General features: G+C 39.3%; 3 protein-coding genes across 3 annotated transcripts; 1 reads left to right on the top strand and 2 right to left on the bottom strand.

The window, feature by feature from the left end:
* Positions 1-6,666: 6,666 nt before the first annotated feature.
* On the bottom strand, positions 6,667-7,611 carry LOC119535148 (olfactory receptor 9A4-like). Its single transcript, XM_037837627.1, has one exon. It carries the CDS (start codon positions 7,609-7,611, stop codon positions 6,667-6,669), a length of 945 nt encoding a protein of 314 aa, XP_037693555.1.
* Positions 7,612-21,106: 13,495 nt separating this feature from the next.
* On the top strand, positions 21,107-22,051 carry LOC119535275 (olfactory receptor 6V1). Its single transcript, XM_037837731.1, has one exon. It carries the CDS (start codon positions 21,107-21,109, stop codon positions 22,049-22,051), a length of 945 nt encoding a protein of 314 aa, XP_037693659.1.
* Positions 22,052-31,008: 8,957 nt separating this feature from the next.
* On the bottom strand, positions 31,009-31,956 carry LOC119534714 (olfactory receptor 6V1-like). The gene has a single exon (XM_037837338.1). It carries the CDS (start codon positions 31,954-31,956, stop codon positions 31,009-31,011), a length of 948 nt encoding a protein of 315 aa, XP_037693266.1.
* Positions 31,957-72,089: the final 40,133 nt, after the last annotated feature.

Genomic DNA, 72,089 nt, shown 5'->3' with positions numbered 1-72,089 from the left:
ATCATACAGCTGCGCATCTATCACCACAATTATTTTTTTTTCAATTTTTAGAACATTTTCATTACTCCAGAAAAGAAATAAAGACAAAAAAAGGAAACTTCAATCCTCCCATACCCCTAACCACCCCCCTCCATTATTGATTCATAGTTTTGGTATAGTATATTTGTTACTGTTGTTGAAAGAATGTTAAAATCCTATTAACTGTAGTATATAGTTTGCAATAGGTATAAAGTTTTTTCCTATATGCCCCTCTATTATTAACTTCTAGTTATAGTGTCATGCATTTGTTTTAGTTCATGAGAGGGATTTCTATTATTTGTACAGTTAATCACAGACATTGTCCACCACAAGATTCACTGTTTTATACATTCTCATCTTTTAACCTCCAACTTTTCTTCTGGTGACATATGTGACTCTGAGCTTACCCTTTCCGCCACCTGTACACACCATTCAGCACTGTTAGTTATTCTCACAATGTGCTACCATCACCTCTGTCCATTTCCAGATGTTTAAGTTCACCCTAGTTGAACATTCTGCTCATGATAAGCAACCACTCCCCATTCTTTAGCCTCATTCTATATCCTGGTAACTTATATTTCATGTCTATGAGTTTACATATTATAATTAGTTCCTATCAGTGAGACCCTGAAATATTTGTCCTTATGTGTCTGTCTTATTTCACTCAATATAGTGCTGTCAAGTTTTCTTCATCAACCCATTTTTTAGATGGTTTTGTTCATACACTATACATTCCATCCTAAGTAAACAGTCATTGGTTCCCTGTATAGTCACATATTTATGTATTCAGCACCATCACCACTATCTATATAAGGATATCTCCATTTCTTCCACAAAGAAGGAGGAAGAGTCAAAGAAGGTAGAGGAACAAAAGAAAAAGAAAAAAGAAAGAGAAAGAGAGAAAAAAAAAACATGACAGCTAGAAATGAACAAAAGGAAAGATAGCATTAAACTGAAGTAAAATAGAGTCAGACAACATTACCAATGCCAGGAGTCCAATATCATTCCCCTATGTCTCCTCCCCCCCTCCCCCATATGCATAGAGCTTTGGTATATTGCCTTTGTTATATTAAAGGAAGCATAATAATACAATGTTTTTGTTAATTACACTCTCTAGTTTGCACTGATTGTATTTTCCCCCAATCCCACCCTATTATTAACATCTTACAGTGCTGATATTCATTTGTTCTACCTCAAGTAAAAGCATATTTGTTCCTTTTATTACAAACATTGAGCACCTTAGGTTTCACTGAGTTATACAGTCCCAGTCTTTATCTTTCATCTTTCATTCTGGTGTCCCACATGCTCCAACCTTCCTCTTTCAACCATACTCACAGTCATCTTTGTTCAGTGTACTTACTTTGCTGTGCTACTATCTCCCAAAATTGTTTTCCAAAGCTCTCACCCATATGTTTTCCTTTCTGTCTGCAGTGCTTCCTTTAGCGTTTCCTGTAGATCAGGTGCCTTGTTCACAAACTCTGTCATTGTCTGTTTGTCAGAGAATATTTTAAGCTCTCACTTATATTTGAAGGACAGTTTTGCTAGATATAGGATTCTTGGTTGGTGGTTTTTCTCTTTTAGTATCTTAAATATATCACCCCTCTTCCTTCTTGCCTCCATGGTTTCTATTGAGAAATCCACACATGGTCTTATCAAGCTTCCTTTGTATGCCATGGATCACTTTTCTCTTTCTGCTTTCAGGATTCTTTCTTTATCTTTGACGTTTGATAATCTGACCATTAAGTGTCTTGGCATAGACCTATTCAGATCTGTTCTATATGGGGTACACTGTGCTTCTTAGATCCATAATTTTATGTGTTTCATAGGAGACAGGAAATTTTCATTGATTATTTCCTCTATTATTGCTTCTTCCCCTTTCCCTTCTCTTCTCTTTCTAGGACACCCATGACACATACATTCCTGCATTTTGTGTAGTCATTCAGTTCCCAGAGATGTTGCTCATATTTTTCCATTCTTTTCTCTATCTGTTCTTTTGTGTGTAGGCTTTCAGGTGCCTTGTTCTCCAGTTCCTGAGTGTTTTCTTCTGCCTCTTGAGATCTGCTGTTCTATATCTGCATTGTGTCTTTCATCTCTTGTGTTGTGCCTTTCATTTCCATAGATTCTGTCATTTGGTTTTTTGAACTTTCAATTTTTACCTTATGTACACCCAGTGTTTTCATTGTATGCTTCATCTCTTTTGCCCTATCTTCCCTAAACTTTTTGAACTGATTTAGCATTAGTTGTTTAATTTCCTGTATCTCAGTTGAAGTGTAAGTTTGTTCCTTTGACTGGGCCATAACCTTGTTTTTCTTAGTGTAGGTTGTCATTTTCTGTTGTCAGGCATCTGGTTTCCTTGATTACCCCAATCAGGTTTTCCCAGATGAGAACAGGCTGAGGCCTCAGAAGGAGGCAATAATATCATGTCTCCCTGAGGGTGATTAGTACAGTCTATGTGGCCCCAAGTCACTGTGCTTTTCCACCCAGCAAGTGGCACCTGTCAGCCTGTAGCTCCTGGCTGGTGTAAGGATGTGTGTCCTGTGGCTGTTTTCCCCCAGGCTCTGGGGGAATAGAAGGCTGGTAGTAGAGCTTGGCATCACCTTCTTCCTGTTAGGGAAAATATCCCCCCTAGGGAGAGGTCATTTACATTTGAATAGACTCTGCCTGTGCTGTCTCCACCCTTGTCTGGGTCAGAGCACTGGGAACTGAAAATGGCTGAGACTTTCTCCACTGAGCCAAAAAAAGGGACAGAAAGCCCCCTTCAGGGCCAGTCTGCCACCACCCTCAGGCTCTCCAAGGTCAGTCATCACCAAAAGCCTCTGTCTGCTTGTTGTGGATTTGTATCTTGTATTAAGCAATCCCCATTTCTTAATTAAAACCCCAGTTGGAGCTCAGCTGAGCTGTATTAGCTTTCTCAGGGAGTGCTGTTCTCTAGCACCACGGGGCTTTGCAGTTCAGGCCATGCGGGGAGGGGGCTACCAGCTTGCATCTGCAGTTTTTACTTACAGATTTTATGCTGTGATCTGGGGCAATCCTCCCAATTCAGGCTGGTGTATGATGAGTGGACAGTCATATTTGTCCCCCCACAGTTATTCCAGATTATTTCCTAGTTGTTCTGGTTGTTTATTAGTTGTTCCAGGGGAACAAACTAGCTTCCACTCCTCTCTATGCCACCATCTTCTTCTGTCTCCACATTACACTATTTTATATTCCCAACAACAATGGATAAGAGCTCCTATTCCCTTCCGTCCATATCAACACTGGTATTGTCCTAGCTTTACTTTTTTCAAATCTGATGAATGTGATACAGTTGATGGTTAAGAACACTTTGGCAAGTTATTTAACCTGTATAAACATCTATTTTTTCATCTGTTATATGAATTACCTCACAGGTTATCATCAGTATTGAATAAAAAATAAAGAAATTACATGGTCCTTGGCATACAATAAACATATACTGGTTCCTTTCCTCCATTATGCTTCACTTCATAACCACAGAGCAAAGTTTCTTACATGCAGTAGGTGTTCAATACACAGGAATCAATCAAAAGTATTAAAATTATATTTAATGTCTTTACTGGAAATATTTCTTCAGGTTCATTGGTCAAAATAACAAGGAACTGAGCAACATTGGATTCCAACAAACAAAAAAATCATGGTTCTGTGTGTTGTTGATATTTCTTATTAATTTTAAGAAAATATTGAAGATGTTTCAATCAGATGCAAAGAAAATAAATATTTGTGACGGCTATTCCAGAACACATGATTTTAATTGCATACCATTCCCTTCTTATTTTTTATCTAACATTAAGTACTATTAATATTAAATGTACAATTTAATATTTTAATATGTTAAATAAATGTCAATGTGCATGTATTACTAAGTATGGGTAAAGAGGACTGTGTGTAGAAAATAAAACAGAAAAAAGGAATATTTTCTCAGAGAAATGCAATAGGTATTAGTTGGGCAAAAATATTACTTTCAACATGATAATTTTACAGAAGAAGGACTATTAAACATTCTGGTTGGAAGGAGTATTTGCTCGAGATTTTGTCTTTGTTTTTACTGTGACAATATAACTAAGAATACAAAGTATATGTTACTTGGAGCCATATATAAATTCAGTAAAAACTGCAACAGATTTAATTAATTAATTTAAACCTCAAAGTACACATAGGAATTATTTTGCAATGTGAAAAATGAATGTGAATATGTAGTTCAAGGAAAGGTCTGTAATCAGCATTTCTTTTTAGATATCTATATTGAGTATGTCTGTGCACACTAGTGAGGCGTAGAGAAGAAAAACAATGAGGGCAAGAGCTATCGAGGCTTCATGGTGTGTATGTGGCAGTGACAGGGCAGGGGGTGAGGACATGCCTGCAACATGGGAAATTAGAGCCTCCAGCAGGTAGACATCTCTGCCTCCCAGCTCCTAATGTAAGGAAATGCAGGCATTCTGGCCCAGAATAAGCTTGGCTTGCAGGGAAAGGGTAGAAGGATAGTACGCTTTCATTACTTAGGAACAAAGGCCAGGCAGAAAAGGCTGGGCCTTGGCACAGGAGAATTTTAATGCCTTCCCCAAGACTCAGCATTATGGGGAATTCCCAACTCTCTTGTTAAACAGATTCATTTGAGAAAATAAGCAAAAAGCCAGGGCGTTAAAAGAGTGTTTGGAATATTACATCAGTTGAGATACACAAGAATGTAAATATTAGTTGAAGAGAAGACAGGAGAGGGTGATAAGAATGCAGGAAAAGAGGGAGAAGAGAGCCTTGACACATGGTGAAAGTGAGGCAAGGAAAGATGGAGAAAGAGAGGATCATAGGAACAGGGAAAGAAATGGAGATAGGAAGAAGAAACAGGACAGCTGGGGGAGGAATGAATGATGAATAAAGAATGAATAAAGAAAGAGAGAGAGGCATGGGTTGAAGTCAAGGTTACGGAACTGAGGAAAGTGTCTAGGGCACCAAAGTCTTTTCCCTGCTCTCCCAGTTTGCTTCCACCAGCCCAGGGATGAGTTAAGACAGTCAGGGTACTTGTGCAAATTGAAAAACATCACCATCTCTGGGCTATTGAATTAGAAAAAAATGGTATTTCTTCCAGTTAGAAGAGACTCTCATGAACTGGACTTGGAGAGCAAAAGTACATTTCTTTATAGAAAAAATGCTCTCCTTTCTCTGGTCATGTGTACCCCCCTCCTCCCAGGGCACGGTAAATGGTCAACATGGCCAGCAGAGAGGGGATGCATTTATGTCTCCATGCACCACCTTGTTTGGTGTCTTCATACAGTGCAAATTACTCAGCCAAAGGCAATGGCTCAGCAAAAACACTGGCTTTAAGCCTCTGTGAAACACAAGATATTGTGTCTAGAATAGTCATTTAGCTCTTATTTACTCCTGCCCCCACATCCACTACAAAGAGGATAGTATTAAGTAATACCGTGAAGTTTAACAAAATGAATCTTTTGTCCTATTCCTCTCCTGAAATATTTTAATCTTCACTACCTCACAAATATTTGCTAAATAAGAAGCTTGCCTATCTTCATCATCATCAATATAAGTTGGTTATGGGACAAAGTGTACACAATACAACAGGTACTTTGCAATAGCAACAGAACCAGGATAATATGATATGTGTACAGTAAAAGAGGGCCTTAGAGCATTTAAAAACGTATGTGGACATCATGTCAACAAATTGCCAAAAATCATAGGACAGGACCTGGCAACAAATGATACAGCAACGAAGTGAGCACCTTTATCTTCATACCATCATTATGACACCTGTCTCACCACACCTTTCTCTCTCTTTCCTACCTCGTCCACACAAACATACTTTCAGAAATTGATTATAAGAAAATTTTGTTAGAAATTTCGGGGTGTGTGGTCATAGAGGGCATGGAGCCTAATTGACCACAAGCGTGAAAGTTTATTTACGCAGCAGCATGCTAGGCATCGGAAGGAAAGGCACCATCAGGATGACGGAGGTCTGAAGTAAAGCTTCAGCCTACTTGTGACAAAAGGAGAGCTGTATTTATGCTTTGCTTTTGGGGATGGTCAGTCGGTTAAGATGGATGGACAGGGGTTTAACTCATGGTTTACGTGATGGTTGGACCCAGAGGTCTGTTGGGGTGGGAATTGAGAAGGAATGGTGTTGAGCCAATGGAGAAGTGAGTAGTGAGTTTTAGTGTCCTTTTAAAGATTGGAATGTATATAGCTGGGGAAGGGGAGTTTTGGGCAAGATGCAGTGGCTGCAGCCTGTTATTCTGGCCACCAAGAAGTTTAGCACAAAGGCTTGTCTAATGAGCCATTTGTGAAAGCCTGCATTTGGAGTGGAATTTTCCAACAAATTTGTTGGGCCAATAGAGTCCTTGCAAAAATCTGAACATTTCATTTTTCTAGCTGCTCATCCATCACAAGGATGTTTCCTTGACTTCAAAAGAGGAAATTAGCAGAATTTAAGACTATAGGTTTCTACAGGGCAGAGAATGGGTTTCATTTTTCTCTACCTTTTCTAATATAAGAATTAGTGGTATTTGTGCACACTATCTGATTTGATGAGAATGATAATGATAAGAGAGGAGTTGAGATCATCTAGGTTACTGAGAAATCCATAATAAGGGCCATACCCCCTAAAACTGACTTAGAAAAGAGTTAATACTTGAGGAGTTGACAGCAGAGTTTCACACCATCTCGAAGGGCCTCTTTGACCTTGTCATTCCTGAGAGTGAAGATGAAAGGGTTCAGGAAAGGAGTTACCACAGAAATCAACAAGGAAATTATCTTGTTGTACTCAGCTGCCTGGGTTTGCTTGGGTTTCACATAGAGGAACAAGCAGCTGCCATAGCCAATCACAACAAAGGTGAAGTGGGAGGCACAGGTAGAGAAGGCTTTCCTCCGGCCAGAGGCTGAGGGGATCTTGAGGATGGTGGAGATGATGTAGGTGTAGGAGACAATTGTAGGGATCAAAGAACCGATGATGATGAAAACAGCCATTAAAAAAAGAATGAATTCTGTCAAAAGTGTGTCATCACAGGAGAGTTTGAGCAATTGCCCTCTGTCACAGAAAAAATGGTCTAACACATTTGATTTGCAGTAAGTAAGCTGAAATGTGGCATAGACAGGCCAGATTTCAGAAAGGAACCCAAATACCCATGACAAAATCACCACCAAGTTGCAGGTGAAGCTGTTCATTATGATGTTGTACCTCAATGGGTTACACACAGCCACGTAACGGTCCACAGCCATCACTCCCAGTAATGAAAACTCTGTGGTACCCACAGCAAGGTAGAGGAAGAGTTGGGCAACACATGCAGTCAAAGACATTGTCTGCATCCCAGGAAGCAGCAATCCCCAGAGCATCACGGGGACAATAATGGTTGTGACCAGGACCTCCAGGACAGAGAGGTGACCAAGGAAGAAGTACATCGGGGAGTGCAGACGCTTATCAACACAGGCAATCACGATGATAACTGTGTTTCCCATCAATGTCACTGAGTAGAAGAAGAAGAATATAGCAAAAAGGATGTGGTGTAGTTTTGGAGACCCACGGAAACCTAGAAGGCAGAATTCAGTGGCACTAGAGAGATTGCCCATCATGTAGTCTTTGCTTCTGCTCCTTGTGGAACCTAGAGATAAAAAGAGAGGTAGCATTGTTCAACATGGCACTGCTCTCAAGAGTGAAGAAGACAGATTTGGATGAGGAACTCTTTCCAACCTTGTGATTAAATAAGATGTCTGTGCTACTGACATTCTATATAGTCAGTGCTAACTACTAAGTAATCTCAAATCTAGCAGTTGGGTTCCCACATTACTGTGCAGTTAGCCCCCGGGGATGGAGGAACACAACTTCCTCTCTCTTGGTGTGAGGAAAACCTTCCTTATCATCTCCAAAGTCTGTGCCTTTTCATAGGGAGCAGAGACTAATCCTTTTAAACTGGACAGTTTTAAGCTGACTTATTCAGGCCCCTCTGCCCCTGGGATGGTCCTACCTCCTCTTAGATTAACTGTACCAACTCTAGCACTTCACCATATGATATGATGACAGTCAAAATGATGTACAAAGGTTGAAAGTTTTGAATGCTGGCCCTCATCTTTACTGCACAGTGCCACCCTGGGGCCAGCAGAAAAGAGGCAGGGGGTAAGACCAACTTCTCTTTCCCCACATTACAACCCTCATATCGCACAGAAGCAAGATCTCAAATTGGGATCTCTGGAATCCCTGGCTTTGCCATTGTGTTAATTCCACAGAACAAATTGTAATTAAGAGCAGATCCATGCTTTCATAACTCCATTTTATCCCCCACATTCCTGGGAAGAAAGAGAGATGTTAAGTGGCACTGCAATGGAATAGATCCTAGGCCATCAGCTAGTTAGAATCTCTGGATCTCTGCCTCCACCCCCTTCATCTAGCCCATTAATCTAATGTCACCTTCTCAGACAAGTGTTCCCAATAAACTTACCCAAAAAAAGTAAAGGAAAGACACACTATTGGACTTTAGTTTTCTGCATAGCACTTATTATTACATGATACTATATCATGTATTTAATTGTTTATTATATTCCTTTGTTTAACATGAAACAAATGTAGCTCAGGACAAAACAAATGAAAATCTCTGCATTGTTGAACTTTTATTCAACGAAGATAGGGAGATAGGCCATACACAAGATAAGGAAGTGAAAAATAAAAGAAGTCCATCTTTGGGATAAGAATGTAGACTCTGTAGGGGCAAAGGCATGTCTTCTTCATCTCTATATACCCAAACTGGCACACAAAATGTATCACTTGCAGGCATGCATGCATACATATATGTAATATTCTTGAGACAAATAAGTACTAAAATTTTTTGGTAGATGGTGGATGGATGGATGGATGGATGAATGGATTGATGATTAGATAATACTTGATTCTGGCGAAGTCCAACTTTTCTGTATCTTCTCATTCTTATTCTTTTTTATTTCTCTTCCTACCTCAAATTACCAACTTTGCTTCCTCCCTTCCCTTCCTAGCAAAACCCTGATAATATATATTCTCTCTCTTTGGCTGTTTTACTATTGAATAAGCATGCTTCAAGGACAAGATTGTTGGGAGAGTATGGTGGACTGCTTTTCCACAAACTCTGCATAGCAGCACTGGATGAAGAAAGATGTGAGAGAAGGATCCTAGTAACGGCAAGTAACTGTGCCTATCCTTGACATTAAAAGAGCTGAATCTGCCCTCTGCTGCAGAGGAGGGGTTGCGAGATGAGCCCATCCACTCTGGAGCTCCCCTAGCCCACTCTTTAGTCTCTAGAATAAGTAGAGGGCAGCCAAACCCAGGACCCTCCCATGCTGATGTTTTCCTACCTTCTCCTTCATTGTGGGGAAAACTTGAGAAGATACTCACCTCTAGTGGAGGAGCTTCAATGACACTTCTAATGCTGTCTAGAGCACAGCTAGGCTAAATCTTGTCTACCTAGTTCTGGACCATGCATAAGGGCCAGAGCAAGTCGCTGCCATCACTATTCACAATGAAGAAGGAAACTGCCCTCAGAAAGAAACCTAGACAAAAGTCCAGAAATAATAATATGATAAGCTTAGGTTCTCCCACCTACCTCCCCCTCCTTCCTTCCCCAAAGGGACGTAGTCACTAAGGTAACTTAATTAGCCCAGGTTCAGGGAGTCCTTAAGCAATCAGTCTGGGGAGAACAGAACATACTTTGTTTAGTTCCATTTCTGACCAATTAAGTTTTTGAACTTTTGAAAGTTTTTGTTTAATGGGGAGACCTGAAATCTCACCAATCAATGGCTTCTTTACACCAAGGCTGCCTTCCCCCAAGCCCCTAAGTCTAGGTTACCGAGAGACATCTCAGACTTTAAGCAGCTCATCATCTCTGTTCTTAACTCCAAGCTCTTCAAAGGCTTGCCCACTCAGAGGTAAAAAATACCCATACGAAACACCATAATTGGCCTCTAAAGCCAGCACCAAAATACTAAGTCTAGATATTGGTCACAGGCAAAAAGTCTTAACTTCACCAAATATCCCCTATAAAACCTGATGACCCCTTTACTCATTCTACAGAAGGTCTGGGTCCTACTCAGTTGGATCCTACAGAAACCTGTGAAGAAATTCTGCCCCTAAATCTAACTCTGCTTTCTGGAATTTTCTGTTTTCTACTCTTCTGAGCATATGTACATCTGTATGCATTCAAGAAATTTTACTTATTTACTTTTATGGATGTCCCTAATTGTGAGAAGAGCATAAGGACAACCTATGTGGACACCTACATTTACAACCTAGGAGAAATGGCAAAATTGGAAATACGCTTGCTGCTAAAGTGATCCAGAAAAATGAGAGCTATAAAATACTTATCTGACTTTTTTTCATTATAAAAATTATACTGGTTAAATCTGAGAATGTTAACTGGTACAGAAGGGTACAAATTGAGAATAATCTTTCCAATTCCTCGAATTGCCTAAACCCACCCAGTTTGCCATAAAATCTTTGAGAAATTTTCTAAACATATGTCTGTACATCCTTTTTAAGAAAAGTCAGTGAAAAATCTGTTTTACTAAAGTCTCCCTCTCACTTGACAATGTATAAAAGATATCTTCCCATATCAAGACATACTTTCCTATCTCTTTTGTTTTTTGCATAGTATTCCATTGTATAGATACCCTCTTCTGTTACTCAACTTTTGCTGTCATTGCCATTTCTTAATTCTGAAAATAGTGCTGTAAATATTCAGTTATATGTACAAATACAATTGTATTTCTGGCATAAATTCCTAGAATTGGAACTTCTTGGTCAAAAAATAGGTATTTGGAAAATAGAGGAGGAGGGAACACTGCCCAATTCATTTTGTGAGACCAGAATGATCCTGATACCAAAGAAATCACAAGAAATTAAAACAACAAACCAATATCCCTCATGAACATGTATGCAGAAATCTTAACAAAAGATTAGGAAATCAAATGCAGTAATATAAAAAGAAGATAATATATCATAAGAAACTTGTTTTTTCCCAGAAATGTAAAGTCTATTTAACATTAGAAGATCAATCAGTGTAATTCAACATGTTAGAACTGAAGACAAAAATGACATGATCATTTCAATAAAAGCAGAAAAGAATTTGACAAAATTCAACATCTGTTGAAGATTAAAAACTCTGAGAAAACTAGGAACAGGAGGGAACTTCCTCAAACTGACAAATGGCATCTCTAAAAAACCAAGAGCTAACATTAAATTTAGTGATGAAAGACTTAATGCTTTCCCTCTAAGTAGGGAACAAGGCAAGGATATCTACACTCGCAACTTTTATTCATTATACTGGAAGTCCTATCCAGTGCAATAAAGCAAGTAAATTAAATAAAAAGTATACAGTTTCGAAAGAAAGAAATAAAATTCTTTATTCACAGATGATATAATCCTGTATTTAGAAAACCCTAAGAAGTTCACAAAAACAACAGCAATTACTAGAAGTTAATAAGTGAAAGCAAAGTTTCAGGATAAATGGTCAATATACAAAAATCTCTTGTATTTCTATACACTAGCAATGAATTTTAAAAATGGAAATAAAAAAGACAATTTAAAACATCCAAAAAACATGTAAAACAAGGGATATTTTAAAATCATTGTTAATTGTGTAATATTATATATATATATATTTTTAAATAGGTAAACCACACTTAAAATGGTAAAAAACAGCTGAGAGAAATTGGAGGAGTCATAAATGGATGGAGGCATATTGGATACTCATAAATCAGAAGACACTATTTTGTTAAAAGTGATAGAGTCAATGAAATCTCAGTTAAAATCCTAGAATATTTTTATTACAATTGACAGGCTGATTCTAAAATTTGTATGCGATGTGAAGGACCTGGAATATTCAGAACAGTTTTGAAAAAGAACAAATATGGGGGACTTAAAATATCTTATTCTGAGATTTATTATAAAGCTACAATAATCAAAATGGTGTGATATTGGCAGAATACAGGGTATACCAATGGACACACAGAGCAATAAAATTGAAAGAATTCAGACAGAAGCCCAAACATAGCTATTCAATTATTTTTACTGGTGAAGATGTGTAGCAAGTAGAACTCTCATGCCTGCTGCTGGGAAAGTACAATGGGATAAAACCTAACAGTTAAGCATACACTTACCATGTAAATTTACAGTTCTACTCTTATATATTTACCCAAGATAAATGTGAACATATTTCCAAAAGAAACTTGTTTATGTATGTTTATAGCAGTTTTACTCATAATAAACTGTAAACAACTCAAATGACAATTAATGGGGGAATGGAAAAAGTTGGGTGGTACATCCATACAGTGGAATATTACTCAGCAATTAAAAGGAATGATCTATTAATAGAAGCCAAATCATGTGTGAGTACCTAAAAGGTTTTGTTAGCAATAGAGTCAGACCAAAGTCCAATTCTAAAAGATCTCATTTAATAAATCCAGGAAGTGAAAATTTAATCTACAGTAACAGAAACCAGACTGCTAGCTGCCTGAAGCTGAGACTGGGGGTGGGATGAATGAGGAGGGGCAAAATGAAACATTATGTGTGATGAACATATTCTATAATTTGATTGCGGTGATGGTCAGATGTTTGTATAAATTTGTAACACTCATTGAAACTTACACTTTAAATGGTATATTTATTGAATAAAAATTACACAATCAGTTGAAAAATATTTTAAAAAATATAAATCCATAGTTTGTATCAATGGATTACACTCACAATAAGGGGTCTGGTGAGAACAGAAATGTGTAAGCACAGGGAAAGGATCAAGACAACGTCTTAGTGAATCAGAAGGCCATTAGAATAAGTAGACAGAGTGAGGTAGGTAGAAAATGACTCTGACGTAGGGAAACTAAAGGAGGAAGAAGTGAGGGCTTACTTAACCCTAACTAATGTCACATATGACAAGTATCTCCCAAGACATTTCCCCAAATGGATGTCTCTTTGGCAAGTTTCAAAAACTTGAGTGTGTTTTTGCAAACGCCTCTTCAGGAAATAAGAAATTGTTTTTGTACACAGGAAGAAACCTCCCTGTAGAGCCTATAACAATTTTTTAAGTGTACAACATCTTCAATGAAAGTGAAAAGATCTCAAGATAGTACATGATCATGAAAGAAGCATTAGAATTGGAATTATGAAAACTGAATCTAATTCCTTTTCATACTTACTAGCTGTATGATATTCAATGTGATCCTCACCCCTCTGGGTCTGGTTTTTTTCCATCTAAAATTGCAGATCATTGACCTGCATGATGTCTAATTTTTTCCAAATCTAATTATGCAAAGTCAAGGAGCAAGGAACAGAAATGGAGCTATTTCCTGAGTCATCTTAATTAAAGACTGAGATGTGTATATGGTGCAGGATTTATACTTTCCGTAGCATAGTAAATAATTTAACTTGTATGGTTAGTTTGAACACCATAAGTACATGGAGCTTTGAATGGGAAGTGAGATCTGGTGGGTTTGTACAGGTAGGGGTGAAATCCCAATACATCCCAAAGTGATTTGGGTAGAGAAAAAAATGTATTTGTGCCCCCCCACCCCCCACTTGAGGAACTGGAGAAATATGCAGAAAGGTTGGACTTCCCCACCTGGGATATTACTGATATTCTCACAAACATTGAGGACTATCAATTTAGTAGGCCAAGCCCTCAACCTGGGGCCTGCCCTTATCAGGCTTGTTACTGCAAAGGAGAAGATAAGCCTACTTATGATTGTGCCTAAGAGTCTCACCCAGAGAACCCCTTTGTCACTCAGATGTGGCCTATCTCTCTCTAAGCCCACTCAGCAAGTAAACCCACTGCCCTTCCCCCTCCATGGGACATGACTCCCAGGGGTGTAAATCCCCCTGGCAATATGGGGCATGACTCCTGGAGATGACCCATTGTGAGACTGAGAAAATCTTCTTGATCAAAAGGAGGAAGAGAGATGAAACAAAATATGTTTCAGTGGCTGAGAGATTTCAAATAGAGTTGAGAGGTCACTCTGGAGGGTATTCTTTTGCCCTGTATAAATATCCCTTTTTAGTTTTTAGTGCATTAGAATGGCTAGAGGGAAATAACTGAAGCTATCAAACTGCAACCCAGTGGCCTTGGTTCTTGAAAATGATTGTATAACCATGTAGCTTACATGGTGTTACTGGTGTGACTGTCAAAAACCTTGTGGTTCCCACTCCATTTACCCAATGTATGCATAAATGAGTAGAAAAATGGGGAGAAAAATTAAATGAAAAATAGGGTGGGATGAGGGGTGGAATGTTTGAGGTGTTCTTTTTTACTGTTTCTTTTTTTTTGGAGTAAGGAAAATGTTAAAAAAATTGATTCTGGTGATGAATGCACAACTATATGATGGTATTGTGAATAATTGTGCACTGTGGATGATTGTATGGTATGTGAATATATCTCAATAAAACTGTATTAAAAAATAAAACAAAACAAAACCCTTGCCCTGGAGGCCCTGCATAATTTGTAGAAATAGTTCTCTCTACTGCTATCTCATGTCACTCATCACCTGTGCTTCACTCTGTGTTGTCCAGAAACACTGACTTTCGGTTCCTTCAAGGACCTTAATGCATGGTGCTCCATCTCTTGGAGGGTTAACTTCCATTTCCACTCAGCTTTGCCTGAATAACTCCAGATATATCAGTTAATGATCACAGTCTTGGAGAAGCTTTCTCTAACCTCTGCAGACATGTTCAGATTGCTTGCCAGGCCCTTTACAAATACTCTTGTAGGGGACTCTGTGGTGCACTGCCCTTGCTTCAGGGACAAGGTACTCGTTCCTCTAGCCACAGCTGAGGCTATCCCCCCCAAAATGTCCTCAGTCAAATGGAAATGCCTTGCCCAAGATTGCAGCCCACATCCGATGGCTGGTTGATGCAAGGATACAAATGCCAAGCACCCATGTTTCAATTCAGGACTCTATTCAGGACAACTCTGAAGAGCTCTCCTAACCACAGAATTTCCTTTGGATTGGTTGAATTCTCTCTTGGAACTTGATGGCAATTTTCCTGTTCCTTCTGCTTCAACATCTTCTCCCTCACACCTTTATGGGAATTGTTTTGAAGATAACCTCCAGACCTTATTTTCTTTTAAAAACTCACTATTTGTATTTATATATGTGTGAATGTAAAAAATAACTGTGATTCACAGCTGTTCTAGCTTCCTAATGCTGCCAGAATGCAAAACACCAGAGATGGATTGGCTTTCACAAAAGGGAGTTTATTTGGTTACACAGTTACAGTCTTAAGGCCATAAAGTGTCCAAGGTAACACATCAGCAATCAGGTACTTTTACTGGAGGATGGCCAATGGTGTCCGGGAAACCTCTGTTAGCTGGGAAGGCATGTGGCCAGTGTCTACTCCAAAGTTGTGGTTTCAAAATGACTTTCTCCCAGGACATTCCTCTCTAGGCTGCAGAACCTCAAAAATGTCACTCTTAGTTGCACTTGGGATATTCGTCCTCTCTCAGCTTCTCCAGAGCAAGAGTCTGCTTTCAATGGCCGTCTTCAAACTGTCCCTCATTTGCAGCTCCTGTGTTTTCTTCAAAGTGTCCCTCTTGGCTGTAGCTCCTCTTCAAAATGTCACTCTCAGCTGCACTGAGTTCCTCCTGTTTGTCAGCTCATTTATATGGCTCCAGTGATTTAATTTAGACCCACCCTAAATGGGTGGGGTAATACCTCCATGGGAATTATCCAATCAGAGTCATCACCCACAGTTGGGTGGGGCACATCTCCATGGAAATACTCAAAGAATTACAATCTAATTAACACTGATAGCTCTGCCCACCCAGATTACATCAAAGATAATGGTGTTTGGGGGGACATAATACATTCAAACTGGCACAACAGCTGTTCTTATTAATTTTCTGATCTTTAATTTTGAGTAAGATTGAGCAATTTTCATATTTTCAAATGCTATTTATTACTTTTTACATTTAAATCCATTTGAACAACCTGAAATTTATTTTGTTGAAAGTATGAGGTTAAAATCATAGATATGTTTTTCCACATATCCTGAAAATTCAATAAATACTTTAGGATAAAATGAAAGGATGGAGGAAGGAAGGGAGAAGGAGATAGAGAAAGCTATAGAGAGAAGGGAAGGAGGGAGAGAGGAAGAGGGGAGGGAAGGCAAGCTAGGATAAAGTCCAAATCAAGGCATCATCAGGGCAATGCTTTCTTCTTGAAGACTGGCATTCTGGGGCTGACTGCCAGTCACCCTTAGTCTTGGGATTCTCTGTCACATGGCAATGCACACGGCTGACCAAGACCTGACAGGTAGACAAACCTAAAGCACTCACTTAGCCTCTAAGTACAGTGACTTCTTCTTGAGGTGCTCAGGTTAAGACATTCATGTCTGCAGACTCCTGCACTTTTTGGCCCACTCTGTGATATGATATACACAAGCTGTTGTCCTTGGTTAGTGTCTTGCAGATGGCAGTGGTAAACACAGCTTTGTGCACAGCTGGGAAGGGGGGCCACTGCTGGGCAAGTGACACCACAAGCGAAAACATCTCCAATAGTTATGTCGATGTCCTAAATAAAGGCTCACCCTGTCTCCCTACAAAGCTCAAGGCAGCAACATTGATGTGATGCTGGAAGGCAGGAATGAAGGATTTCCTCTCAAGGATGAGTGTTTATCCAACACATCTCAATGTTTTTGGTTTCTTGATGGTGCTTAGAATAGATAAAGTCACCCAACTGTGGGAGATGACTCTGACTGGATAATTTCCATGGAGGTGTTGGCCTGCCCATTGGGTGGGTCTGAATTAAATTACTGGTACACTATATAAGATCAGACAGAAGGAGTGAGCTTGCTATAGCCAAGAGGGACACTTTGAAGAAAGCACAGGAGCTGCAGATGAGAGACAGTTTGAAGACAGCCGTTGAAAGCAAACTCTTGCTCTGGAGAAACTGAGAGAGGACAAATATCCCAAGTGCAACTAAGAGTGACATTTTTGAGGAACTGCAGCCTAGAGAGGAACGTCCTGGGAGAAAGTCATTTTGAAACCACAACTTTGGAGCAGACACCAGCCACCTGCCTTCCCAGCTAACAGAGGTTTTCTGGACGCTATTTGCCATCCTCCAGTGAAGGTACCAGATTGCTGATGTGTTACTTTGAACACTTTATGGCCTTAAGACTGTAACTGTGTAACCGAATAAACCCCGTTTATAAAAGCCAATCCATCTCTGGTGTTTTGCATTCTGGCAGCATTAGCAAACTAGAATAGCTGTGAATCACAGTTATTTTTTACATTCACACATATATAAATACAAATAGTGAGTTTTTAAAAGAGCTCTTTTCATCTCCCAAGCTCATGGCTCAGGCTTACAAGGATTTCTCAGGCCTCATGTTAGATAATCTCATTTAAATGAACAAATACGAATTCCAGCAGAATTTAAAGGGAAGGGGGGCTTGAGTTATTATGTCATTTGAGATACAGGAAGGAGATCAAGGAATGTTTGTGAACAATGGAGATGAGGGAGGCATACTGGAGCTGGGGCATTGTGGGAAGGGAGAAGTCCATGGGCTGCTGCATGACTCTGCATGCTCCAGCAGAGTGGAGAAGGTGTTTGTGAAGCCAGGAAGGGAAACCACGAGGAAAAAAAAAAATGGTTTAAATCTCAGAAAAAAAGCAGATATAAAGGAGAAACAGAAAGGAAATGATCAGCAAGAAGATAAACAGGGCGGAAGTGGGAGGGGAGGCAGCAGGTGAAAGAGATGGCCGGGTTGAGGGATATGAAGAAATTGCACGGGAACTGTAAAAAGCAAGGGAATAGATATTTCCCTAAAGGCTCCAAAAAGGAATGCAGCCCTGCCAAAACCTTGATTTTAGTCCATAGCATCCATGTTGAACTTCTCACCTACAAAACCGGTAAGATAATAAATTTGTATTGCTTAAGACACCAAATATGCAGTAATTTATTATAGCAGCAATGGAAAATTAATACAGTCATAAAGATCAATACAACACCAGCTTGCACCCTTATCCCTCAATTCCCAATACATATTGCCTCCAACTCCACTTTGACCAGCCACCTTGTCTGCCTGCCTGAAGCGCCTGTTAATAAGATGCTCTTTTTCTCTACCCATCATTCCCTTTTCTACCCAGGATGACCTAAACTCCTTCTTTGCAGTTCCAAGTTCAGGGCCTACAGGAAGATTTCCTGGCCAACAGCTCCCAACTCTGGCAGTTCTTAAACTCAGGGCCCATTTGCACTAATTTCATTGTGAAGCTTTTGCTTGATATCTCTTTAGCATTATTTTTGTGTGTTGGTGCAGGTGTGGTCAGGCTTCAGTTTGGTGGCATCCACGAAATCTGAACATCTCTGAGGTGAAGGACTATGACCCAGAGATTCCTGGGGAACCTGATCCCTGGAGGGGGCAGGTACCAGAGTCCCTTCACCTTTATCCTTCAGCTTTATGTGTACATCATCTCACAGGAGTCACATATGTGCCCTTCATTCTGGACATTTGCTAAGATGTATCTACCAGGGGCCCTGCCTCTGAAAGTCAGATATCTGCTCTCAAACTTACTCTTTTGATTCCCTAACTTCTCCAGGTGACACTTTAGAGCCAGCAGACAAGGGGGTTCTGTGTTCCAGGGCCTACATACCCTGATTTCCCAGATCTCTAATCCCTAGGTCAGGAAAGGAAAAAAACAAGTCTCCAAATGGAAACTTTGGGTTCAGCCTTGGCCATATACACAACTCGCCATGATTTTAGTCCAGCTGGGGGAATTCCCTTATATTTTTCCATGATCTTGTGTTTCTTCCACTGTCCTATGAGGAAAGGAAATGGGCCAGATGACAGGCACTGGCATGAAACTGATCAGTGTCCCTCAACTGCTTAGGGTCCAGGTGGATCCTAAGGTCTCTGTCTCTTTCTTCATTCACAGATGTTGCCTCCCCAGAATGGAAGACCTATCATCATTCTAAGGAGTAGCAGCAGCTTCTTATAAGTCCCCAGAGGGCTCCTTGCTTTCATGTCATTCCCACAGAGATTGCTAGACTGGAGTCTAAGTTTCCTATTCAGCCTAAATTTATCTCTAAACACAATCAAGAAACTGGAAGCTTGGAGACATGGTGGATAGAGAGAATCAAGAATGCTCGTCCATAAGAGAGAAGAACAGAAACAGTCCATTTCCCTTCTGGTCTCCTGAAGGACTTCATTCCCACCTTCTAGCCCCACATCAATTTTGCTACCCTTGACTTTGTAGAGAGACAGAGTGAGCCTTTAATTAGGACATCAACTTAAGCATTGGGGATATTTTAGCTTGTGGAGCACTTGCCCAGCAGTGTTCCTCCTCCCAGCTTTGCACAAATCCCCTGTTCACCCCTGCAAGTTGTAAGATACTAATCAAGGGCAAAGGCTTGTGTTTCTCATGTAACAGAGTGGACACAATATGCAGGAGTCTCCATGCATGAAGGTCTTAACTGGAGAAGTCTGAGAAGAAGAAACTGTTTAGAGGCTAAGGTGAGTACTTTAGATTTGCCTTTCAATCAGATTCTTGGACAATGCAGACATAAAGAATGGGCTAGAATTTAGATATTGCTGGGTATAGACTTTAAACTTAAGGTTTGTCACTAGGATAGATGCAGGGCTGCTGGGGAAACAAACTCTCTTCTTTAAATTGGAACACCATTGTGGGTGGCCAGAACACAACTTCAAATGAACCTTTTACTGGGCCAGAGAGAAACCCAGAATATATCTATACACAATTTGCTTTTTCTGCTCCTGATAGTTTGTGCTGCAATACTTATTTTTCTTTGAAACATGAAATGATTTTTAAGTATCTGTAATGAACTGAAAATCTAAAGAACAGCATAAAACTATGGAGTTATTCACACACACAGACACATGCACACACTCCTTCCACACACATACTGACTCTAAAGTAAAGTGGAAAAATGATGGGCAAAGAAACAGTTTCATTGGCAGCCATAACAATAAGAACAATGACAGTAATCACAACAGCTGTTCTCTGAGCACTTAGTGTGTGTAAGATACTGTACTAAGTAGTTGACTCCTTATCTGTACAATAGTCCTAGAAGCTAAGTACTGATTTCTAGTATTATCTATTTCATTTTGTAACTGAGTAATCCAAGGATCAGAGAGGATTAAGTTATTTGCTTATGAATGACAGTAAGCCAGTGTTAGAACCAGAATTCAAACACAGGCAGTCTGATTCCATAGCTTATTATCCAAAACACTCTATGAGAGAGAGGGGAGACAGGGAAGAGCGGGAGTGACCCTGAAGCATCAGAGCTTGGCATTAGGCAGGGTGGTGTCTCTAATGTCATACAGCCTTCCTTAGGGCGGCAGCCTGGATTCTGAGGCTTATCTCTCCATGACCTCCTGGGTCCTTTCTGGTATGATCTTTGCAAACACTTAGCAGATGACCACCCTCAAGGAAGCTAATTTATTGACTCAAAACTCTGACTTACCACTAATTTCATGATCACTTCTGGAGAAAGGTGAATGAGTGAGGATCCTCAACAGAGAGAGCCCAGAAAGACTTGCAGGGACCCTGTCAAATGAGTCTTGATGCACAGCCTCTGGGTCATAACACAGACAACCAGCACCATGTTAAACTTAGGGGCTTCTGGGTGACCCCCACTAATTATGCCTGTTTCTTTCCATGTTTCCCTTCCCTCCCTCTCTGTTTCAAATTCTCCCTCTTCCATTTTTTGTTTTTCCCTTCCTGCTTCTCTCTGTTTTTCTTTTGTTTCCTTCTTGACTTCTCCCTAAATGTCTATGACTGTTTTTATGTTGTCTTTTTTACTCAGTTCCTTTCTATTTTTCCTTTCTCCTTATCAATGACTTTCTATGTTCTTAACTTCTCTCAGCTCCTAACTGTTTCTCTATGAAACTCATATTCCCATTGTTATCTTTCTTTATCTCTCTCTCTCTATGCTTTCAGTTTAAAGCTTATTGCCTTCTTGCTTTTCTCTGTCTCTCTTTCTGTCTCTGTCTGTCTCCGTTTCATGGTCAGTGGTTCTTTCTCTATGTCCATGTCTCCATATCTGTCTCCCCATCTGTGTCTCTTGTTTCCCTTCCATGCCAAGACCCAGTCCCTAAATCATGGCAAATCTGAGCTACCCATCTGAATTTCTCCTCATGGGCTTCTCCTCTTTTGGTGAGCTGCAAGTTCTGCTATACGGGCCCTTCCTTGTGCTTTACCTTCTTGCCTTCACAGGAAACACCATTATCATCATGATGGTCATGGCTGATACCCATCTACATTCTCCCATGTACTTCTTCCTGGGCAATTTTTCCATGCTAGAGATCTTGGTGACCATGACCACTGTGCCCAGGATGCTGTCAGACCTGCTGGTCCTCCACAAGGTCATTTCCTTCACCAGCTGCATGGTCCAGTTCTACTTCTACTTTTCTCTGGGCTCTACCTCCTTCCTCATCCTGGCAGACATGGCCCTTGACCGTTTTGTGGCCATCTGCCACCCACTGCGCTATGGCATGTTGATGAGCAGGCCTGTATGTGTCTGGCTGGCAGCGGCTGCTTGGGCAGCTCCTTTCCTTGCCATGGTACCTACTGTCCTCTCCCGGGCTCATCTCAATTACTGCCATGGCAACATCATTAATCACTTCTTCTGTGACAATGCTCCTCTGCTGCAGCTTGCCTGCTCAGACACGAGCCTACTGGAATTCTGGGACTTCATGATGGCCTTGGCCTTTGTCCTCAGCTCATTCCTGGTGACACTTATCTCCTATGGCTACATCGTGAGCACTGTACTACAGATCCCCTCTGCCAGTGGCCGCCAGAAGGCTTTCTCTACATGTGGCTCTCACCTCACCCTGGTTTTCCTGGGCTACAGTAGCACCATCTTCCTGTATGTTAGACCTGGCAAAGCACACTCTGTGGAAGTCAACAAGATCGTAGCCTTGGTGACTTCAGTCCTCACCCCATTTCTCAATCCCTTTATCCTTACCTTCCGCAATGAGCCAGTCAAGGCAGCTATAAGGGGGCAGATGCAGAGGTTAAAAGGCCTTCCTAAGGAAATACGATGAGCCAGAGGACCTGGTCAGGCTCAGATAAGTAGTTCTCTGAGGATACAGAATAACGGGTTGTGTGGCAAGACCACTGTCAAGTTTCTTAAGCTTTATTCCTCTGTGTGCCTGAGTGATACCTGCAGTGAATGCTCAGTGCTACCCTGTCTGACCAGAAGCTCCCATACACAACCATGGAAGTGCCTCCCAGATCCACTCGCAGCTAAAAGAACTCTGAAAGTAGAGGGAGTCCTGGGAGTCAGGAGTGGGGCTTCCAGGAAAGGAGAAGTGTACAGGCATTCCTTTCAAAGCACAGCAGCCAGGAAGTGTTCTCTGATCTAGAAATATTATTCAGTCCCAGTAATGAGTATATGCGTGTGTGTGTGTGTTCAAGGTGCATTTCTTTACATTTCAGAAAGACAAAAAAAATGGGGATCTGGGTTCAATATAGGCCCCGTTGCTGATTGTGTTTGCCATGAGTACTTGGGCTACATGGAATTAAGTTGAGGAACAATTCTTACCAAAACAAAGCAATTGTTTTTCAATAATGAGGTGATTTCCTTTTTGTTTAGATGCACTTCACCCAAATTACAGGATCTCTTTTGGCTCCCAGTTTCGGCTTCTGGTCCAAATTCTTGCTTCTCCTCCAGTTATGTATTAGGACAATGAATGGTGTTTGCAGTTTCTGTTGAACCAATTTACTTCTTTCTATAATTTCCATTTCCTTACCACTTCGAAGAATAAACATTTGTAAAATAAATGAAAGGATGATTGATACATTAAAAATAATTCTTCTTATATTATCTTTCATTTGCCTATCTCTTTACACTATACAAACCACTTTTAAATATATTTTCCACTTTGTTTTATCCTCATAGTGATCAATTAAATAAAGATTCACTGAGTACTCATCATGAGCAAAGCATTCTGTTCAGCATTGGCCATCAATCATAAAAGAAATGTGGCTTCTATCCTCTATGAGTTCCCCATCTAGTGAGATAGAAGAAGTACAATTAATTCTAATGCACTTAATACATTTCAAAAAAGGAAATTTTCTGCTTATAACAGAGTTCCATGGGAATCCAGAAAAGAACTTCTGATTTTTTTATCTGCAGCCAAGTTATGTTTCTAGACACACTAATGGATAAGAGAACCATGGCTGAGAGGAAAAACCAACTGGTTAAAGTGGTGACAGAAGTGACACTAGATTCTGGATCTCCAAACTTCTTTTCCATCTCTCCATCCTCAGAATTTCTTTCCCCATGTGGATCAAAAGTTGGTTTAAGTAAAAGTTGGAATCACCTGGATCTGAAACATTCAATTAGCCTCCTCTAGCCCCTGGCTTAGTATGCATCTATCAAGTTTCCAAGTTCATAGACTTGTAATAACATAGTTCTAGTAATCCCTTCGTAACAGTAAGTTTATGTTCAGTGTCCATTACTTGAAAAAACACATATTGACAGAACACAACTATAGATTGGATGCTACTTTTAAAGATTTTGATTTTATTTATCAAAATAGTATCCACATGCTGAGCTCTTTGTGTATAACCTAGTGGGTCTCTGGAACTTTGGATATCTGTGTGACACCTGAGAATCAGAGCTAGAGTTCAGCAGCTATGAATGTCAGTATTACCTCATACAAACTGTTAAAAAAAAAAAAAAAGCTGAAAAAGAGTTCAGACTTCAATTAGAGATATGAATGGAGCAGATCTGGTTAAGACTAAGGCAAATCAGGCCAAAGGGTAAAGGACAATATTGACTGTATCAAACAACTTCAACTTCTGTGTAAGATCAAGGGAACAGATGTTTATTTGGTGCAGGATCAATATTTTCTGTAGAACACTAAATAATTTAACTTGTCCCATGTTGCCAAGGAGATTTACACCCCTGGGAGTCATGTAATTGTAATTGTTTATTCAAACACCATAGTTACATGAAACTTTGAATAGGAAGTGAAACCTGATAGGTTTGTACAGGTTAATGTGAAATCCTGATACATTCCACAGTAACTTGGGCAGAGAATAAAAATGTATTTTGCAGGGTCCTTCTGAGGAACTGGAGAAAAATGCAGAAATATTAAACTTCCCCACCTGGGTTATTACTGATGTTCTTGCAAGCATTGAGGATTACCTATTTGGTAGGCCAAGCTCTCAATCTTGGGGCTTGCCCTCATGAAGCTTATTACTGCAAAGGAGAGGCTAAGCCTACTTACAATTGTGCCTAAGAGTCTCCTCAGAGAACTTCTTTCATTGTTCAGATGTGGCCTCTCTCTCTCTCCCTCTAAGCCTACTCGGCAGGTAAACCCACTGCCCTCCCCTCCATGTGGGACATGACTCCCAGGAGTATAAATCTCTCTGGCAACACAGGACATGACTACTGGGAATGAGCCTGAAACCAGCACTGTGGGATTGAGAAAATCTTCTTACCAAAAGGGGGAAGCAAAATGAAACAAAATAAAGTTTCAGTGGCTGAGAGACTTCAAATGGAGTTGAGAGGTCACTCTGGAGGATATTCCTATGTGTTATATAGAGATCCCTTTTTATTCTTTAGTGTATTGGAATAGCTAGAAGGAAATACCTGAAACTGTCAATCTGAAAACCAGTAACCTTGATTCTTGAAGACAATTGTGTAACTATGTAGCTTACATGGTGTGACTTTGTGATTGCAAAAACTTTGTGGCTCACACTCCCTTTATCCAATGTATGGACAGACGAGTAGAAAATGGGGATAAAAATTAAATGAAAAATAGGGTGGGATGGAGGGATGGAATGTTTTGTATGTTCTTTTATACTTTTATTTTTACTTATTTTTATCTTTTTTTGAGCAATGAAAATGTTTAGAAACTGATTGTGGTGATGAATGCAAAACTATATGATGATACTGTGAACAATTGATTGTACACTGTGGATGATTGTATAGTATGTGAATATATCTCAATAAAACTGAATTTTTAAAAAAATAGTATCCACAAACATTTGAAAGATAGCAAATACTTACACATGCAAGAAATAATTTTTCAGTCCATTCATGATGTTAATTGCATGGTGAACTCACAATTGATCTGGTTAGTAGACTATACAAGGTCATTTGGCCTAGTCATATAGGAGGCAATAGTCTTACCACTCCACAAAAATAGCTTACACTGAAACATAATTGCAGGAGGATAGGATAGCAAGGTTGCTTTTAATACCCAGAACTAGTTTAATATAGGCAGAATCAGTGGTGAGATTTCATGATTCTAAAATTCCTGGCCTATCCCAAAATATCTTCCCCATCTACCTTCCATTTGTCTGACACTCTTGCCCCAGAGATATAGACTTCTAGTAAGCAACTATTAGAAATACAGGGTTCTGAATAGGCTAACCCAAAAATCCATTGCCATTGGATTTACAGATTCAAATCTGTAAATCTCAGAGGGAAGCCAAAAAGTAGATTTATTAGAATGGAAGGAATAAGGAGCAAGAAATTAGGGCTATGGAAATTTTGATGAGGGAAGATGAAGGAATCAAATCATTTTTCAAATGAAAGTCAGGCCTGGGTCCAGTAGTGTCTAGTAGTAGCATGCAGAGCTTACATACACGGGATTTGGGGAGTGTGGTGAAGTGGAACGTACTGTAAGGCAAAGTTGGGAAATTTCACAGTGTTGCCTGTAGTAGACTATGTTCATAGCAATCTGGCTCACCAATGTTTTTGAGCTTTAAATTTCTTGATGTAAATATGCTTCTTGCAATAATGCCTGCCAAAGGAAAGGTGGTAGTAGTCTAAGGAGATATTTAACCACTGACTGTCCAGTTGTAGCATTTGCTGATTTCAGCATTTGCCCATTTCCATGGTATCAATACTCCAATCATGGCCAATTTCAAGGTACCAACGTGACATCATTGAACTTGAGAATTGGGAAGAGTAGCTCGGTAGCACACCACTACACAGTATTTCTACCATACGGATACAAGTTACATAAATAACTTCAATAGCATTGATAAAAGTAAAATGCAGTAAAATAAATAGGAGTTTTATGTTTTTATTGCCTTTGTTTTTAACATAATTTATTTCACTGTAAGATTCTATTATTTAATTTTTAAAATGGCTATGTTTAATTCCTGAAAATTTAACAATCATTTCTCAAGAGGGCCCCAGAACGTTATGGTAGCATTTTGCCTCTGGGTTTTCACTTAAATAGCGTTCCCCATTCAATTTAGCATCTTTGTCATTCTATTTCCCTGTGTTGGGCAAGTGTCAGGTTCCATTAAAGCAAGCCTCATGGTATCACTCTTATATCAGAATTATTCCTAAATGCTTTCTGAATGTGCTTGTGTTACTTACAAAATTGAAGGCAATAAAATTTCAGCACTAGATGTACATAGTGCCTAGTTTGAATACAATATAATTACCCTAGTATGCAAATGTTTCCACATCAATGTCCAGCTGCACTCACTTTGAAGTTTGTTGCAATCAGATACGTCCTGTTATTTTAATGAGTGGAGCATCTTTCAGAGGACACTTACAAGTCCCTTGGGACACTGGTCTGTTTAGTGAAGATACCCAGGACCACTCTCCAGAAATTAATTCTCAGTTAATTCAGTCTCTCCTTATGTTGGCTGCCTAAAAAACATCCCATATTATGTCTATGTCATTTTGCACATTTGGTTGCCTCTCTCTGGAATTTACTTTTCCCTTTCTCAGCCTGTGAAACTGCTCTTCATACATCAAAGCTCAATTCAAATACCACCACCTTGGAGAAGACTTTTGAACTTGACTAACTAAAGAGAACTAGGCACTCCACCCCCCTCTGTTTCCAGAGTGCTTTGCATATTATAGTGTCTGTGGTTGAATTATGTACCCTAACAAACACTTGTTCTTCATCTTAATCTACATTCCTGTGGGTGTCCATCGTAAATAGAACCTCTTGATGATGTTATTTTTAGTTAAGGTGTGGTCAGCTAAAGCAGAGTGGGCCTTAATCTGGATTACTGGAGGCCCTGTGAAGAGAACCCAGCAGTCACAGAAACCAGAAAGGGGAGGACATCACCATGTGACAGGAGATGGAATAGAAGCCAAGGATCCCCAAGGATAGCTGGCAGCCAGCTCCAGAAAGCTACTGTCTTCAAGGAGAAAACAATCCTTGCCAATACTTTGATTTTGGAATTCTCCTAGTCTCAGAACTGTGAGCCAATAAATTCCCATTGTTTAAGCTAACCCATTGTGTGATGTTTGTGGTAGCACCTCTGGCAAACTAAGACAGTAACTACCATATAGTTTTGTCTCTCCACACTAAATTTTGAGGTACTCAAGTTAGGCACCAGGTCTTATATATCTTCATATCTCCTGTGCCTAGAACATAGCGGGCATTCAATAAATGTTAGCTACCTTCAATGAGGTTTGTAGATGAATTTATAATATGAGCAAACACTGTAACCTAAAACATGGAATGCTACTTTAGTTCATGTTAATAGAAGTGTAGTAAACAAAGCAAAGGAAGACATTGTCCCACTGCATATTACCTCAGTTAGTTGTCTGAACCAATATTGCATTCAGTTCCAAGCCCCAGAAAATAACAGGGACCAGAGGAAGCAATGTGGATGTGAAGAGGTCTGAAAACTGTTCAATGGTAATATCTCCCTTGTGAGTCTGAATGTTTCATAGAAGACTGCGTAGACATATTCAGTCATTTGATAGTATACCTATGTAACTCAAAAAGGTAGAATTTGGACAACTGGTGAAAATTAGATAAAATTATAATGAAGCTTGATGTAAGGATTTCATCTTAAAATTTAGAATTATGCGACAAAGGAAGGGGCTGCCTCACAGAGTTGTGAGTGGCCCATCTCTGGACTTGGTTCAAGCAAAGACTCTACATAAACCTGATAAAAAAGTATTGCCATAAGGACTAGTACACTCAGGGGAAGTGGGCTTGAATGATCTACAACTCCATTCCAATTCCACAAAGCTGTGATTCAATTACATCATGACCCTAAATCTTGGGGGACTTTCATAACAGTCACTTTGACTTAGAACTGGAATAGCAAGATTCTTCCAGAAATTTGGAAAAGTCTATTAAAATTAAAATTTTGTTCTTCATTATGTTTAGCAAGTTATGTCTCTCTGACATTGTGCACATTGAGGGCCCCTGTCACATCAAGACAAATGTGTGGGACAAAAACTTCTCTAGGTTGTGCTTACACAGGATATATCCTCCCATCACTAATTCTAACAGCAAGTCAGAGGCTGGACAATTTTACCAAAGTCACTCAGGAAGTTTAAAGTCAGACCAGATGAAAGCTTCGGGGGCCTAAGTCCTGGTTCCTGTCTCCAGAAGTAAGACCGGGAGAAAAGTCACTAAGAAAGGGTGACTCTGATAAAAACAAATTCCTCTTCCCATGTCCTTGACAGCTTTGAGACTGTGAAAAGAGCTTTCTTACACAATTTCCTGATTAAAAACTCCACCAGCAAAGTGTTTAGATCAGTACTTCTCAAACATTAATGTGCATATGAATCACCTAGTGGGGGATGTTAAAATGCAGATTCTGATTCAATAGGTCATCAATGGGGCCTGAGATTCAGCATTTCTAACAACTTCCCAGAGCATGTGGATGCCCTCCCAAGGATCACAGACAAGTTTGTTAAGAGTATCATGCCTGTGTGATGCTGGTTGTGATTCCAGCGATTATTGTGCAGGTACAAGTTATACCTTCCCAAACTGACCAGTAAGAGACCCCACTCCTAAAGGAACACTATGAAAAACAGGCAGTAGACTGTTAAGGCTTTTGGTTATTTTTAATTTTTTAAGAGGGGAATGTGCAGAGATGAGCAAGTAGCAGGAGGGAGTCTCTCAGGAGGAAAATCTGAGTGGGTTTATGCAATGATTATTTTAGGTGGAGAAGCTGAAGGAAAGTGTTTGCATATCAGAAGGAGATAATTGCTTTCCACTTAGTTCTTCAGTTTTTCACAAAGTTTGCAAGGAGAGTAAGTAATTAGCCCCTTGAGAGGTGAAGGAAAGAAAGTTCTCAGGATGAAAAACTGTTTTCCCTGCTGGCTTTTACAGCAGAATCAGAAGTATCTCCCTACTTTTGGCAAGGCCCACAAATGGGAAAACATCTTGTGGTAGTTTAAAAAAAAAAAGCTTAATTAGGGATCAAGCTCCATGGGTGGTTACAAGAGACTGGTGCTTCTAGGCTGCCTATACTGGTATATGGGGATGCTATCCCTCTTCCCTCAGAGCACTGGCTCTGTGGGGTGGCCCCTACGCTATGGTCATCCACATTGAGAATTGTGACTGGTGCCTCTCCTCTAGTTATCCTGTGAACAGAGCTAGCTTCAGAAGTAAGAGGAAGTTCACACCCATTCTTTGCCCTGCTTTGCTAACCTCAGCCCAGTTCAGACTCAGTCTGGTATAAGAAAACAGACCCCAGACCTATCCCTACTCCCACCATCTTCCCATGACTTTCTAAGTATTCCCAGACTCCCAAGGAATGCCTTCTCTCATTTGCTTCCCCACCACCCCCCTTCACGCTCAACACCAGCTCTATTCCACTCCCTCTCCCTCATCCAGACTCTAACATATTTGCTTTGACATCCCATGAGCCTGACAATCTCCTGATCAGGCTGTTTTCAGGAAACCTAACCTCAGAGGATCTAAGCAACAGGTCCTCCTGCAGGGACATGTATCTAAGGTTCTGTGGGAGATGAGTAGTGGCCGATGTGAAGGGGAAGGCAGTAAGTCTGAGAGAAGTGGCCAGCTTTCTCCTTCCTCTTAAGTGCATGGGAAGAACAGATGTCAGACAGGAGATGCTTATGACCTTTCTGCATAAGAAGCCTGGGAAAGTGATATCCAGAGAGCCATTTCTATTTAACGGCAAAAGTGGGGGACTGGAAGAGAGAAGTGGGCAGCCCAGGTGGGAGTGGTGCACCTCCTCCAGGAGCAGTCCCAGAGAGGGGGGAAAATGAGAGGCACATAGTTCCTTCTGGGTTGGGGGTGCCAGGCCTCTCTCTCCTATGTAGAGAATATCCCATTTTGAGAATCCCAACCTGAACCCTGAAGCCAGTTCCTGAGAAAGGTACATGTCATGGCCCAAGAGGGCTTTTGTTGCCAAACGACTGAAGAAAGCACCAACACGTTCTGAGACATGAGCCTTTATTATGAGGCTTACCTACAGGGTGGGGAAGTTGAGTAATGTTGCCCTGAAATCAGAAGCTTCTCTGAATGGATTCAGTAGGTGCTCCGAATGGTGGCAAGTTCAGAGCTCAACATGGAAATGGTCTGCACTTTAAGGGTTATAAGCTAGTTATAAGGGCTTGACCTTCCAATGGGTATGAGAGCATAAGGCAGGGAGCAGTGTCATGCAATGTAGGGAGGGATTGATTGTAATCAACAGGGAGGAGGGGAGGATTATAGATTATATTGTAGATAACAGTATCTCAGGGAGTCTCAGGAAGGAGGTAGTTTTGGGTATAGATTACATTTAGCACCTGATATTACAAGGAGAATAAGTCAAATCTTAACTGTCCTAGGTCAAGCAGACTGCTGTGTGCAGTCTTCAAAACACTTGGGGGCCAGGGGCTCCCACAGTGCACATCCAAAGCAGAAGTTACAAAGAACATAAAGGAATATAAGCAAAGCCATAGAATCAGACTGGGGAGGAAAGATTTTAATAGCACATTTTTATATTAATAGGTGTATTTACTGAACTCTTATTATGCATCACATCCTGTACTAAGAGCTTTACTTGTATTATCTCATTTAATTGATGTCATACCACCATTTTTACTCCACAACTCCCTAGAAATGATCCATTCCTTAATTCTCTCAGGCTCACAGATGCTTCCTTTTGAAGAACTCAAATGACGTGTGATCATTAGTTCCTTCTGTAGTGCAGAAGCAGCAGCTTGCATGGGGGTGACAGAGGGGGCAAGAATAAAGGAGGTGGAGTACCTGGGTGCCCACCTGTAGGGTGGCTTGACAGGTGCTCTCTACCCCTTTCATCTGTGGACTGCTGGGTTTCCAAGGAGAATCTTCTTGGTAAAATCCTTAATGACCTCCTTGACCTTCTCATTCCAAAAAGTGAAGATGAAAGGGTTAAGAAAAGGGGTCACCACTGCAGTCATCAAGGCCACCATCTTGTTGAGGCGTATGGAGTGTCCCTTGCCTGGCCTCACATAGATGAAAATGGCACTGCCATATCCCAGAACCACCACAGTGAGGTGGGAAACACAGGTGGAAAAGGCCTTCTGACGCCCAGAGGAGGAGGGGATGCGCAGCACTGCAGTCACAATGAGGATGTAGGAGACCACAATAAGCAGCATGGTGGTCAGCACAAAGAACAAGGAGAGGAAAAAGTCCATACGCTCAATGTGGTGGGTATCTGAGCAGGAAAGCTTGAGGAGTGGCGCAGAGTCACAGAAGTAGTGGTCAATGACATTGGGACCACAGAACCAGAGCCGTGTTTTCTGCAGAGTGGGAGAAATGATGGAGAGGAATCCTATCGCCCAGCAAGCCACCACCAGCTTCACACAGACTGGACCATTCATGATGGTTGGGTACTGGAGAGGGAAACAGATGGCTACATAGCGATCAAAGGCCATGACTGTGAGGATAAGGAAGGTGGTGGAGCCCATGGAGAAGTAAAAGAAAGACTGGGTCAGGCACTCAGCCAGGGACATAGTCTTGTGAGTGGAAAGCAGGTCTGCCAGCATCCTCGGAACTACTGTAGAGGTGACCAGCATCTCCATGAGGGAGAAGTTGCAGAGGAAGAAGTACATGGGGGAGTGGAGGCGAAAGTCAAGACACGTAATGGTGATAATGGCCAGGTTCCCCAGCATTGTCACCATGTATATCAATAGGATGAAAGCAAACAGGAGGCTCTGGAACTCATGAAGATGAGAAAATCCAAGAAGCACAAAATCACTGACAATGCTGTAGTTACTCATTGCATGTGATGCCCGTTCTCTGTGCTATCTGTGAATCCAGGGAATCTTAGAGGAAATTGCCATCATCCTCTCTCTTGGGTATGCTCCCTGATGGCTGGCCTGACTCCCAAGTAGATTGGTCTTTGTACATGGTTAATCTCAGTATCCAGAAGACACACTCCCAAAGGACAGAAGTTTCCATGGTGCAAAGAATAGACTGGGTGTGACAAACAGGTTCAGGAGTCAGACACCTCCAGCTAAACAACTGATCCCTGTTTAGGTACCTAAACTAAACACGGGTCAGTTTAAGTTATTACCACTCCTATTCACTTTTGTCTTCTACTTATTCACTTTTTCATTTAGCACATATTTATTAAGCTGCAATTCTGTGTAAGACATTTTGCAGGGTCCAGAGATAAAGTAGCAAACACCTCCTAACTGCCAAATGTAATAATCTTTTAATCATAATAATGACTACTATTTACTGAGTTTCTTCTGTGTGCCAGGAACTGTGCTAGGTATGTGGCATATTATTTATTTTAATCTTTTGGGCTCAGTCCTCATCCTCCTTGTCTTCTCTGTGACATTTCAAAATATGACTAGCCAATTTTTGAAACTGCTTCCGTCCTTGACTGTAAGGACACTGAAACTTTCAAGTTCTCCTATAATTCTTTGTCAGCCTCCTTCTCTGGCTCCTTGCTTTTTGCCATTTCCTAAATATGGGTGTTTCCCACATTTCTGTTCTCATTCTTTTATATCTCTATTCTCTCCTTCAGAAATCTCATGTCCTTCTAAACCAAAGCAATCTTGAAATTTAAAAATCTGGATTTTTGTGCTTCTCTTGAGTTCTAGGCCACATTTCTGACTGCCTGCTGGATACCACCACATACTCAATATATCTAAAAATAAACATATCATCCTGCCCCTCAAAACCAATATCCGTTCACGGTGTCCTATTCTTCTGGTCATCCAGGCTTGAGACTCTGAAGTCATCTCTGACTTTTCTTTCTCTCTTCTAATCCACTTGAATTACTGTCCTTGGAAATATTTGTCTATCCAGGCCCCCTTTTTTGCCATAGACATCACCCAATTCAAAAAATTTGTTTCCTCATAACTTAAACATTGCAACAACATTCTTAATGCTTTTCTTATTTGGAGGATCCCCTATTTTTACCCTACCCAGATACAGCTGTTATATTTATTTTTCTTAAAGTATTAATGTCAATATGCTGTTTTTAATAATCTGAGGCAATGTGATTTGTTACATATTACTCTCAAAATTAATTAATTGAACTAGCTAGCCATCTACATTTATACAGTAAAGGACTAGAAGGATACATTTTACAACATCAACAATGGCTATCTCTAGGTGTGGATTATAGGCATTTAAATGTTCTACATATATCTTATTTTCCAAATTTCCGTTTGAACATATATATATTACTTGAGTGATCAGAAAAATTAAAACAGAATAAACAACCTTTATTCCTTCCTTTGTCTGTTAAATTAAGCACAAACTTCCAGCCTTCTAATGTTCTATGCAATTCACCCCTTTAGCCTTACCCTCACCTCTTCCTTTCCATATAGTTTGTACTACCCCCAAACCGGACCACTTGCAATTCTCCAAATACTGTCAATTCCACCCTGCTTCCATACCCCTTTGCATATTGTTCCTTATGTTTGGAATGTCCTGTCCTGCCATCTTTGCCTGACAAATTCCTACCTGCCCTTCAAGGACTGTTTTACAGGCCCTCTCCTTTATGAAGCTTCATGCCCTATCCAGAGATGAACTGGACCTGCCTGGAATTTCCAACCAGTGAAGTTAGCATGTTCTGCCTTGCATTGTAATTTGTTTGTATGCTAGTCTTAACCCAAATATTAGATTCTTAGTTTCTTAGTGGCCCTCTTTGTATCTCTATAGCACTCCAAACATCTAGCAACATGTCCTACACACACTAAGTACTCAATAAATTTTGTTTAAACAAATGAATGAGTGAATCTACTGGCTTTTCAGTCCTGGGACTGAGAAAAAAAGCTTTGCCAAATGGAAACACATTTTCTTTAATGCTCATTTGCATGTATGCATTGTAAACTTTTACAGAAGGGAATGGGGCAATCATGTCCCAAAAATTTCTTATCAGAAAGATAAGATGGGACCAGGTATATTTTCAGAATCCAATCCTAGAAGGATCTGGGCAATACTCTGTAACCAAACACACTAATATTTCTGCAACAAAATACATAAATGTTCACACTAAAAAGAATAAATAAAGGCTATAAATAGCTTCACATTAATTAGCTCAAGTCAGATGTGACTGCCAAGTTAGTTTAGCATAAAATTAAGAAACATTTTTGATTAAAGAATTGTGAATAAGAGGCCGCAAATGGGTAGGTTCCACTGATTGAGTATCCACTATGTACTGGTTTCCGTACCATAACAACATTACAAAATAAGTATCAACTCCACAGAACAGGTTATAAATATGAGGCTCAGGATGTTTAGGAATTTCAGTCCGGAGTCATATAATCAGTAAATGATAGAGCTGGTATTTGAACCCAGAGTTTTCAGACTCCAGTATCTGTTTGCTATAGTATTCAAAACTCCAAATATGTGGACTCTGCAAAATTTTCAGTCAAACACAACACCATAGCAATCCCTGGACACATGTGCCAGGTTTCAAAACCTGTTAGTTATATCTGTGAATAGAGAAAGTACTTAATAAATGGTAAATGAAGAAATGTGTTAAAGAATACATTCCCATGACCAGCTATCAACTATCAGTGATGGGTAGGACATGGGAAGAGTGTCCCTTTCCTGGCAGAGAGGATCTAACGTGGGTCTCTAAAGCTATTGCAAGGCTAGTTAAAAGTTCTCCAAACAGGTTCAGCACTTAATCCTCCCTCCTTTGTCAGGAATCAATAGCAGTCAAGCACCCAAGAGGTTGCTTCTCCTCCACTCATCACTTCTCTATTGTGACCTCAACCTGCACAGCCTCTTATTCCTTATTGCTGTGTTATAAATCCCTAAGCACAGATGAGAAATTCAACCCAGGGTCCTATTTTATGTGTTATCTACCATCTCTGTCATCCAGACAGCTATGTCTTACCTGTCATATGTTTTTGTAACACCCAATCCTGAGGTTCTACAGTCTAAAACACTTGTGGTCCTGGAATGAGAGATCAAAGAGTTAATTCAGAGATAGCCTTCCAGTCATGAAGAGTCCAGTTAGAGCAGCAGGTTCACCTCTCCACCAAACTAGCTGGCATCCTATTAAAACTGGTCTCCAGCACAGTCCCCATTATTATACCCTCACCCTTAACTCTGCTCCCCAACCCATCTTGCATTCCTCTTCTCAATCTCTTTCCAGCCTCTTGGATTTTTCAGCCTCAGGTTTTTCTTTTCTTTCTGAAGATCTTGCCTCTTCTCTCAGATTCAATGGTCAGTGCTTTCCTCTTCACCCATGACTTATGCCATCTTCTATTTCATGTGGCTTGAAGACTTTCATGGGCTCAATCTGGGGCCCACAACTCAGGACAAGCCCTCTGGAGTTTATGTTGGTACCTTCTGTACTTACTGAATAATTTTATATTCCAAGATTGTATTTTACTAACCCGATTGTTTAATACGAGCAAAATTTTAAAAGGTGATGTTTAATTTGCATGTAGAATTTACTTTTCTCTGCATCAGGGTCTTCTATAGAACAGATTTTCTTCTGTGTGGCCTCTGTGGCAGCCCTTGGAGCATTCCTCTCCCTTGCTACATGCTTACAGAAAAGATCTTCTCTCAGGCCAGGGAATCCTGCATCCCCATGACCTAGCAAACTCAATTTTTCAAATCAGGAGATGATGCAATGCCCTCTCAAAGCAGGCCAGGCACAGCCTTAGTTATTACAAAATAGACTGGTCAGGACTGTGGTCAGCCACTAAGAACATGCTTTGGACAGGGTCACACATGATCTGTACTTGACAGTCTGATTTCCCGATGTGTCCTCATTTTCCCCACTCATTCATGTTAAGTTTCCTCACTGGTAAAAGATCTTAGTCATCTCTATACAAATCCTTCATGCTGTGGGTTTTACAGTTCAGATCTCTGTTAAAATAATTCATATAATAACCCTCCAGGAACTTGGAAACCATTTGAAAACCCTGTCCTCCTTGTTCAGTATTTTCCTCTTTCCTCTTTCCCCAAGTTACCCTTCTTGCTTCTAGTTGAATTATCACTGTGCCTTTTGACTTCTGAAACAATTTCTCTACCCCAGAAAATGACTTTTTTCCTAAGGCATTGAGAATGCAAAGTGGGTGGCAGTACCATCACCCTGGTTGTTTGTAGCAGCAGTTTTTTTCATCAGTTTCCTAGGATATGCTGAGCTTCTCAAGAAAGTGGGAGTTGAAGAATGGGACAGGGGGAGGGATAGGAAAAGAACCTGAACACTCCCTTGTAGTTCATATGCCTTTGAAAGAGGCAGGAGAGAAGAGGGTGACACACAGAGGTAAATAGAACACTGAGGCAAGCAGACAAGCTGGCAGCAAGAATTAGAGGTAAAAGAAAGATGGAAGAAGGCTAATTGCTAAGCATTCAAGGGTTTATGAAGGGTTAAAGAGAGGAAAGAGATGCATTCAGCGGTAATCCTGACTGAGCTACCCTTGAACCTGGGTCACTGAGAAAGGAGTAGAAGGAGTGCTGTTCAACAGGGTACCTCTTAGCTTCTCTCCCTAAGGAAGGGCAGGATGAGATCAATGCAGGAGTAGAGTCATGTCATGACAAGATTCACTGTTGCACTCAAAATCTCCCTGTAACTTCCAGCAATAGTACAGTGAGCAGTAGCACACAAGCAACTTGAATCATTCATTTATTAGAAAAATATGATTGACAATAACAGACACTGTTGTTACTCTATGAATACAGTGGTGAAGAAAACAGTACTAGACCTCAGAGTCAAGTTGGAAAAACAGACTGTAAAAAAGTTTAAATGACAAACTGTGATAAGCTCTACGAAAGAAATTGAGGTTGGCACATAATAGAGAACAAAGTGAAGGTAAGGGATATTCACCAGTGTTAGATCCCATCCTACCATCCAGATCCAAATGCAAAACCCAGCAGTGGTGGCTGGGACCCATGCTCTGAGCCAGTGGACAAGACAGCAAGTGAAATGGGTTGAATGAAGTGAAGAGGCCCCTCTCAAACCTCCTGCTGGAGATAGTTCGCAAACCTAGGAACAACACAGTAAACAGAAGCCATGCAAGACCCAGGATGCAGACCTTCCACAGGGCCTGGGCCCCCTCTCTCTGTTTTCATTCTCCCACTTATTCAGGCCACTCCTGGTATTGGAAGACAGAGAGCTGAAATGCATTTGGTGTGGTAGAAGACTCTAGCTCTCCTCAGTACTGGTGATGGCCTCCAACAGAGTCTAGAATAAGGCATGACATTGGTTCCCAAGAAACAACTGCCTCATCAGGGGATTTGGGCACATCCCAGGCACCACCCTCAGTTTGGGAAATGTGAACTCCAGGGACCAGGCAGGTAACTGTGAGTCCACAGAGGCCTCCAAGAACTGTGATTACTCTCTCTCACTGTATCCTAAGGAAATAGAACTCATTGCAACCCTTACAGCCCTGGAATCTGGGCTCTGGGGTTAGAAGAACAGGGAGTGAGGGCAAGGAGTTGTACAATAGCTGTTTTAGACACAACAATCCAGGAACAAAGATAACAAGCTAAGAATTCTCCTTATCTCTCGTGCTCTAGTTTGCTAATGCTGCCATCATGCAAAATACCAAAAACGGATTGGCTTTTATAAAGGGGGTTTATTTGGTTACACAGTTACATTCTTAAGGCCATAAAGTTTCCAAGGTAAGGGGGTACCTTCACTTAAGGATGGCCATTGGTGTACAGAAAACCTCTGTTAGCTTGGAAGGCTTGTGGCTGGCATCCACTTGCTCCCAGATTATGTTTTAAAATGGCGTTCTCCAAAATGTTGCTCTTGGGCATTTTGTCCTCTCTTAGCTGCAGCTCCCCTTCAAAATGTCACTCTCAGTTGCTCTCCAAATTGTGACTCACAGCTGCTCCATGTCTGGGCCTGTGTGGCTCTCTTTACATATACACACACACACACACACACACACACACACACACACACACACACACACATATATATATATTTTTTATTGAGAATGTTCACATACCATACAACTATCCAAAGATCCAAAATATACAATCAATTCCCCATGATACCATCATACAGCTGTGCATCCATCACCACAATTAATTTATTTTTCAACTTTTAGAACATTTTCATTACTCCAGAAAAGAAATAAAGACAAAAAAAGGAAACTCAAATTCTCCCATACCCCTAACCACCACCCCCACTCCATTATTGATTCATAGTTTTGGTATAGTACTTCCGTTACTGTTGATGAAAGAATGTTAAAATACTACTACTTATAGTATATAGTTTGCAATAGGTATATATTTTTTTCCTATATGACCCTCTATTATTAACTTCTAGTTATAATGTCATACATTTGTTCCAGTTTGTGAGAGAGAATTCTAATATTTGTGTAGTTAATCACATACATTGTCCACCACAAGATTCACTCTTTTATACATTCCCATCTTTTAACCTCCAACTTTCCTTGGGTGACATACATGCCTCTGAGCTTACCCTTTCCTGTGTGGCTCCTTTTAAAGTACTCCAGTGATCAAATAAAGACCCACCCTGAGGGGCAACACCTCCATAGAAATAATCCACTGAAAGGTCTTGCTCACAGTTCACTGAGTCACATCTCCGTGGAAACATCCAATCAAAAGGTTCCAAACCAATCAACACTAAATACTTCTGCTCACACAAGATTGCATCAAAGATAATGGCATCTTGGGGGAACATAATACATCCAAAATGGCACATCTGGTCACTCAAGAGGGAAAAAATCAGGTCCAGCTACCTTGTTCTTTTATAAACTAAGAATAACTGGGATGCTGGATTAGGAAATACATTTCTTTCAGGGGGGAAAACATTACCAAGGCCTGAGCATCAAGTTACTGGGTAGGGTTTACTCTCTTTCCTCAGATGATCTTCAGAGAATCTTCTATATCAGGGCCTCAGTTTGACCACTATAGCAAGGTACTTGAAAACTATATGTGCATTCCTGAGTTGGTGATGGGGAGAGAGGAAGCCACTGATGAAGAAATCATATCCATGGTTACCAGAGATACACTGTTAACTGAAAACAAAATCAGAAATTGATTGAGGATCTGTTTACAATTATGAAATATTAATTATATATACATATATATAGACACACACATAGAGATATTTGTGTGTATATATATGAAAGGTTTTCTTTCAATTTGTAATTTTGTATATTATATAGAATTATGAAAAAATGAAAAAAATGCAGTAATCAAAAACTTTAATGAAGATAATATTCCATTATTGTGAATGAAAACACCAAGGGGGTTTTGTACCTCTTTATCAGAAACACCAGCTTCCCTGAGTTCTCTACTGCACCAAGAACATTTACCATCTCCTGTGCACAAGGTCTCAAGAAATTATGTAGTCTTCTCCTTTGTCTCTTGCTCTGCCTCATAGCAATAACAGCTTTTTAACATGCTTCCCAAAGACATTGTTTCATTTGAGTCCTTGAACAATGCCAATAAGCAGCCATTGTGGTATCCTCATCTTACTGATGATGATGCCCAGGAAGCTCTTACTCTAGGGCACACATCTCATTAGGGGTGGGGTACCTGGATTTGAATCTCAAAGAGCAGACTTCAGGCAATCTTTAACTTCTGGACTTCAGACTTTTGTACAACAGGACCATGCATGTACTTTACGCAAATATACTGACTTCACCTTTTATTTTCAGATATCTGCTGGTCAATGAACATTTCCATTATTACAGATAGCACTGTCTGCTATCTAAAAGTTCCATTTTGCCTGTACAATTATATCTTCATGGAAAACACTGAAAAATGATAATTAACAACTGAAAAGTGATGATGCTTGTAATAAAAAAAATTATATGTATCTAAACATAATAAAAAAACTAAGATAGGATTCATTAGGCATAGGACAAGTGGAATTTTAGTCTCAATCTGAAGCTCACTGAACTTAAGCTGGCTGATTGTATGTTCAAATACAAGAGAAAAGGAAAAATTAAATAACATTTTGGAAATCCTGGAATACATTATCTAGCCAGAGTTAGGTCAGCTAGAAACAGTTTGAGAGAAGAGGGTATTTTTTTAGGAGAATTTATCAATAGAGAATAGAGAATTTATCAATAAAGTAGGCAAGAAGACATCACAATAAAAATGTGCTAATTTGAATACAGATGGGGCCAGAACTATGAAGTTCTCAACGTTTTCTCTTTCTCCAACTTTCCTCAACTATGACTGTGCTTATACAATTTGTCTCTTATTCTAGGATCCTTGGACTCCCCGTAGAACCAATGGGGAGTCTCCTATTTGCCCATTATCCATTTTCATACATATCCAGAAGATATAGCATAGTTATGCCCAGAAATACCACCCTGGGCACATACAATGCAGTAGCTTTGAGTTGACTATCTTAAAGAAAAATTGCATCAATGTGAAACAGGCAAGGCTGACTTTACTCAAAGTTATATGCAGTAGAGAAGAGAGATACCAGAAGGCTATTGTGATAGAAAGAGAAAGAGAGAAAGATTAGAAGGCCCTCACAATAGGGAAAGGAGAGAGGACTCAACTCCACTAAAGCAGAGGACAGGAGAGTTTTTAAGGACAGGGATGAGCTAGCAGAAGGGTACTGAGGGGAAGTCAAGCATTAAGGTGTGTCCATTACAGAATGTTATCACCTTAGTTGACTATCAAGGCCAGTTGGAACATGTTCTATGTGGATTCTGTAAAGGACAAGATGAGGGAGGTCAGGGGCCTAGAGACAAGGAGAAGGCTGCCTAAAGTTTAGTCAAGCAAAGGAGAAGTTAAGGCAATCTTGACCAGTAAAACAATGGGTGGGGAATTTTTTAATCCAAGCTGTTTCTAGGGTCAGAGGGTTTAGGTAAAATTCAATATTGCCAAATAAAAGAAAGAACCTGTTGATTTTTCACTCAGCAGCATACTTTGGAGTCCTCCTGGTGGGATAATTAGAACTCAGTACCAGACTTCCCAATCTCCTTGCCTCTTCTTTCATCTACTCAAAACTCTTCTCCTTTGTATTCACTTTCATTCACTTTCTCATGTCTTGGTCCCCAAATCATTAGTTTTGATCTTTTAATTCTCCATCCCCTGATATGAAATAGTTCTTCCATATTCCAATTCATACAGGATTATGTTACCCATACATCTGTGAGGCAAATATCCCAGCTTTAGACCAAGCCACCATTAGCACTTGTGCTTGGTGAACTTTTATTTGCATAATGAATTTACATGAGAACTTTGGCATTTTTTTTTAAAAGCACAGTGCATCTGTCTCAAAGAATGTAGAAATGAGACATCTGTAATTTAACACAATAGTATGCAACTGTGCCTACATTTCCCAGATGCATTGTTCTGCCTTTGAGCAGATTCTGAACTTTCTGCACTTCCTGGGGATTGGTGGATGGTAGGATAAACCATAGATAAGACAAATTGGGGAAAATCAGGAATTCCAGGGCATTGTTATAGGAAAGGAAAATCATCCTTTCTGATGTCTTTGCCTTTTCATTGTACAGGCAACAGAAAGTGTCCCAAAACTAATGAAGAGAAAATCTGACTGGAAGTGAATCTTGGATTTGGGGGCTGCTCTGGAATGGTTAGGGCATTCACTTGCTTGCTTGGAGGGGAATACTTGGTAAGTGGGTGAATGCCTTGGTTAAGAGTTACCTCAGGAATTCTAGAGAGTTGGGAAACTATGGATATGAGTCCACAAATGGGTACAATTTCCATGCTCTGGCAGCCATTGGCCTAGTTACTCTTTTTCTTTGTGGATTTTGAAACTAAATAAATAAGTTGGAAGAAATTATGTCCTCTGAGGTAAAGCACAACTTTGCATATTCCTTCCTTCTGAAATAATAATCCTTCCCCAACCACCACCCTTCCATCTGTGTGCATGCAAATGTGCACACAAACACACATCCATACACACTCAATTTCATCTTCTCCTCAAAGCACTGGGTCTGTGACCCTCAGTGGTTGGTTTGGGCCCAAAGTTGAGGCATCAGGTATCTTTCTCCACAGTTCTCTAGGTAACCTCAAGTATATAGCAACATCACCATCTCAAAACTGATAGGGGTTGCTTATTAGCCCTTGAATCAAATTCACAAACTTCACTCTGGCAGAAGCTATTATAATTATCTTCTTATTACCCTCTTATCTAACAACATCTCTCATCCATGTTCCCATTCCATATTACCAAAAGAATCTCTGTTCCTATCAAACTAATCAATTTATCATGACATGTTCTCTCTGCTTAAAACTGCTGCTTAGTCACTTCTTCCTTCTGGAAATGCTGTATCACAACATCTTCTCTCTATCCCAAATCCTATGACATATTAAAAACTTGTCAGTCCCTTTCCATTATCTTAAACACCCTAACTGCTAATATCATTGCATTCTGGTCTTCCATTTAGCACTTAGAGAGTTAGATTACACAAGAGTCAAGACCATTTTAACGTCTAATAGGGATTGAGAGGAAGGAAGAAGATGCAATTAGCAGGAAATTACAAATTGATTAGAATTAATAAACAAGCTAATATACTGTTCTTCATAAATATGCACAAAATTAAATTACCCCATGTTCTAGTTTGCTAATGCTGCAGAAAGCAAAACACCAGAGATGGATTGACTTTTATAAAAAGGAAGTTTATTTGGCTACATAGTTACAGTCTTAAGGCCATAAAGTGTCCAAGGTAACACATCAGTAATCAGGTACCTTCACTGGAGGATGGCCAATGGCGTCCAGAAAACCTCTGTTAGCTGGGAAGGCATGTGGCTGGCGTCTGCTCCAAAGTTCTGGTTTCAAAATGGCTTTCTCCCAGGACGTTCCTCTCTAGCAAGCTTGCTCCTCTTCAAAATGTCACTCACAGCTGCACTGAGTTCCTTCTCTTTGAGTCAGCTCATTTATATGGCTCCACTGATCAAGCCCCACCCTGAATGAGTGGGGCCGTGCCTCCATGGGAATATCTCATCAGAGTCATCACCCACAGCTGGGTGGGGCATATTCCAAGCAAATCTCATCAGCACCAAAACGTCTGCCCCACAAGACTACATCAAAGATAATGGCGTTTGGGGGACACAATACATTCAAACTGGCACATCCCATAATCTGAATAAAGGGCTCATTGAGAGTTTTCTTCATCACAAGCAATCCACAGAACCTCCTGAAGAGGCAGGTCTTGGCAACTCCTCACTCAGGTCTTAGTTATCAGTCCCTGGTACTATTTCAAAAGGTGTAAAGCATCATTAATGCCATGCATTATGCATGCTGACAGTAAAATTGCCTTGGAGAAGCTATACTTTCCCAAAAGGGTGCTAAACACATATTATAACAAAATTAATATGTCTGACTATAGCTTCCTAGCAAATAATTGAACACTATTTAGGAAATAGTCTTAGAAATAATTTGGAAAGCTCAAGAATTTAAAGCAATAGCATCTTTGGTTCAGGAAATTTAGGTTCAGACTACAAGGGATAGGATAATATTGCTATTGTAACCCAGATTTATAAGTGTCTTACTGTGCTGGTTTGGATGTATTATGTCCCCCAAAAACCATGTTCTTCAATGCAATCTTGTGGGGGCAGACATATTAATGTTGATTAGGTTGGAATATTGGATTGAGTTGTTTCCATGGAGAAGTGACCCACCCAACTATGAGTGGCACCTTTGATTAGGGTGTGACCTCTTGATTGTTTCCATGGGGATGTGACTCAATAAACTGTGAGTGAAATGTTTGGATAATTTCCATGGAGATGTTGCCTCACCCATTCATGGCAGGTGTTAATTGGACCACTGGAGTCATATAAAGGAGTTCACAGACAGAAGGACCTCAGAGCAGCCAAGAGTGACATTTTGGAGTGCAACCGAGAGTGACATTTTGAAGAGGAGCTGCAACTGAGACAGACATTTTAAAGATGACCCTTGAAAGCAGATGCTTTGGAGAATGCCATTTTGAAATGCAACCTGGGAGCAAGCAGACATCAGCCACGTGCCTTCCCAGCTAACAGAGGTTTTCCAGATGTCAATGGCCATTCTTCAGTGAAGGTACCCTATTTCTGATGCCTTACCTTAGACACTTTATGGCCTTAAGATTGTAACTTTGTAACCAAATAAACCCCCTTTATAAAAGCCAATTCATTTCTCGTGTTTTGCAAATGGCAGCATTAGCAAACCGGAACACTTATGAACCCAAAAGGCCTGTTGATCTCTATGCTTTGCTAACCCATCCACGTCTCTTCACATAGGAGCTGAAACAAAGAATTAACTGACCAAACATCTTTCCAGCCATCTCTTTTCTCCCTCCACAGAGGAGCTATGCATAAACCATTGCCTCTCACCAATGTACTTTTCATTTGACCTCTTACAGCTCTTAGGCATTCTTTCTCAGGCTTACAGCTGGATCTTCTACCCCAAACTTCTGAACTCAGAGCTCCTTCTCTCTACCTTCATTCTACTTGTAACAAACCTAAAACTATCCAAGTCAAGACAAAAATGTGTACAAGTCATGACAGAATTGTGTCTAATGAGGACAAAAGAAAAACAATTTCTTTTAGAAATAATTTGCACTTTTCCTGATTATCAGAAGATAGAAAGAAATAAAATCAACTCTAATCCCTCTACCTAAAGAAAACCACAAATTAATACTTTGGAAAACCATAAGTTTTCAATCAAATTAGAAATGACAAAAAAAATATGGAGGAATCATTGCATAGCCTCTTGGACAAGCACAGAAGATCCCTGCAGAAAACCAGGTAATGTCCTTGCTCTGTCCTCATTCTCAAGTTATTAATCTATTTTTTCCCAAGTATTTCAGTTTACTAATGCTGCCATTATGCAAAATACCAGAATTGTATTGGCTTTTATAAAGGAAGTTTTTTTGGTTACAAATTTACAGTCCGAAGGCCATGAAAATGTCCAAATTAAGGCTCCAACACAGGTATACCTTCACTGAAGAAAGGCCAATGGCATCTGATAAATGTCTATTAGCTGGGAAGGCAAGTGTCTGGCATCTGCTGATCCCAGGTTGTGTTCCAGCTCCTCTCTCAGCTCCTATGCATTCTTCAAAATGTTGCTCTTGGGGCATTTGTCCTCTCTTAGCTTCTCTGGAGCAAAGCATCAGCAAAAATCTTGCAAAGACCGTCTCCAAAATGTCTCTCTTGGCTGCAGCAGCACTGAGTTCCTTCTGTCTGAGCTTTAATAGAGCTCCAGTAAACTAATTAAGACCCACACCTCCATTGTAATAATCTAATTAAAGTTATTACCCACAGTTGGGTAGGTCACATTTCCATGGAAACAACCTAATCCAAAGATTCCAACCTAATCAACACTAATACCTCTCTTCCCACATGACTGCATTAAAGAACATGTCATTTTGGGGGAAATAATACTTCCAAACTGGCACACCAAGAATTAACTTTCAATATAGGATATGCTTTCCTAGATTCCATTTATTGTTCTTTATTTTGTTGAATAACAAGTGTTGTATTTAAAAAATAGAAGAACATGTATGTTTTTATTTCAGCTTTAGGTTTATTTAGTCCTAAGGATTTTTTATTTTTTTGGAAATGCCACACATTCTTTTCTGGGGAGGCAGGATCTTAATTTCAAAAAAAAATAATAAATTTTTTCTACTCATAAATTTTGGACTGCTTTTTTTTATTATTTCTCACTTTTTGATAATTTATTTCATATTTCTTTGCCATTTCACTTAGCCAGAGTGAGAATCATTTCTTTTATATAAGACAAATGTGCATCAAGGTAGGACCAGACAAGCAACTTGGAAGATGTTGCAATAAAAACTTGGAACTGAGACCCTGCTTCAGCTACTGCAATTTAAAGACAAAACTTCCTGTCAACTTCTTCACATTTTCTTGCTGCTATCCCTAGATAAAATTATGCATCTGCAAGGATCATATCCTCAAGCTTCAGCCTTTCTCACAAGCCCTTTCTTTACCTGCCTAATAGATTGTGGAGTTAGAAAAAGGAAGAGCAAAACATGACCTAAATGGCCCAGCTGATTGATAGCAAGACTAGGATTATAAATTTTACGTAATTGAGTTTATCTCTTCAAAATCTCCAGTTCTGGATAATCAGTGAAATCCAGAAAAGCAATCATTGGAGTAGAATCAATGGAATTGAGAGGCCAAGGTGTTGAATGGATTATCCATATAGAAGTTACCCAGGATAATGGCCAAACTTGGGGTAAAAAAGATACTTCTGAATCAGATGCTGAAGGCTTCAATGAGAGAGGGAGACTAACTAGGAGATCAATAGATTACAAAGAGAAAGAAAAATAGAGGTGGATATAATCAATTAAATGAGCCCCAAAGTAGCAGAGATTTTTAAATTAAGGACTAAAATACTCTGAGCCCCACCAGTTGTACTAAGTGCACTTCTTGAATGTTTACATGACACCCTGTGAACATTTCTATTGTGTTACATATCAGGTGGTTTAGTTTAAATCTCCTCTAGACTATTAGCCTTCCTGATACCTGGAATATAAGGCACCCAATAAAAATTTGTTAAACTGAACTGTTCCACCAAATTCTATTGCCTCCCTTCAATGTTTTGATGATTTTCTAATCACCCTAGTATATTCCAGATGTTCAAACAAATTAGAATTAATATAATGTATGCTGGATTGAGAATTACAGACTGCTTATCACTCTGTATTTTTAAGACAAACCATGGGCACTGAAGTCAGACAGCTCTAGGTTAAAATTCTGACTTTACAATTTATGAAATCTCTCTGAGGCCTCCATTTCCTCACCTGTTAAATTAGAGATAATGAACAATCACAAGGCTGTTATATAAACTAAAAAGTAATATCTACTCACTCTCATATGCAGGAAATTGCCTATTAAGGCTCATGATACATAGTAGAGTGCACACTCTCTCTCATGCTCTGTCTCACACACACACTCTCCTGCGTATACACACACACATACACACAATCTTCCCCTATTCCCCAATTTGGACACAGTTAGGCAACTTGCTTTGACTAGTGAAATAAGAAAAGAAATGTCATAAGTCAATAATAGTAGAAGCATTTAAGAGACTCTGTGCTCTACTTCTTTACTGTCTTGTTGACCAAGGAAACAGGTAATAGGATGGAGCGCACAAGAAAGTCACCTAGAATGTTGAGTCACGTTCATGCAGAAGATAACTGCTCTGGACTTGCAGTGGACTTTGAATAGGTGAGAAACTTGTGGTCTATTAATCCACTCATATTTGTATGATGATTGTTACTACAGCATAACCTAGCCTGTCTATCTGATATATCTTTGAACTTTGCCTCCGCTGAAAGTTCCTGTATCCCTTTGAGTAGATAATTCTGTTACTTCTTCAGCATGAATGCTAAAGTATGGCTATCAGATGGGCCTACTGCTGATAGCCATGATATAGCAAATTCATCTCTAAATAAAATATTATTCTTTCAAAAACCTTCAGAATACTAAAAGAAACAGGGAAGTGTTATAGCATACTGTCCTATTAATAAACCAGATTTAGCTTCTTTTTTTTTCAAAGAAGACTTCTGTTAGCTCCCTCACCAAAAACCAACCTGACAAACAATAGAGAAATGAGAAGAGAGCTTTGATCAGAAAAAAATAACAGCAATAAAATATGAGAAACACCAAGCAAGCAAAAAGCTATCATGTACTAATGTGAGTTTGGAGTGAGCTGTCAGTGAAGATTGCTGCTGAGATTGAAACCATGAGAAGGTCCTTTGGAGAAAATTGTGCTTTCTAGCCTCTCTAATTGTCTTGGACATTTTTTGCCTGTTCCATAAAGCAGCAACAGCACCAGATGCTAATGTGAGGGGTTGGGGTAGGGGTGTTACATCAGGGCAGCCATGAACACTCATGGAGAGAGAAGTTTATGGAAATAGGACCAGGATGACCAATTGCCTTCCACTGCCTTTTCCAACAAATCCAATGAGTTAGTAGAATATAACCAAATTGTTTGCCTTCCACAAAGCTGCTTCCTTTTGAAAATTTAAAAGGAAATCTCTGGCCAAATTAGTTGCCTGGTGGAATGGCAGAAAATTATTGGTCAACAATAGTTCTTTGGTGCTTGGACTGGAACACTCTGCTCCAAAACTAACTCCATATTCTCTCCTATCTGGAAGAGATACAGAATAGTACCTGAACTTGAGCACTTTCCCAATACACATAAACTGACATGTTAGTTTTGATCCCAAGGGAATGTGAGCTCAAAGGCCAAAACAGCTAGACACCCAGGGGTTCGATGCCTACAAAAGAAAGAAAAAAACTAAATAATATATTTCACCTTAAGCAGAATTGTTGGAATTCATGGACAAAAAAATTAAAATATATTCTAGAATACTCAAAGAGTTAAGGGAAGATGTTAAGCATATAAAACAATACAGAACAAAAAAAATAGTTAAGAGGAAATATTAGAGGTGAAAAATACAATATTGAAATAAATAATACAATAAATGCAACAAATAGCAGGCAAAATACAATTGGAGTGTCTTAGTGAGTTAGATGATATAATTGAGTAACTCAGCATTCAGAAGACAAAGATAAAGAAACAGAAAATATAGAAATAAATTCAGAAGATAAAGATAAAGAGATAGAAAATATGGAATAAATAAAAAAAAAACCTCAAATCAAAAGGGCTTGATAGAGTTCAAAAAGAAAAAAAAAGAAAAAAGAGATGCCAAAAAAATGAAAAATACTAGACCATATAACATTATATTAAAATTTAAGAACATCAATGGCAAAGAAAATATTCCAAACAATTCCAGAGAAAAGTTGGCAGATCACCTGCAAAGGAATTAGATTTTATTGGCATTGGTAACCTCAACAGTAATACTGGATACAAGATAGCAAATAAGATTTATTTAACAAAAAAAAGAGAAAACTTTAGCAAATGAATAAAATTGAAGTTCCTTAACAAGGCAAAAGTAATATAATAAACCTGCTATAACAATATTCAATGGGGAAACTTTAGATGCATGCTTTTTAAGATTGAGAACAAAGATTGTGCTCTATGGCTACTCTTGAAGGATACAGCCAATGTTATAAAGACAGAAACATGAGATGTGATGGTTTGAAGTTGTACGTACCTCATGTCAAGTATGTTCTTAAAGTTAATCCATTCCTGTGGGTGTGAACCCATTGTAAGAGGATCCTTCAGTGAGTAGGATCTCAAGTTAAGATGTGACCCATCTCATTCAGGCTGGGTCTTAATCTTCTTACTGAAGTCCTTTATAAGAGAATGAAATTCAGACACACAGAGGGAAAGCCACTGAAGCAGGAAGCTGAAAGCAATGAATCCTAGAAGAGAAGGGAAAGACCAGCAGGTTCCACCATGTGCCTTGCCATGTGACAGAGAAGTCTAGGATTGCTAGCAGCAAGTCTTCAAGAAGAAACCATTGCTTGATGAGATCTTGATCTGGACATTTTCTCAACCTCAAAACTGTAGGTGTGGAATCCCATTGTTAAAAACTGACTCATTTCATGGTATTCACATTAGAAGTAGGAACAAAAGAAAGGAGGATAATAACCTTCAATGAGATATTGACATACTACAAAACTATAGTAATAATATGCATACTATTTGCCTAAGGACAAAGAGTCAAGCAGTGTTCAGCAAAGAAACTCACATACATATTAATATGCATATTAATATATGTTAAATGTTAATACATAAATACATATTGACATGTATTAAAAGTGGCACCACACAACTAAGTGGGATAAAATTGAGTTGTATTGTAGATGGTGCTGGAAAATATTGATTTATAAAGAGAAAAAATGAAATTGCGTCTCTATTATGCAAAGGTAAAACTATGAGATTAATAAAAATATAATACAGGAGGATACCTTGGTCTCACAGAAGTTACAAAGAATTTCTTAAAAAAAGACTCAAAAGCACAAGCACATACTAAAAAACAAATACATGATGATATAATTTCATCGAAATTAACATTTGTTTAATGAAGGACACTATATACCAAGTTAGCCAACAAGGATTGTGAAGAGATATTACAATGTCAAAACCAACAAAGAACTAACTCTAGAAAAAAAACTTTTGTAAATCAAGAACATAAGTAGAACCTTGATAGGAATAGAATAAAAATAAAATATAAAATAATCAAAATAAAAATCTCAGTAGATAGTTTCACCAGCAAAATAGAGGGAACAAAGAAAAGAGCAGTGAACTGGAAGATAGAAAAATAAACCATACAGAAAATTACAGAAAAAAATGAATAGAGCTGCAGGACACATCTAAAGCAGTGCTCAGATGGAAATTTAGAGGGCTAAATGTATACATTAGAAAAGAAGAAAAGTCTCAGATTGATAATCTAAGCTCCCATATCAAGAACCTAGAGGAGGGAGGGGCAAAATGGTGGCATAGAGAATTTATTTAGTCCCCTGGAGCAACTAATAAACAACCAGGAACCAGGAACAATGAGTAAATAATCTGGAACAACTGCTGGGGGACAACCATGACTGTCCACCCATTGTACACCAACCTGGATTGGGTGGAATGGCTGAGATTGCAGCATAAATCTGTAAGAAAAACTGCAGAATCATGCCAGGAGCCCCTCCCCCCATGGCAGGCTGAGCTGCAAGACCTCACTGTAGAAAAAAGCAGCATTCCCAGAGCAAGCAAATATAGCTCAGCCCAGCTCCACCTGGGGTTTTAATTAACATATGTGGAGTCATGAATAGAACCTACAAACATAGACAAACCCCTAACAAGCAGCAAGGTACCCTGAGGCCACTCCCAGTGGAGAGAAGGTGGGGCTGATAGAAAGAAAGTTTTTAATTAAAAAAAGAGAAGGAAAAATACAGAGGCTTTTAGAAATGACTGACCTTAAAGAGCCAGAAAATGCCCGTGCCCCAGGAAAGGGAGCCCAGAAGATTTGGTGCTCTCTCTGACCAATGGGCAAAACTGGGGGGACATAGGCTGACTCTGAAAGGGGGCTTTCTTTCCCTTTTCCTCCCTCTTAACTTGAATGGCTTGATGGACAGAGCCTCAGCCATTTTCAGTTCAAAGTGTTCTGACCCAGATGGGTGGAGTTAACAGAGTCAGAGAGACAAAGGAGCAATTCAAATGCAGAAGATAACTCTCTAGGGGGTATATCTACCTTAAGAGGAAGGAGGTGGGACCCAGCTCTAGGGCCAGGCTTCCCTTCAGAATTCAGACCCCAGGGTCTGGGAGTAAACAGTCAAAACAGAAACAACCTCAGCTGAGGGCTAGAGGGGCCACATCTGCTTACACCAGTCAGGAATGACAGGCTGAGAGGTGTCACCTGCTGGGCAGGTTGGGAAAAGCACATGGCTAGAGGCCTCAGAGGAAAGTTGGTGAATCTTCTAAGACATGCCCTCTGGGTAACTCAAAACTGAAAATAACCCCATTCTGAGACCTGAACCCATTCTGGTCTGGGAAAATCTGATTGGGGTAATCAAGGGAAACAGATGCCTAGACAACAGAAAACTACAAAGTACACTAGGAAAAATGAAGATATGGCCCAGTCAAAGGAACAAACTTACACTTCAACTGAGAAACAGGAATTGAAACAACTGATTATTAATCAAAGAAATCTCCTAAAACATTCCAAAAATCAAATCAATGAATTGAGGGAAGATATGGCAAACAAGATAAGGATACAAAGAAAACACTGGGTGAACATAAGGTAGAAATTGAAAGTTTGAGAAAATAATTGGCAGAATCTATGGAAATGAAAGGCACAACACAGGAGACTAAAAACATAAATGAGACATACAACAGCAGATCTCAAGGGGCAGAAGAAAACAATTAGGAACTGGAGAACAAGACACTCGAAATCCTATGCACAAAAGAACAGATAGGAAAAAGAATGGAAAAATATGAGCAATATCTCAGGGAATTGAATGACAACATGAAATGCATTAATGTACATGTCATGGGTGTCCCAGAAGGACAAAACAAGGGAAAAGGGGCAGAAGCAATAATAGAGGAAATCAATGAAAATTTCCCATCTCTTATGAAAAACAAGATTACAGATCCAAGAAGCACAGCATACCCTAAACAGAATAGATCTGAAAAAACCCTTGCCAAGACAGTTAATAATCAAAATTATAAAATGTCAAAGATAAAGAGAGAATCCTGAAAGCAGCAAGAAAAAAGCTACACATCACATACAAAGGAAGCTTGATAAGACTATGTGTAGATTTCTCAATAGAAACCATGGAGACAAGAAGGAAGTGGTGTGATATATTCAAGATACTGAAAGAGAAAAACCACCAATCGAGAATCCTATATCCAGCAGAACTGTCCTTCAAATATGATGGAGATTTTAAAATATTCTCTGACAAACCAACAATGAGAGAGTTTGTGAATGAGATACCTGCTCTACAGGAAATACTAAAGGGAGCAGTACAGACAGATAGGAAAAGACAGGAGTGAGAGGTTTGGAACACAATTTTGGGTGATGATAGCACAGCAATGTAAATACACTGAACAAAGATGACTGTGAGTATGGTTGAAAGAGGAAGGTTAGGAGCATGTGGGACACCAGAAGGAAAGAGGAAAGATAAAGACTGGGACTGAACAATTCAGTGAAAACTGGAGTGCTTGACAATTGTGATAAAATGTAAAAATATGTTTTTACATGAGGGTGAACAAATGAATGTCAACCTTGCAAGGTGTTAAAATGGGGTGGTTTGGGGGAAAAATACAATCTGTGCAAACTAAAGACTATAGTTAACAGAAACATTGTATTATGCTACCTTTAATGTAACAAAGGCAATATATAAAGCTAAATGCCTATAAGAGGGGGCATAAGGGAGGGGTATGGGACTCTTGGCATTGGTGATGTTGTCTGACTCTTTTATTGTACTTTAGTTTAATTCTATCTTTCCTTTTGTTGCTTTTTAGCTGTAATTTTTTGTCTTTCCTTTTGTCTCTCTACCTTCTTTGACTCTTCCTCCTCTTTGTGGAAGAAATGGAGATGTATATAGATAGATGGCAGTGAATGCATAAATACATGATCATACAGGGAACCATTGATTGTTTACTTAGGATGGAATGTATGATTGATGAACAAAACTGTCTTAAAAAATGGGTTGTTGAAGAAATCTTGAGGGCACTATATTGAGTGAGAAAAGTCAGGCACAAAAGGACAAATATTGTATGGTCTCACTGATAGGAACTAATTATAATACATAAACTCATAGACATAAAATATAAGTTACCAGGATATGGAATGAGGCAAAAGAATAGGGAGCAGTTGCTTATTATGAGCAGAATGTTTACCTAGGTTGAACTTAAGTGTTTGGAAATGGACAGAGGTGATGGTAGCATGTTATTGTGAGAATACTAACAGCACTGATTGGTGTGTGAATGTGGTGAAAAGGAAAAGCTTAGAGTCATGTATGTCACCAGAAGGAAAGTTGGAGGTTAAAAGATGGGAATGTATAAACAGTGAATCTTATGGTGGACAATCTCTGTGATTAACTGTACAAATATTAGAACTCTCTTTCATGAGATAGAACAAATGTATGACATTATAACTAGAAGTGAATTATAGAGGGGTGTGTAGGGAAAAATATACCTATCACAAACTGTACTACAGTTAGTAGTATTTTAACATTCTTTCATCAATGGTAAAAAGTGTACTATACCAATACTATGAGTCAATAATGGGGGGGGGGGTTAGGGGCATGGGAGGATTTAAGTTTTCTTTTTTGTTTTTATTTCTTTTCTGGGGTGATGAAAATGTTCTAAAAATTGGGGAAAAATTAATTGGGGTAATGGATGCACAGCTGTATGATTGTACCAGGGGCAATTAACTGTGTACTTTGGACCTTTGGATGATTGTATGGTATGTGAACAATCTCAATAAAATTGAATTTTAAGAAAAGTACATTAAATTAATTAGGAAGAGAAAAAAACTTTATTGGGGCAATTGGCAAGATTGGAATATAGACAGCTGATTAGTATTGTAGAAACATTGAGTTTCCTGAAATTAATAACTCTACTGTAATAGAATACACTGGTACTTAGAAAATAAACTGAATTATTTAGGAAATAAAGGGTCATTGTGGTAGTTTGGAGCTTTTATGTACCCCCAAAAGGCTATGTTCTTTTAACCCATTCCTGTGGGTGCAGACCTATTGTGGGGAAGACCTTTTGATTAGGTTATTTCAGCTGGAGAGTTGCCCCAAGTCAGGTCTTAATCCTTTCACTGGATCTTTTATGAGAAGATAAAAGGCAGAAAAAGCCCAGAGAGCTCCAAGAAGCTCCAGAGAAGATGAGAGACTAGGACACACCCACAGAAACTGAGAGAGGAAGCCACTGAAGCCAGAAGCTGAAAGCAATGAAACCCAGGAAAGAAGGACCAGGAGACACCAGCCTCATCTCTGGGGAGTGTTCTCCACCTCAAAAGAGCACAGTATCTTTGTTACTTTAAACTGTAAAGTTCTGCTGATCTCAATTCCTCTGTCTCCCTCATGTACCCTCCTATGTGACAGAGGTGTAACAGATGCCATCAGCCTTTTTTCAGAGAAGGTATCTTCCTGTAGATGCCTTAATTTGGACATTTTCATGGCCTTAGAACTGTACATTTGTAAGCTAAGAAATACCCACCATAAAAGCCAATCCATTTCTGTTATACTGCATTCTGGCAGCTTTGGCAAGTGGAAAGAGTCATATATGCAATCTATACTCAAAGATACACTCACACACACACACACACACACACACACACACATAAACAATAAAGCAAAATGTGGCAGATTGATGTTTAAAACGTATGAAACTTGGATAAGGAAATACAGGAATCCTCTGTTCTAGTCTTGGAACTATTACATAAGTTTGATATTATTTTAAAATAAAAAGTCTTCTAAAACCTCAAAAAAAAAACTAGAAAAAACAGCAAAATTAATTGGAAACAGAAGAAAGGAAATAACAAACATAAGAGTAAATATTATTTAAATTGCAAACAGAAAAGCAACTGAGATAATCAGTGAAATCAGTGAAATAATGATCTGGTTCTTTGAAAAGATCAACAATATTGGCAGAGAAAAAAAGAGAGGAAATGCAAATGAACAATATTAGGAATGAGAAAGGAGATGTGACTACAGACACTGCAGACATCAAAGGCTAATAAGAGCCCACAAGTTGATGGAGTTAAAAGCTTCAGAAGCTTTGAGCAAACAGCAGGGACTTGCAGAAACATCTTTCTCAAAGCTGCAGAAAATGGTTAAAGGACTGCAATAACAGGACTTGAATCAAGAAAAGGCTACTTAAAAGAGGTAGGATCTCCTGTAGCCTGGCTGGCCCCACCCCTACTCCTCAGAGGCTTGGCACAGAGCCAGGCTGCATGCACTCCTGATGAGGATCCCTGATCCCAGCTCAGGAGGGAGCATTGTAACCCTCATGCACATACTGGGAGCATGTACGTCTGTTCCAATGTGTGGAGGGGGCCTGAGGGACTCACCATCTGAGAACTTGCTGCTCTGTAAAAGGCAGTTCACTGACCTCTCCTACAGAATGCTGTAAGAGAGTAGTCAAGTCACATTGCCTGGGTCAAGGGAATGCTGGCTATAGGTCACACAGTGCAGTGCCTGGGATCATGAGGAAACTGTTTCCTAGGGAAGAGGAGACATTCAGAACCATATAAACAGGAGATTCCTAGGGTTCCACGTGCATGCCTAAGATAAGACACAGGTGCAGAAAGGATCAGGGAGGTCCCTACACTTTGGCCTTGAGGTCTTCTCTAAATTTTTTGTAGGGATAAGCCTTGAAGGAGGGCACTTGCACTGGTCGATCTGCAAAGACTGAGAAAGGTGTTTTCTTTTTTGCCTTCTTTTTTGTCATTTCCTAGCATTAAAGGAAAACTCTGTCATAGCAATAGCTGAATTGTTCATGGTGACACCTTCTGAGAGATGTTTTTGTTTTGGTGTCTCACCAAGAAAACCAGAGGCCAGCACCTCAGCCAAACTCCATCGTGGTCCGCCTTGTCAGTCAGCTGGTGAGGAACAGAGCCTTCAGAGTCTAAATTCCAGTGATAAAACATTAAAATGTCAAAATGCCCAAGTTTCAACAAAAGGTTACAAAACATACAAAGAAACAGGAAGCAATGGCCCAGGCAAAGATTAAAACAATATAATCCATCAATAAGGCAGACCAGAACTGGGACAACATACTGGACAAAGTATTTAAAATATTGTCTTAAATATCCTCAAATATCCAAAGGAACATATGGACAAAGAACTAAAGGAAGTCAGGAAAATGATAGATGAACACAAAGGGAATATCAATAGAGAGATAGAAATTATGAAAAGGAACCAAACAGAGCTGAAGATGGCAGTTACAGAAATTAAATATTCCCTAGAGGGGTTCAATAGCAGAATGGAGCTGACAGGAGAAAGAATCAGAGAGCTTGAAGATAAGACTATTGATATCATTCGGTTTGAAGAGGAGAAAGAAGAATGAAGAAAAGGGAACAGAGGCTGAAGAACTGCTGAGATACGATCAAGCATAGCAACATACTCATTATTGGAGCCCCAGACAGAGAGAAAGTTCATAAGGGGCAGAGAGAATATTCAAAGAAATGTCTGAAAACTTCCCAAATTTAATGAAAGACATGAATATACACATCTAAGACATTCAACAAACTCAAAACATGATAAACTCAAGTAGATCAATATTGCCTCATATTATAACCAAACCATCAAGTGCCAAACATAAAGAGAAAATTCTGAGAGCTACAAGAGAGAAACAACATGACATGTACAAGGGAGTTTCAATAAGATTAAGTGTTGATATCTCATCATCTTATCAGAAGCCATGGAGGCAAGAAAGCAGGGGGATGACATATTTAAAGTGCTGAAAACAAACAAACAAGCAAACAAAAGCTTCCCAAGAATTCTATATCTGGCAAACTGTCTTTCAAAAATGAGGGAGAGATTAAGAAATTCCCAGATAAACAAAAGCTGATGGAGTTCATCACCACTAAAACAGCCCTACAAGGAAATTAGAGTTCTGCAGGTAGAAAGGAAAGGACAATAGACAATAGATCAAAGCTACATGAAAAAATAAAGATCTCTGGTGACTGTAATAACATGGGTAAATATAAATGCCAGCACTGTTGTATTTTTGGTTTAAAACTCCACTTTTTACTTCCACAAGATCTAAAAGGAATTCACAAAATGTAATGGTAAATCAATGGTTTTGAACTCCTAATGTATAAACATGTAATTTGTGACAAGAACTACATAAAGGTAGGGAAGAGAGGGGTATAGAAACATAGCTTGTGTATACTATTGAAGTCAAGTTGATATTTAAGAAAAAGAAGTTTGTTATAGATTTGGGATGTTAAATTTAAGCTTCAAGGTAACTACTAAGAAAATACTGGAGAATATACATGATCACAGAGACAGAAATTAGAGTACAGGATGTCAGAAATGGGGCAGAGGAAATGGGGAATTAATGCAAAATGGGTATAGTGTTTCTGTTTGGGGAGATAGGAAAGTTTTAGTAATGGAACATGGTGTAGGGTATTGCAACATTGTGAGTGTGATTAATCCTATTTAATGGTATGTTTGAGATTGGTTGTGATGGGAAAGTTTGTGATATATACATAATCCCACAACTTAATTTTAAAAAGCAAGCAACTACAGAGGCAATGACAATTAAATGCAATACATGACCCTATATGGGACCTAACAAGGCAGGAGAGAAGGCTCAAAGAGACATTATTGGGATGTATAAAAAATGGAATATAGTCTGTAATATTTATATCAATGTTAGATTTTTTTTAATTGATAACTTCTTTTAAGGTGGTTACACAAGTGAATATCCTTGTTCTTAGGAAATTTTCATGGCAGTCTTAACTGTTCAAGGACAGTGATGTATACAACCTATACTCAAATCTTCAGAAAATGGATAGATACACAGAAAGATAGACAGATAGAAATGGCAAATGTGGAAAAATATTAAAATTAGTAGGTATGGGTATATGGGGGATAGGGGTATGTTGAAGTTCTCTGCATAGGGTTTCTATTATTTTGTAATATTTCTGTAAGTTTGAAAGGATTTCAAAAGAAAAAGTTAAATAAAAAAGGTTAATAAGGGAATACTATGATCACTTAGATAAAATGGGCCTTCTCAACTAACACACAAACTATCACAACTCACTAAGTATGAAATAGATAATTTGAATATCCCCATCACTATTAAGAAGTTGAAAACATAATTTCTTAGTTAGAATTTTTACTTACAAACATTATACCCACCAAGCGAAACCTTCCTCTACACCTCTTTCTCTATGCCCTGGTAACCTCTAATCTACAATTTGTGTCTGTGAGTTTGCTATTTCTAGGTATTTGATATAAGTGACATGTGCTGGTTTGGAGCTGTTATGTACCCCAGAAAATTCCATGTTCTTTTAATCCATTCTTGTGGGTGCAGACTTATTGTGGGTGGAAACTTTTGATTAGGTTGTTTCAATTGAGATGTGACCCAGCCCATTCAAGGTGAGTCTTAATCCTTTACTGGAGTCCTTTATGAGAGGGGATAAAAGGTAGTGACATTTGGAGAGATATTAAAGGGAGAAATGCCCCCAGAGAAGCTAAGAGAGAATCCACAGACACTCAGAGAGAAAGCCACTGGAATCAGAAGTTGAAAGTGACAAAACCTGGGAGCAAAGGACCAGCAGATGTCAGCCATGTGACTTGCTATCTGACAGAGGAACCCATGAGTGAAGGACCAGCAGATGCTGGTCCTGTGCCATGCTATCTGACAGAGGAAACCCAGATGCCAGTAGCCTTTCTTCAAAGAAGGTATCCTCTTGTTGATGCCTTAATTTGGACATTTTCATGGACTTAGAATTGTAACTTGTAACTTAATAAATCCCCATTGCTAAAAATCCAACCCATTTCTGGTATATTGCATTTCAGTAAAATCCAACCCATTTCTGGTATATTGCATTTCAGTAACTTTAGCAAACTGAAACATGACATCATAGAATATTTGTCCTCATGTGAATTACTTATTTCACTCAGCATGTTTTCAAGTTTCATCCATGTTGCAGAATGTCTCAGAACTTTGTTCCTTCTTATAGTCAAATAATAGTCTATGTGTACTTGTACTTTATTTTGTTTATAAATTTATTTGTTGATATACATTTGGATTGTTCTCACCTTTTGGCTATTGTAAATACTACTGCTATGAACACTGGTATACAATTCTCTGTTTAGGCCCTACTTTCAATTTCTTTGGTTATATATCTATGAATTAAATTGCTGGGTCATATGGCAATACCATACTTAAGGATTTATTAATTTGTTAATATATTAATTAATTTATTTATCCCACTTTTGAGGAACCAACATACTGTTTTCCACAGTGATGGAAACATTTTACATTCCCACCAAGAATGCATGAGAGTTCCTATTTTTCTGCATCCTCTCCAATACTTGTTGTTTTTCTATTGTCAATAGTAGTAACCCATGTGGGTGAGAAGTGGTATCTCATGAAGTTATGATTTTAAAACTTCTCAAAAAGAAATCTCCAGTTCCAGATGGTTTCACTGGAGAAATCTACCAAATGTTTAAAGAAGAATTAATATCAATTCTACACAATGTCTTTCAGAAAATAGATGGTGAGGGGCAATGTCTCAAGGCATTTTATGAAGCTAATATTAACCTGAAAGACAGTACAAAGAAAGAAAATTACCAATATCCCACATTAATATATACACAAAAATTCTTTACAAAATACTAGCAAATAAATCAGCAAGACAAAGCAAAGATTATTCCAGGGCAGGATCAATAAAAAGTCAAGCTACATACTAGAAGTAAAATCAAATTTATGGCAAAGGACTAGTCTCTAGAAAATATAAGAACTCTCAAAATTCAACAACAAAAAAAAATGAACAGTCCAATTAGTAACAGGGCAAAAGACAAGAAGAGCCATGCACCAAATGAGATAATACAGATGGCAAAACACACTCACATATGTAAAAAGGTGTTCAACATACTTAGTCATTGGGAAAAATGCAAGCTAAAAAGATAATGAGATATAATCACATACCCATCAGGATAGCTAAAATAAAGAATAGTGACCACATCACAACTGACCATATCAGAACAACTAAAATAAAAATAGTGACCATATCAAATGCTGGTGAGCATGTGGGGAAACTGGATCACTAATACACTGCTGGTGGGAAGGTAAAATGATATAGCCACTTTGGAAAACATTTTGGAAAACATTGTAGTGGTTTCTTATAAAACCAAACATGCAACCAGCATGATTCTGCAGTTGCACTCCTGGGCATTTATCCCAGAAAAATGAAGACTTACACTCCCACAAAATATTGAACATGAATGTTGATAGCTGCTTTATTCCTGATAGCCCAAACTGAAAACAAGGAGCTATACTTCAGTAGGCAAATGGATAAACAAACCATGGTACATCAATACCATGGATTACCACTAAGCAATAAAAAAGAACTGAACTATCAATACAAAAAACTACCTGGATGAAACTAAAGAGAATTATGCTGAAAGGAAAAAAAAAAGCCAATTACAAAAAGTACTCTGTGTTTCCATTTATAGAACATTCTGGAAATTCTGAAATTACAGAAATGGAAAACAGATTAGTGACTGCCAGGTGTTAAGGGGGAACAGGTGTTGGGGTGGGGTGTAATTAGGTGTGGCTATAAAAGTGCAACATGGTGTATATTTGTGATGATAGAAATGGTCTGTATGAGGGGTGACAATGGGATTGGGAAAACCATAAGGACCACACTCAACTTTGTCTAGTTTATGGATGGATGAGTAGAAAAATAGGGGAAGGAAACAAACAAACAAACAGACAAAGGTAGCCAGTGTTCTTTTTTACTTCAAATGCTCTTTTTCACTTTAATTATTATTCTTATTATTTTTGTGTGTGTGCTAATGAAGGTGTCAGGGATTGATTTAGGTGATGAATGTACAACTATGTAAAGGTACTGTGAACAATTGAATGTATGATTTGTTTTGTATGACTGCATGGTATGTGAACATATCTCAATAAAATGAAGATTAAAAAAAATTAAAAAAAAAAAAGAAATGGTCTGTATCTTAATAATTAATGTGAACTTTCTCCAGAATAGATCATATGCTGGGACATAAAACAAGCCTCAATAAATTTAAAAAGATTGAAATTATTCAAAGCACATTCTCTGACCACAATGGAATACAATTAGAAGTCAATAACCATCAGAGACTTAGAAAATTCACAAATACCTGGAGGTTAAACAACACACTCCTAAACAATCAGTGGGTTAAAGAAGAAATAGCAAGAGAAATTGCTAAATATATAGAGACGAATGAAAATGAGAACACAACATACCAAAACCTATGGGATGCAGCAAAAGCAGTGCTAAGGGGGAAATTTATAGCACTAAACGCATATATTAAAAAGGAAGAAAGAGCCAAAATCAAAGAACTAATGGATCAACTGAAGAAGCTAGAAAATGAACAGCAAACCAATCCTAAACCAAGTAGAAGAAAAGAAATAGCAACGATTAAAGCAGAAATCAATGACATAGAGAACAAAAAAACAATAGAGAGGATAAATATCACCAAAAGTTGGTTCTTTGAGAAGATCAACAAGATTGACAAGCCCCTAGCTAGACTGACAAAATCAAAAAGAGAGAAGACCCATATAAACAAAATAATGAATGAAAAAGGTGACATAACTACAGATCCTGAAGAAATTAAAAAAATTATAAGAGGATATTATGAACAACTGTATGGCAACAAACTGGACAATGTAGAAGAAATGGACAATTTCCTGGAAACATATGAACAACCTAGACTGACCAGAGAAGAAATAGAAGACCTCAACCAACCCATCACAAGCAAAGAGATCCAATCAGTCATCAAAAATCTTCCCACAAATAAATGCCCAGGGCCAGATGGCTTCACAGGGGAATTCTACCAAACTTTCCAGAAAGAACTGACACCAATCTTACTCAAACTCTTTCAAAACATTGAAGAAAATGGAACACTACCTAACTCATTTTATGAAGCTAACATCAATCTAATACCAAAACCAGGCAAAGATGCTACAAAAAAGGAAAACTACCGGCCAATCTCCCTAATGAATATAGATGCAAAAATCCTCAACAAAATACTTGCAAATCGAATCCAAAGACACATTAAAAATATCATACACCATGACCAAGTGGGGTTCATTCCAGGCATGCAAGGATGGTTCAACATAAGAAAAACAATCAATGTATTACAACACATTAAAAACTCGAAAGGGAAAAATCAATTGATCATCTCAATAGATGCTGAAAAAGCATTTGACAAAATCCAACATCCCTTTTTGATAAAAACACTTCAAAAGGTAGGAATTGAAGGAAACTTCCTCAACATGATAAAGAGCATATATGAAAAACCCACAGCCAGCATAGTACTCAATGGTGAGAGACTGAAAGCCTTCCCTCTAAGATCAGGAACAAGACAAGGATGCCCGCTGTCACCACTGTTATTCAACATTGTGCTGGAAGTGCTAGCCAGGGCAATCCGGCAAGACAAAGAAATAGAAGGCATCCAAATTGGAAAAGAAGAAGTAAAACTGTCATTGTTTGCAGATGATATGATCTTATATCTAGAAAACCCTGAGAAATCGACGATACAGCTACTAGAGCTAATAAATAAATTTAGCAAAGTAGCGGGATACAAGATTAATGCACATAAGTCAGTAATGTTTCTATATGCTAGAAATGAACAAACTGAAGAGACACTCAAGAAAAAGATACCATTTTCAATAGCAACTAAAAAAATCAAGTACCTAGGAATAAACTTAACCAAAGATGTAAAAGACCTATACAAAGAAAACTACATAACTCTACTAAAAGAAATAGAAGGGGACCTTAAAAGATGGAAAAATATTCCATGTTCATGGATAGGAAGGCTAAATGTCATTAAGATGTCAATTCTACCCAAACTCATCTACAGATTCAATGCAATCCCAATCAAAATTCCAACAACCTACTTTGCAGACTTGGAAAAGCTAGTTATCAAATTTATTTGGAAAGGGAAGATGCCTCAAATTGCTAAAGACACTCTAAAAAAGAAAAACGAAGTGGGAGGACTTACACTCCCTGACTTTGAAGCTTATTATAAAGCCACAGTTGCCAAAACAGCATGGTACTGGCACAAAGATAGACATATAGATCAATGGAATCGAACTGATAATTCAGAGATAGACCCTCAGATCTATGGCCGACTGATCTTTGATAAGGCCCCCAAAGTCACTGAACTGAGTCATAACGGTCTTTTCAACAAATGGGGCTGGGAGAGTTGGATATCTATATCCAAAAGAATGAAAGAGGACCCCTACCTCACCCCCTACACAAAAATTAACTCAAAATGGACCAAAGATCTCAATATAAAAGAAAGTACCATAAAACTCCTAGAAGATAATGTAGGAAAACATCTTCAAGACCTTGTATTAGGCGGCCACTTCCTAGACTTTACACCCAAAGCACAAGCAACAAAAGAGAAAATAGACAAATGGGAACTCCTCAAGCTTAGAAGTTTCTGCACCTCAAAGGAATTTCTCAAAAAGGTAAAGAGGCAGCCAACTCAATGGGAAAAAATTTTTGGAAACCATGTATCTGACAAAAGACTGATATCTTGCATATACAAAGAAATCCTACAACTCAATGACAATAGTACAGACAGCCCAATTATAAAATGGGCAAAAGATATGAAAAGACAGTTCTCTGAAGAGGAAATACAAATGGCCAAGAAACACATGAAAAAATGTTCAGCTTCACTAGCTATTAGAGAGATGCAAATTAAGACCACAATGAGATACCATCTAACACCGGTTAGAATGGCTGCCATGAAACAAACAGGAAACTACAAATGCTGGAGGGGATGTGGAGAAATTGGAACTCTTATTCATTGTTGGTGGGACTGTATAATGGTTCAGCCACTCTGGAAGTCAGTCTGGCAGTTCCTTAGAAAACTAGATATAGAGTTACCATTCGATCCAGCGATTGCACTTCTCGGTATATACCCGGAAGATCGGAAAGCAGTGACACGAACAGATATCTGCACGCCAGTGTTCATAGCAGCATTATTCACAATTGCCAAGAGATGGAAACAACCCAAATGTCCTTCAACAGATGAGTGGATAAATAAAATGTGGTATATACACACGATGGAATACTACGCGGCAGTTAGAAGGAACGATCTCGTGAAACATATGACAACATGGATGAACCTTGAAGACATAATGCTGAGTGAAATAAGCCAGGCACAAAAAGAGAAATATTATATGCTACCACTAATGTGAACTTTGAAAAATGTAAAACAAATGGTTTATAATGTAGAATGTAGGGGAACTAGCAGTAGAGAGCAATTAAGGAAGGGGGAACAATATTCCAAGAAGAACAGATAAGCTATTTAACATTCTGGGGATGCCCAGAAATGACTATGGTCTGTTAATTTCTGATGGCTATAGTAGGAACAAGTTCACAGAAAGGTTGCTATATTATGTAACTTTCTTGGGGTAAATTAGGAACATGTTGGAAGTTAAGCAGTTATCTTAGGTTAGTTGTCTTTTTCTTACTCCCTTGTTATGGTCTCTTTGAAATGTTCTTTTATTGTATGTTTGTTTTCTTTTTAACTTTTTTTTTCATACAGTTGATTTAAAAAAGAAGGGAAAGTTAAAAAACAAAAAAAAAGAAAGAAAGAAAAACAAGGAAAAAAAAATGATGTAGTGCCCCCTTGAGGAGCCTGTGGAGAATGCAGGGGTATTGGCCTACCCCACCTCCATGGTTGCTAACATGACCACAGACATAGGGGACTGGTGGTTTGATGGGTTGAGCCCTCTACCATAAGTTTTACCCTTGGGAAGACGGTTGCTGCAAAGGAGAGGCTAGGCCTCCCTATATTTGTGCCTAAGAGTCTCCTCCCGAATGCCTCTTTGTTGCTCAGATGTGGCCCTCTCTCTCTGGCTAAGCCAACTTGAAAGGTGAAATCACTGCCCTCCCCCCTACGTGGGATCAGACACCCAGGGGAGTGAATCTCCCTGGCAACGTGGAATATGACTCCCGGGGAGGAATGTAGACCCGGCATCGTGGGACGGAGAACATCTTCTTGACCAAAAGGGGGATGTGAAAGGAAATGAAATAAGCTTCAGTGGCAGAGAGATTCCAAAATGAGCCGAGAGGTCACTCTGGTGGGCACTCTTACGCACACTTTAGACAACCCTTTTTAGGTTCTAAAGAATTGGGGTAGCTGGTGGTGGATACCTGAAACTATCAAACTACAACCCAGAACCCATGAATCTCGAAGACAGTTGTATAAAAATGTAGCTTATGAGGGGTGTCAATGGGATTGGGAAAGCCATAAGGACCACACTCCACTTTGTCTAGTTTATGGATGGATGAGTAGAAAAATAGGGGAAGGAAACAAACAGACAAAGGTACCCAGTGTTCTTTTTTACTTCAATTGCTCTTTTTCACTCTAATTATTATTCTTGTTATTTTTGTGTGTGTGCTAATGAAGGTGTCAGGGATTGATTTAGGTGATGAATGTACAACTATGTAATGGTACTGTAAACAATCGAAAGTACGATTTGTTTTGTATGACTGCGTGGTATGTGAATATATCTCAATAAAAAAAAATAATAATTAATGTAAATATCCTGGTTGTAATATTGTACTATAGTTTTTTGTTTTATTTAAATTCAACTTTCAATTTTATTGAGATTGTTCACATACCATATGTGCTGGTTTGAATGTATTATGTCCCCAAAAATGGCATTAGCTTTGATGTAATCTTGTGTGGGCAGACCTATCAGTGTTGACCAGATTGTAATTCTTTGGGTGTTCCCATGGAGATGAGCCCCACCCAACTGGGTGATGACTCTAATTGGATAGTTTCCATGGAGGTTTGGCCCCATCCATTCAGCATGGGCCTTGATTAGTTTACTGGAGCACTGTATAAGCTCAGACAGAAGTAGTGAGCTTGCTACAGCCAAGAGGGACACTTTGAAGAATGTAGGGCAGCTGAGAGAGGAGACATCTTGGAGATGGCCTTTGAAAGCAGACTTTTGCTCCAGAGAAGCTAAGAGAGGACAAATGCCCCAAGAGCAACTGAGAGTGACATTTTGGAGAGAAGCTGAAGCCTAGAGAGGAATGCCCCAGGATATAGCCATTTTGAAATCAGAACTCTGTAGCAGATGCCAGCCATGTGCCTTCTCAGCTAACAGAAGTTTTCCCGACACCATTGGCCATCCCTCAGTGACGGTACACCCTTACCTTGGGCACTTTGTGGCCTTCAGACTGTAACTTTGTAACCAAATAAACCCCCTTTATAAAAGCCAATCCATCTCTGGTATTTTGCATTCCAGTGGCATTAGCAAACTAGAATATCATCCAAAGTGCAAAATCAATTTCCATGATACCATCATTTGGCTGTGCATCCATTATTCCAGAAAAAAATGAAAACAAAAAAGAAAACTCAAATCCTCACATATCTCTAACCACCACCCCCTCCATTATTGACTCATAGTATTGGTATAATACATTTATTACTGTTGATGAAAGAATGGTAAAGTACTACTAACTGTAATACATAATTTCAATAGGTGTATTTTTTCCTATATACCCCTCTATTATTAACTTCTAGATATAGTCATACATTTGTTCTAGTTCATGAAAGAGATTTCTGGTATCTGTACAGTTAATCATGGACATTGTCCACCACAAGATTCACTGTTTTATACATTCCCATATTTTAACCTCCAACTTTCCTTCTGGCAACACATGTGACTCTAAGCTTCCCCTTTTCACCACATTTGAGCACCATTCAGCACTGTTCATTATTCTCACAATAACATGCTACTTTCTCTGTCCATTTCCAGACACTTAAGTTCAACCTAGTTAAACACTCTGTTCATGAGAAGAAACCACTCCCCATTTTTTAGCCTCATTCTGTATCCTGGTATCATATATTTCATGTCTATCAATTTACATATTGTAATTATTTCCTATCAGTGAGACCATACAGTATTTGTCCTTTTGTGCCTAACTTCTTTCACTCAATATAGTGCCCTCAAGGTTTCTTCATCAACCTTTTTTTTTCTTTCTTTTGTTTTTTGTTTTTGTTTTTAAGATGGCTTTGTTCACCCACCACACATTCTGTCCTAAGTAAACAATCGATGGTACCCTGTATAATCACACATTTATGCATTCACCACCATCACCACTATTTATATAAGGACATCTCCATTTCTTCTACAAAGAAGGAGGAAGATTCAAGAAGGTAGAAAGACAAAAGAAAAGAAAAAGAAAGAAAGAAAAATGACAGCTAAAAAGCAACAAAAGGAAAAATAGAATTAAACTAAAGTACAATAAAAGATTCAGGCAACATCACCAAAGCCGAGAGTTACATACCCCTCCATTACATCCCCCTCTTATAGGCATTTAGCTTTAGCATATTGCCTTTGTTACATTAAAGGTAGCATGAAACAATTTTTCTGTTAACTATAGTCTCTAGTTTGCATTGATTGTATTTTTCCCCCAAACCACCCCATTTTAACACCTTGCAAGGTTGACATTCATTTGTTCACCCTCATGTAAAAACATATTTTTACATTTTATCACAATTGTCAAGCACTCCAGGTTTCACTAAGTTATAAAGTCTCAGTATTTATGTTTCCTCTTTCCTTCTGGTGTCCCACATGCTCCTAACCTTCCTCTTTCAACCATACTCACAGTCATCTTTGTTCAGTGTACTTACATTACTGTACTACCATCACCCAAAATTGTGTTCCAAACATTTCACTCCTGTCTTTTCCTATCTGTCTGTACTGCTCCCTTTAGTATTTCCAGTAGAGCAAGTATCTCATTCACAAACTCTCTCATTGTTGGTTTGCCAGAGAATATTTTAAACTCTCCATCATATTTGAAGGACAGTTCTGCTGGATATAGGATTCTTAATTGGTGGTTTTTCTCTTTCAGTATCTTAAATATATCACCGCACTTCCTTCTTGCCTCCATGGCTTCTATTGACAAATCCGCACATAGTCTTATCAAGCTTCCTTTGTATGTGATGGATTGCTTTTCTCTTGCTGCTTTCAGGATTTTCTCTTTATCTTTGACATTTGATAATCTGATTATTAAGTGTCTTCGTGAGGGTTTTTGCAGATCTATTCTGTTTGAGATATACTGTGCTTCTTGGATCTGTAATTTTATGTTTTTCATAAGAGATGGGAAATTGTCATTGATTATTTCCTCTGTTATTGCTTCTGCCCCTTTTCCTTTGTTTTGTCCTTCTGGGACACCCATGACATGTAAATTCATGCACTTCATGTTGTTATTCAATTCCCTGAGATGTTGCTCATATTTTTCCATTCTTTTTCCTATCCATTCTTTTATATGTAGGATTTTAGATGTCTTGTTCTCCAGTTCCTGAGTGTTTTCTTCTGCCTCTTGAACTCTGTTGTTGCATGCCTCCATTGTATTTATCATCTCTTGTGTTGTGCCTTTCATTTCCATAGATTCTGCCAGTTGTTTTTCTCAAACTTTCAATTTCTACCTTATGTTCACCCAGTGTTTTCTTTGTATCCTTCATCTCTTTTAACATATCTTCCCTGAATTCAGTGACTTGGTTTTTGATATGGTTCAGTGTATTTCTTTGAAAATCTTTATTTGATTGTTTCATTAAAGTGAAACAATACCTCATCTCTATCTTAATTGATGTGTAAGCATCTGGTTTCCTTCGTTACCCCACTCAGAAATTCCCAGACCAGATGGGTTCAGGTCTCAGAGTGGGGTTATATTCCAAGTCAAGTTTCCCTGAGGGTGTGTCTTAGAAGATAAAGACTTTCCTATGAGGCCTCCAGTTGCTATGCTTTTCCTAACCTGCCCAGCAGGTGGTGCCTGTCAGCCTTCTGCTCCCCTCTGGTATAAGGAAGTGTGGCCCCTTTAATTCAGCTTAGTTTGTTTCTGTTTGACTGTCTTTCTCCAGACCCTGGGATCTGAGTTCTGAAGTGTGGAACAGCCCTAGATCTGGGCCCCACCTCCTTCTTTTTAGGGAAGATATACTCCCTAGGGAGTTTTCTTCTGCATTTGAATAGCTCCTTTGTCGCTCTGACTCTGTTATCACCACACCTGCCTGGGTCAGAATATTGCAAACTGAAAATGGCTGAGGCTCTCTCCACTGGGCCACACAGGTTGAGAGAGAGAAAAAGAGAAAGAAAGCCCCTTTTCAGAGCCAGTCCATGGCCCCCTAGTTTTGCCCATCAGTCAGAGCACCCAGTCTTTCGGGCTCCCTTTCCTGTGACACAGGTATTTTCTGGCTCTCTAAGGCCAATTTTAAATGCCTCTGTATTTTTCCTTTTTTTTTTATTAATTTTTTTCTGTCAGCCCCATCTCCTCTCCACTGGGATTTGTCTATATTTGTAGCTTGTATTCAGCATTCCACATTTGTTAATTAAAACCCCAGGTGCAGCTGGGCTGATCTATATTTGCTTGTTCCACAAATGCTGCTTTCTTTCACAGTGAGGTCCTGCAGCTCAGTCTGTCATGGGAGAAGGGGGCTCCTGGTGCTTGTCTGCAATTTTTACTTACAGTTTGTATGCTGCAGTCTCAGCCATTCCACCTGTTCTATTTTGCTAATGCTGCTGGAATGCAAAACACCAGAAATGGATCGGCTTTTATAAAAGGGGGTTTATTTGGTTACACAGTTACAGTCTTAAGGCCATAAAGTGTCCAAGGTAACACATCAGCAATTGGGTATCTTCACTGGAGGATGGCCAATGGTGTCTGGAAAACCTTTGTCAGCTGGGAAGGTACGTGGCTGGCATCTGCTCCAAAGTTCTGGTTTCAAAATGGCTTTCTCCCAGGATGTTCCTCTCTAGACTTCAGCTTCTCTCCAAAATGTCACTCTCAGTTGCTCTTGGGGTGTTTGTCCTCTATTAGCTTCTCCAGAGCAGAAGTCTGCTTTCAAGGGCCATCTCCAAAATGTCTCTGTAAGCTGAAGCTCTGTGCCGGTTTGAGTGTATTGTGTCCCCCAAATGCCATTATCTTTGTAGTCTTGTGGGGCAGATGTTTTGGTGCTGGTTAGATTTGCTTGGAATGTGCCCCACCCAGCTGTGGGTGATGATTCTGATGAGATGTTCCCATGGAGGCATGGCCCCACCCATTCAGGGTTGGCCTTGATTAGTGGAGCCATATAAATGAGCTGACTCAAAGAGAGGGAACTGAGTGCAGCTGTGAGTGATGTTTTGAACAGGAGCAAGCTTGCTAGAGAGGAACATCCTGGGAGAAAGCCATTTTGAGGCCAGAGCTTTGGAGCAGATGCCAGCTGCCTTCCTAGCTAGCAGAGGTCTTCCGGATGCCATTGGCCATCCTCCGGTGAAGGTACCCAACTGCTGAGGTGTTACCTTGGATGTTTGTGGTCTTAAGACTGTAACTGTGTAGTGAAATAAACCCCTGTTTTATAGAAGCCTATCCATCTCTGGTGTTTTGCATTCTGAAGCATTAGCAAACTAGAACAGATTTGGTACCAGAGAAGAGAGGTGCTTTTGCTGCTGAGTTTGCAAATACCAAACATGTTGGAATGGCTTTTCAAATGGATAAGGGGAGGATTCTGGAAGAATTGTGAGGAGCTTGATAGAAAAGGCCTAAACTGCTTTAAAGAGACTGTTTATGGAAATATGGAGTCTAAAGATACTTCTGATGAGGACTTGAGCAGAAATGATGAATGTGTTGTTGCAAACTGGAAGAAAGGCGATCCTTGTTTTAAAGTGGCACAGAATTTGGAAAAATTGAGTCCTGGTGTCAGATGGAAGGAAGAATTTGAAAGCAACAACCTGGAATACTTAGCTGAGGAGATCTCCAGACTACATGTGGAGGAAGTACCCTGGCTTCTCCTTGCAGCTTATAGTAAAATGTGAGTGGAAAGAGATAAACTTAGAACTGAACTCTTGGGTTCAAAGAAACCAGAAGCTGATGGCTTGGGAAATTATGAGCTTCCAGGGGTTGGATTCCCAGAAGCTACAGCCCAATGTGAGGATGTAACCAAACATGGAACCCAGCCGCCCTTTCAGTACAAGCCAAGATTGGAGATGGAATTATCCAGAAAGGATTTGTGGAAAGTCCTATTGTCTGATGGCTTTGACCCCTGTGTGCTTCATGCAAAGCCAACAGAATTTTTGCGAGAACTTTATACACAGAGCCGCTGCCAGTCTGGACTGGAGGAGACAGACAAGGAAAAAATTAAAGGAAAAATTTATTCAAAGACAGAGCCATGGAGGTTGAGGTCTGGAGTCAAGAGGTCTCGGGCTGGGAGAGCGGAGCAGCCCATATGCATGGAAAGGGTGAGTTTGCCCTGGAGGTCAAGGGTGGGCTTTCTGCCTCAAAGCTCTGGAAGAGTTTTGCCATCTGAGGTCCCAAAGAGGGCAGAGCACATTCCCAGGGAATTGGGGAGAGCCTGGCTGCCACCACACTGTTCTGAAGGGGTTGACCGTGTGCCCCGGAGATGGAAGGGAATCCAGGAGCTGCCCCGATGTTTGAGGAGGGTGGGGCAGAGAAGGTGGTCTCCCCAATGTGTGGATACGTTGGAGCACTCACCCAAGTGTTTGGAGAGGAAAGGGCTGCCACAAAGGCATTTAGGAAGCATTAGAATCCTGCTCTCTCAAGCCTCAAGGATGCAACATTGTTCTGTAAATGACTCTCAGACTTTGAAATCTAATGGAGTTTGTCCTGCAGGTTTTAGGAACTGTTTTGCTCCTGTTAACCCTGTTTTCCTTACTCTTTCTCCTTATGGCAATGGGAATGTTTATCCTATGAATGTCCCTCCTTTGTATATTGGAAGCATATAACTTGTTCTAACTCCACAGATCCAAAGCTAAAGGAGAATTATGCCTTAGGACCCACCACACCTATAATTGATTTTGATAGGATCTTGTACTTAACTTTTGTTACTGAAATGATTTAAG

The sequence above is a fragment of the Choloepus didactylus genome, chromosome 5 (assembly GCF_015220235.1).
Source record: "Choloepus didactylus isolate mChoDid1 chromosome 5, mChoDid1.pri, whole genome shotgun sequence".
Lineage (NCBI taxonomy): Eukaryota > Metazoa > Chordata > Mammalia > Pilosa > Megalonychidae > Choloepus > Choloepus didactylus.
This window is presented reverse-complemented; position numbering and strand designations above follow the sequence as displayed.

Bases quoted from the DNA above. Each gene is read 5' to 3' on its own strand.
- LOC119535148 (XM_037837627.1), bottom strand. From the start codon at position 7,611: ATGATGGGCAATCTCTCTAGTGCCACTGAATTCTGCCTTCTAGGTTTC.
- LOC119535275 (XM_037837731.1), top strand. From the start codon at position 21,107: ATGGCAAATCTGAGCTACCCATCTGAATTTCTCCTCATGGGCTTCTCC.
- LOC119534714 (XM_037837338.1), bottom strand. From the start codon at position 31,956: ATGAGTAACTACAGCATTGTCAGTGATTTTGTGCTTCTTGGATTTTCT.